Below are 60701 nucleotides of genomic sequence, written 5' to 3'. Positions count from 1 at the left end.
AGTTCACAAACTGGGGTGAGGTGCAGTCACTTGCTTCTTTCTGGTCACATCGGAACAAAATACATTGTCTCTTCTGCTTCTAGATTTCACCATTAGTGTATCACACATTACGTGTAACTCCACTTCACATGACCAGAGAGCTCCCCGCATCCCTCATTTACCAGCTCCATCATCATCTCCTGTCTCCCTCACACTCTCCCCCCGCTCCCACCACCACCTCCTCCTCCTCTCATCCTTGACTCTGTTGCCACGGCAGCACAACCTGACAATGAGAGAGGGAGCAGGAAACCAAATGCCATCTGAGTCACTTAGTCCACCACCTGTGTTTGTGCATGAAGGTGAATATGTTGGCTGTGGTGGTCCACGTCACTGCATGTTCATTGTGTAAGTGTGTGTGAGTGTGTGTGTGTGTGTGTGTGTGTGTCACGTTGGTGTCTAACTGCGACAAGTGTGTGGAGTCGACTCCTTTATCTGTCTCACAGGATGTGGAAGTCAGGTTTCCATTTTCTCGTCACTGCAAATTTCTAGTCATCAATGCAATAACAAATCAGACGTTCCGCACCACCTCTATGTTGTAACTGATTAAAACCAACATGGCGTGACCTGTTATTAACATTTTGCCCTTTTTCTTCTCTCTGGCTCAGTGTGAGAAATGTGTTCAATAGTACGTCCATCAGTGGCTGTCTACAGCAGCATTAAGCGGTTTAAGACGTTCAGGAGATCTAGTTCATACATAAAAAGCCTCTGGTGTTGGTATCCCCAGCGCTACCTTTGCGTTAGCATACTTTGGACCACCGTGATAATTACCCAACTATTTGCGCTATCCAAAGATGTCCAACGGTTACATGTGGAACAATGTCAGTGTCTGGTGAGCTAAGAGGAACGTACACAGCAGCTTCGTGGGCTGAAGTCGGATTCTGCCCCTTTAACCCTTTAACCCTGACATGCTAGCATACGCTGGAGGAAACATCGGATTGGTTCCCCTAGCTGGTGTGAAGGAGTGAGGAGAAGGACAAAAACATCCAACGGCTAGGAGAAGGAGAAAACGTCGATCGGTTCCTGAAAGTTGAGAAGAGCCATGTTGCTGTCATTACGGTAATCCCATTTGCTCTGCTGCCAGAAGTTGGTAGGTCATTATGGTAATGACAGCAAACTTGGATGTGAGGTGTAACTTCTCAACTTTCAGAAACCGATGGACGTTTTCTCCTTCTCCCAGCTCCTTCTTCACACCAGGTAGAGGAACAAGTGCAACTTCTCAGCTTTCAGTGACCGTTTTCATAGCTCAAATAGTCGTGTGATTACGGTACTTCATAGTATGTGAGCCATTAATGTATCGGCAGCGATTCTGTCTGTGTTAAAGCGTTAATGAGGCCCAACCATTAGTACAGTGTGGTGTAAATAATAAAGCAAACTGTTCCTTTAGGATTCAAATGAAACCGTCTCTTTACAGCAACAACCGGTCCAACTCTCGATTCTCATTCAGCTGCGGCAAATTCTGCCTGTTTTCTTAAATGGCTTCACCTTTACTCAGAATGCAAATATCTTTAATCTTCAAACAAGCCACAGGGCGAGTGAATTCAAGTCGAGCCTCCTCACTGTGATTAAACTGCTGCACTCGCATGAGCCACAGATGCCACAAGTGTGACCTGCGAGCGACACTGAACACTGTGTTCTTTTTTTTATTTACTCGGCTTCTGAGGAAAGACTGAAATGTAAATTCACTCACAGACACACACACACACACACACACACACACACACACTGCTCTACGAACGTTCCAGGAGAGTTAGTGTGCAGCCAGCGGATTGATGCCCGTGTGTGTGTCAGTATGACGGCCTGTGACAAACTCAGATGTGACAGTGTCAAAGGAGCACGGTGGTTCCCCAAGCAGACAACGCTTCTAACTTAGGGCCTCTTTGTCAAGGAGAAGATTTATCCATGTCCAGAGAGAGAGAGAGAGAAGGTGACGTGTATCAGAGTCTCCTGAGACCTGTGAGCGCTGAGATAGGGAGTGAGAGAGAGACGGAGAGAGGTCGTCCAACAGACGGGGGTATAGAGCGTTCTTGAGCAGGGCAAAATAGATAGAGGCTAACCGAGAGGAGATACAGAGGTGGGGACAGATGAAGAGAGAGAATGAGATGGAGAGAGAGAGGGAGAGGAGGTCAACCGAGGTCAGTCATGGTGTTTGCAGTCCAACCGTGGTAGAACAAGATGTACTGAAGCCGTCCGTGTTATTGTGAATACAGCTATACCTGAATACAGCTTTGTTGCCGTGTGGAGGAGCTTCGTAATAAACCGCGCTGACTTTCCATATGACTGAGCGACATTAATTGGACCTCAAGGACGCATTTTCAGAAATGCAGTTCGAGATATACTTTATGTGGCAGCTTCCTGCAGAACACGACATCAAATGAATAAATCATGTTCTGATCAAAATGTTGAAACTCACCTTGTTTTCCCAGAGTTCAAATCACCGAAGCCTGTGAGTCTGAGAGCGGCGATACGCCGAAAAATCGTACACAGAAAACAGACACAAAGGAAAACGTTTCATCATTGCGTGACTATTTGCGCCATCAGAAAACCAACTTTCATGAACTGACATTTTCTCCTTCTCCTTGCACCTTCTTCACACCAGGTCGGGGAACCGAGTGACACTTCTCAGCTTTCAGTCAACATCCAATGTTTTCGTGTCATTACGGCGCTCCAGTGTATGCTAGCGTGAATGTAGCGTAAATGCGATACCATCAGGGTTAAAAGGGTTAAAGAGCAGAATCCGGCTTCAGCCCACGAAGCTGCTGAAGCTGCTGAAGCTGCTGAAGCTGCTGGTACGTTCCTCTTAGATCAGCAGACGCTGACGTTGTTCTACATGTAATTTCAATCGTGGAATGATTCATCTCTCCGTTATGATGACTGTCAGGTTTTGTTGTGTCAAACAATAAGGCAGAAGAGGAAAAAACAAATGATTCGCCTGCCCCCCACCCTCCTCCGCCAACTAGCACCCTTCTCCCCCCTTCTCCTCGTCCCCCCTCAAGCCTCTTTCCTCCTACTTTTGTCGTTCCCCGCATCCCTCTTTTCCTTCCCTCCTCCCTCCTGCTATCATCCACGTTTCTTTGCCTTAGTCTCCGTTCATCCTCTACTCATCCGCCTGGAGGTACGAGGCGAGATCACACTCCCTTGCTTTTGGTTTGCCCCCCCCCCCCTCCTGCCTCCCTCCCTCACTCCTTCCCTCCTCTCGTCTGCCACCTCCTCACTCATGCTCTCTCTCCCTCTAGATAATTAAGATCTCTGATTTTACGGTTCTCTCTTTCATAATAAGCACTGCAGACGCTATAAGCAAGCTGCCAAGTCTGCAGGACACACACACACACACACACACACACACACACACAAATATGCCTCCGTGCACACACTAAGATGAATGTCCCTCTGCGTTCCGTCTCTTTTATTCTCCCCTGCACAGGCGTACACACTCTGGCAGTAAGTCAGGATATTTATGTATTTTTGTTTTGTGTTTCTCGGTGGTGCCCGCATGCGGGGTGACTTACAGCAGGGCGCAGGATGAAAGTGATGGGGGATGGGGGAGGTGGGGCTGTTACAGCTCAGACGAGTCTGGTTCTGCTTGGCCTTCTTCCCGCTTCAGCTCCCTGCGGACTGACACCTGACTGCTCCAGGAAGTCGGCGCCGCTGCAGCGACGGAGCCTGGACCGTCGTCTCTGATTAAACGCAGCAGTCGTCTCTCGCTGTTTGCCTGTACCTGCTGTCTGTCGATCACGCTCCTTCAGGGGTGGAAGACGTGCTCATAATCGTCACTTAGCAAAATGTCGTCATGCAAAATACTGAAATCCCTGCATTCAAACGGCCGTCAGATAGTAAACCTCGAACATCTGAAAGGACACGGAGTAAATCACACTCCAGGCTAAGACGAGGCCGCAGATATGGGTTAGTTAGAATGGTTTGAATTATCATTAATATGATACGAGGATAATATGATCATCCACTCTTGGGGATGCGGATCAGCAGTGATGAGTCATTAGTGATAAAACATAAAACTAACCGGGCCAGCGTGGCTCAACACTGTACCTAATGCATTTTAATGGGGTGCCTGTGTAATGTTGAAGACACGTTAATGACTTTTTGCATGCGTGTGTATATCTGCAAATTGACTTGTAGCTGTCAAAGAAAGGTCAATTATTCTTTCCTCAAACAGTAAAAGTATAGGTTTTATCCAAAAAAAAAAAAAAAATCTATGAAGTTTTTGCACCTAAACTTTGAACCTGGAGATAAAAGAGTTATTTTATTATTTTGGATTAATATGCTCAGTTTCTTTCCAGTGCTCTTCGTCTGTCTGGCTCTGCCTCTTTCATTCAGTTTTTTCAATCTCTTCTCTCGGTGTTCAATTTCGTTGGTTTATTCCCTCATCATTCCATGCCCACTTCCTTTGCTTCTTTTTTGTTCTCCAGTTCTCCTCTCTTCCATCACTGCCTCTTCATCTCTCCCTCCCTCCCACCTCTCCTTCTCCCTGGACTATGGATGCTGTAATCATCTCTGTCTAATGCTGTCAATAGTTCTCAATAACAATGAAACAGCACCGGTTCCATCCCATCATTGATGAAGGCGTCGCCCCTTATTCGTGATCATGGCAATCTGCCTCTTGGTAATAGCCAATCAGATGGCTCCTGTGAAGTGCAGCGCTTCCATGATAGGTTCCCCATTGTTTTGATTGACTGCACCTGAGGGCCCGCCACTTGAGCCGGGCTCGATCGATACGCCATCACACTCACACAAAGTCAGCGCAGGCGCCACATGCAACCAACACACACTGCCACAGTACAAATCTGGACACACACACACACACACACACACACACACCTTGGTGGAGTAACCTGACAAAGGAACCGCTTGGTTTGAGGAGCGAATGCGCTTGTAAAATGCAGGCGTGTGCGGCACCATTGCGTGCCACAGCGGTGTACTGGGGCACCAGTTGACTCACCGTGCGGTCACAGTAATCAGCTGTTGTGTAACGCTCCCTGTACTCCAACATAGACGGGCGCACAATATGGCAAGAGCGGTGACCTTTTTGTGCACTAATTATTCATGTATGTTTTAACACATACTCAAAACATGGCATGGCTGTTATTCTGTCACACACACAGATGTCCGGCGTATAGCACCGCCTCTGTTCACTTTGAGCTGTGGTGAGCGTAATGAGAGAGACACACAGCCATCTGCACAGTATGGTGCATGATATTAGTATTACAGAAAGGCAACACACACACACACACACACACACACACACACACACACAAGCTCAATAACTCTTTGACACAACAAATGTGTGAGTGAGCGACCCATAAAGCTACAGAGGGGGAGCTGGTCAGTAATTGCACAGTAAAAAAAAAAAAAAAAATGGAGGAGGAAAGTATGTTTGGTTTATGAGGTACAGAGGGATGCAAAGCACCAGGGTTCCAGAGGGGTTTTTTTCTTCATTTAATATCAAAGCTAAACTGGGGCACAGGAATTCTAAAAAAACAAAAACCTCAAATACTGCGGAAGATATGGCGGCTCCAATCGACGGCATCGTCCTTTATGGCGCTAACACAAGCACAAACACACACAACTCATTCCCACCCCCTCATGCAATCATCAGGGTCAAAGGTCGCCCTTCTACCACTCCAGCACTCCCCCGTGTAGAGCAGCCGGGGTCAATTGATGGTCATGAACTGAGCTGTCTGTCTAATTGTCAGACCGGTAAAAAGAGACGTTTGAAGCTTTCCTGGGTCAACCGCCCCCAGCCCTCCCTGGACCTGTCTACTTGTCTGTCCTACAACCCTCCTCCTCCGGCCTCATCCCTCCCTCCATCTCTCCATCCTCTCTCACTGTCTTGTCATGTTGTCAGTCAGAAAACGGCTGTGTCACCCCTGGTGAAGGCTGCTTATCACCGGTGGAAGTCTCTTTGCGTGTTTTGTCTGTGGCCGTGTTTCTGGCCTGCTGTTCTCCCCGTGTACTTGTACATTCATTATGCATTTGTTTATGGACAGCGAGGACGTGTACGAGTGAACATGTCTGCTTGTTTTTGTTGTTCTGCCTTTGCTCTGCCCCTGGAGAGATCTTCAAGGCTGAACCCTGTCACTTCTAACAGGCTGACTTTCCACAAGAGACCTAAAAAGAGATGTGTGTATTTTATTAGTCGACAGGGCTGCATTCATGGAACTTGTGGTTGTATGACAGGGAGCATCCTCATTGCTCACTGGAAGACTCTATAGTCAGTCCTGTCAAATTACAGGTTCTCCGATTCTGTGGAGGTTTGACAGGGTACTGTTTGGAAAAAAAACAAAAACAAAAACAAAACATCGGCTCTGTGAATGTCTCCAGTAACATGCATAATGTCCTCCACTCCTGCAGGTGGCGGTACAGGCAGCCAGCAGACCATTCTCCATGAGGAGCAGTAGAAGATGCCGGCTCTGCCAGCACTGCTGCTGTCAATACACATCCTCTCCTTCCTTCTAGTCACCATGCCACCACACTCCCTCAGCCAGACCCCCTTGCTCTCCTCCGTCCGCATGGGTGAGTTCCTGACGCTCCTCCAACCCTCCTCTGAACTCCTGAGTTCACCGGGAAGTACACGGTACAGTGAAATATTGTGATATTGCATGGCGATACTGTATCGATACAGACACAGCACACTTTTTATGATCATTATTAATAGTTTTATTCTATGTTTTTCTATGTTTATTCTGTCTGTTCAGTGTTAGTAAGTTTATTATTTTTTTTATTATTATTTCGATAGGCCCTAATACAGTTTACGAGCCCACAGGCTTAGACATTAGTTTTCAAGATTAAAAAAACATTTTGATTAGTTTGGGAAGAGTAGAGATATTTTGGATGTAATCTGAAACCTAAAATTTAGATCGATAGATAGATAGATAGAATGATACTTTTTTGATCTCCATGAGAAATTCACATACATTTTAAAATATATGGTCTCACAACTATTTTCTGTATTATAACATAAAACAATATTGACATAATGTTGTTTTAGGAGATGCTTTGGTCTTTCACAATAAAAAGAATGCAATTTATTGCAATCCTGAGTAGATCACAGTATCGTGATAATATAGTTTTGTGGGTGATTTTCTCCACATACTGGTTCAAGCATCAATGTTTACTTGTGGTACTGTTGTAACACTACATACACAGCATGGTGGCAGGTGTAACAACAGAGTAATCAAGCTTTAACGCGGTAACTCGGGCCTCAATGTGTGTTTTCAAATGAGTGAGTCGAATCCAGATGGGCCCCGTATGGACGTGGGAGCAGTGTTGACACTTATCTTTAAGTAGAATGTCGACCAGGATTCTAAATGAGAGGTCACTGTGCAACGTGTTGAAATCTGCCATTTTCACTGACAACAAGACGAGACATTGTAATGTTTCCATGGCAACAGCTCTGTACTTATGTTCGAGCTGATGATTTGCCAGGCTTCACTGTGGACAGATCGTTTGCAGCGTCTTCAAATACGAATGAGGGAAGTGATTTTGAACTATGTGCTGATCCGTTAGGGCAGATTTAAGCCTGTTCCATTTGGACACCACTGCTCCTCACTCAGCTGATCCTCTCTTTACTCCTTCCAGACATCTGACATTTTGAGTTTGGCCATCTACGTCCCTGTAGATTCCAAACCAGACAGTTCATTCCACTCCTTTACACGCCTGCAGTTCTCCCTAAAATGGTTTTGTCTCATTGTGAGTGTTTGGTGTCAGTCCCATATCTGATTTATATAACTCTGAGTTATATAAATCAATATGAGTAGTTTATTGATGTCCCCCAGCTGAATGACAGTGCTCGGCAGCTGGGGAACACGTCCCTCCTATCCAATTAGTGGCATTTGTCAGCCATGACAGAGGTCGAAATCATTTATGAACCAAACATGATTTGTCAAACGCCACAGGAGGCCTTCTTGTACGTTATGACAAGCGGTGCTACTTCGTCACCTTTTCTTTCAACTGTCAGCTGGGAATTATTGGAATTCTCCGAATGCATTCACGTGTCTCACTTACTAAATTAACCACGGTCGTGTCCCCCCCGTCTTCCCCCCAGTGTTTGATACTAAAGCCTTCTCTAACAGACTTCTTCTTCTGCTTTCACCTTCCTCTCCATCACCCCTGACCTCCGTAGCGGCGATCCTGGATGACCAGTCTGTGTGTGGCCGTGGGGAGCGGCTGGCTTTGGCCCTGGCCCGGGAAAACATCAATAGCGTGATGGAGGGTCCGGCCCGCGCCCGAGTGGAGGTGGACATATACGAGCTGCAAAAAGACTCCCAGTATGATACTACGGACACCAGTGAGTGTGGAGATTCAGATTCACACGGCATCACATCCGAGAGCGATAACGTTCAGCTGGATCCATTACAGTCCAGTGGTGCACTCCGACTAATTATCACAGGCAGAAAGTGACCACTAAAAATACCGGCGTGTATAAATAGACAGAATGGATATTAAAATCGACCAGGAGATCGGAAGCCAGCTGAATGCTGAAAGTTTTCCAAACCATGACAACATCACGCTCATGTTTCGGGAAAAAGTCGATCGCAGTTTTCCACCACTTTGACATGATTAGGAACCAGAAAGGGTTTGGGCTGATGAGCTCACATGTCGCTGGAGAGCAGTTCTGGGCCACCTCATTAAAAAACAGTGGCCCAGTGCCCTCCAGTAACAGCTTGCACCGTGCAGACCAGCACGAAAACAAACCATCAAACACAAATACAGATCAGCAGAGCGGTCCGAACAGAAGGCAGCTGCATGAGATTTGTATTGATGTTCGGATTTGAAACAGAATGTTCGTAGTCAAGACAAAAGAGCTTCTGCTGAGTGCAGCGATTGAGGAGACAGAGTCTCCCCGCTCCTCCTCTGTTAGGTCGCCGACCCTGCCACAAGCAAAATGCCGATCTGCGCTGTAGAGGCTTTGTGTACATATGTGCATGCTTCACTCACAGATGTGTGTTTGTGTGTCTCTGTTTATGACCTTGGCCAATGGGCAGGAGAGTCTGACAGGCTTGTTTGCTTTTTTTTTTTTTTTTTTTTTTTTTGTCTCTGGATCACAGAGCTCATCGTCTTACAGCTACGGCTCTCTGAGGCATGCTTGTGCGCGCGCACACAGTCACAAACTGGCATTCACACATGCACACTCTCATCCCTTTTTTGGGCACAATGTGGGCACACATGTCCTGGCATGCATGAATGAAGACACACACACACAGAAAAAACACCAGTGGTACGAACTGAAGACTAATTAGGATGAATTTCAGCACCGCTGAAATATATCAAGCAAGAAAATATCGCAATAACAGAGTTAAAACACCAGACAGATACGAGAGGAAGCATTTTTTAAACACATTGGCAGGAAACTCAACTGAACTAAACCCTCTTATCTTACCTTATCTTATCTTATCTGACCGTATCACATACATCGTCACCAGTCAGTCACCTGCTGATCTTGTGTGAACAAGCCGACTTTAACACCAAGGATGTACAAGTAGATTTTTTTACACAAGAGAATGTACTTTACAATAACGTACTGTACCGAACCGTATCGTACTTTACAACATGATACAATACCGTATCATACGGTACTGTATCATGTTGTATTGTGTTGCATCGTATCGTACCGTATCGTATTGTTTCGTATCATATCGTATCTTATTGTATGTTTTTGATTCCCCAAATGACACAGGATACATCTATACTTCTCTTCTAGTACTTCATAGCTGTAGTTGTTTCCATCTTGTGCAGGATGATCTAATCTTTGTTTTTATCAAATACGTGTGTGTGTGTGTGTGTGTGTGTGTGTGTGTGTGTGTGTGTGTGTGTGTGTGTGTGTGTGTTTGTGCGTGCGTGCGTGCATGTTACTGATAACATTTTTCAGCTGATTGTAAAGATATGAAATAAACTAGATGGAACATTCAAGGCAAAAACAAAATATAACAAAACAAAACAACACGTGCAGATGCTGCACATGATATAAAATCCTTAAAGGCGTCGTTCCTGTGGATCATTCAAATGTCTTGAGAAGCCTGAGAATCTCCTGGTTCAGACACTTTTAAAGGCTGTCTGGTGTTTGACCAGTGGCACTCGGGGGTTAAACTCAGCCCCAGAGAAACTGGAAGAATATCTACCTGACCCTCATTAAAAAAAAAAAAAGCTCTTTTTTCCTCTCTCTCTGCACTGTATTTTGTCCGAACAGTCAGATCTAAAGGAAAACTTGATTGGCTTATTAATACGCTGATACAAAATATCAGAAAATTCAAGCCTACACAGAGCTTTTTCGCTTTTGAACAACAAGCCCAGCAAGACACCTGTTCATGTTTTGTGTTTCCACTGAGATTTGGAAACTAGACAGGATCAGACGGAATGATTGTTTTGCTTTATTAAAGGAACCGTTTCATTCGTCAGTTATCTTCAAAATAAAACGTTTATCACGGACACCAGACATTAGCAGATGTTATACTTCAAGAGTTTTCTTCTTCCTTTTCAGTATCATTTCATTCATTATTTTACATCTGTACTGCCAAGACTGTGGCCCCGTACTGTCTGTCTGTCTGTCTCTCTCTGTGTTTGTCTGTTTCTTTCTCTGTCTGTCTGTCGGTCTCTCTGTCTGTCTACATACTCACCGTCTGCCTCCCTCCCTTACAGTGTGTCAGATTCTTCCCAAAGGCGTCGTGTCTGTGATTGGTCCAGCCTCAAGCCCCGCCTCTGGCTCAACTGTCAGTCATATATGTGGGGAAAAGGAGGTGAGTGCACATGATAAACACACATATGGATGTAAACAAATATTTCATCATGCATTCATCATTCTGTTGGACCTTCACCACCGCCCCCCTGTCTCCTTTCTACCTCGATTTTCCCGTTGTTGTCGTTTTTCCTGTTGATTGTGTGTGCGTTGGGGGAATTAATCACCACACATCCTCTCCTTCCTATTTCCTGCAGATCCCTCATGTAAAGATCGGTCCAGAGGAAACTCCACGCTTACCGTACCTCCGCTTCGCCTCCGTCACTCTGTACCCTAGCAACGAGGACCTGAGCCTGGCCATAGGAGCCATCTTGCGCTCGTTCAGTTACCCCTCAGCCAGCCTGGTCTGCGCCAAGGCTGAGTGTGAGTTCACGTGTCTGATGCCTGATGTGAAACGAGCAGCACTGCACCGTGTTTCTGATTCAGTGCAGAGATAGATACATTATTAATCTCAGTGAGAAATTCACAATACAACATGACACTGTAGCTGGAAATATGAAGTACCACTGGGTTCATATGGCTTCATTTCTGAGCATGTAAACACTTTGGTTCTGTTCATCTGAGCACATTCCCCTGTGTGTGTGTGTGTGTGTGTGTGTGTGTGTGTGTGTGTGTTTGATTGTGCAAATGTCACCGTGGGTGCGTGGGCACAATCACACTGCTTCTGTGGATATGACTGTTATGCACTGTTGGACACTTCATCAGTCTGGTCATAAAGTTCCTCATTCAACACAGACGGATGCCAGACCAGACTAATTTAATAAATATTCACATTGGAAATGCTTTCCAGTGTTGGAAGAGGGACATTTTGATTTGCCAGGCACGCCAAGCTTTAAAATGTCAGGGGCATTCAGGGTTTAGTCACTAGCTTTTGATCTTTACATTTTGAAACGCTAACTTATTTATTATGCGCTCCTCTATCATAAGTTGCATGAATTGAAGGGTCGGGTTGAATAGTGACAGTAGTATTCAAACGGTGAATGAATACGAGTACGTGTTTAGAAAATGGTATCCACTGAATATTCAACTGACTTTTCGTTGGGTCCCGAGTGAAACAGCGCTGGGATGAGTTGTTGTGCAGCTGCTGACTGCTCACACCAGCCGAATAGGACCATAGGAGAGCTGAAGGGCAATTACATAAAGAATAAGTGGGAGCTGTGAAGTCCGTGAACACTTCTCATCATGCCCCTGTGAACATTTTTGACAAACAAAAGCTGTGACATTATGAAACATGGATTCAATCACCGGGATGTGTTGATGATCCACCCAGTTAGCCAGCCTTCCTGTGGCTTTCTGAAAGCACGCTGATTTCCTCATGGATGTGTCATTAAAAAAAAATGAGCCTCGTCATGTCATCAGACGACTTCTGCGGTTCTGATGAGCAGCTGGACGACAGATAAGGACGTCGTCTTTCCTCTCATTAGAATTGGAAGCAACAGATCGATGGATATCGTCCAGGCCATTTTTTTTTTTTACTGTGGATGAAATGGAGGGTGTGCAAACTATATTTGCCTTGAAGGTGATTTTTACAAGGTTATCATACTCACAGACTCTGACCCACTTGGCTGCGCTATCTATCGCCATGGAGCTGGTTGCCATGGCTGCAGAATAGGTGCTAACTGCCACTCAACAAGCTTGTTCCACACTCTGAACGACTGTGTGGGTGTTCGTGTGTCACGGTATGTGTGTGTGTTTCTATTTTGTTTTTCCCGAGCGTGTGTTTCAGATATGCAGGAGTGTGTGTTTGGATTTTCTTTGACACTGCAGAGGTTCAACATTAGACAATGTTTACCTCCAACCCGCTTGTTTTATTTATCTTGTTTACGTCAGTGCAGTGCGGTGCGTTCAAGTCAAGTGGACAGTTGTTGGTTCTTTTTTTTTTTGTCAGTCAAACAAATAAAGTGCAGCAATATGCACACGGGGTCACTAAGAGGCTGATTCATCAATGACACAATCAAATGAACGTCCTTTTCCAGCCAGACCACGCTTGGTCTGAGACACAGTGTGAGATTTTGGGTCACTGCTGACGTATCCCTCCCTCATCATAGCGGAGTAACAACGTGCTGTCTGAGCCTTCTCCCATTATACAGTTGTCACGAGATGGATGAGTTAAAGAGCAGCAAGACGGGAGAGAAAACGTACAAAGAGGAGCAGAAAGTGGAGGTGTAAGAAAGGAGATTGATAAAGACAGAGAGAGGGGAACTAGAGCGACGGGAGAGATGGAGGCTGGAGCTTACGTGGAAGAGGGAGAGCGAGGGGGAAGGAGAGGAAGCTATAAAGTGCATTGATTTTTTTTTCCTGCTTCTTCCTCAAACTAATTAAAGTTTTGGCCTGGTTCAGTGATTACCCCACTGCTTACAGAGGCTTTCTCCCGCTGAAGGGCTCTATTTGCTACCTCTTCCTCCCTCCTCTTCCTTACCGTAGCCCACATGCCTGACCCGCCACTTATTTACATAGCTAGGGGTGTTTTACTATTACAATTAGGAGAAAGCACAGTGCACATTCTAGTAAAGGCTCATTCCACATGCAGTGTCAAGTGCGTCCCGTTGAACATTGGTTACACTGGTTTCAGAGAAGAAGTTTGCTTGAAGTGCTTAAATTGGCTCCAGTACTATACTTGAGCCTTTTTTTTTTTTTTACAGTTCCTGTTCTCTTTCCTCTTATTGCAGAGTCTTGCCAAATCCTCTCATTCCCCTGTGTGGTTGTCAGTATTGAACACTTTTTATTCATAGTAGCCCACATCCATCACCCGAAGAACTGAGAAACAAAAGTCAAAGGATGAGAGAACAGACAGAGAATTACAAAATAAAAAGCACAAGGTCACATTTATTAGTAGTATTAAACATAGTTTGGGTACTCTATGTAAAACGATGTACTGAATACACAATGTTGCTATCACAGGCCACAAAACATAATTATTTAATTATGTCAGTTTAAATCATTCATCTTTTTAGTTTTTTCCGTGTGGAAGAAGTAAACGTCATCAGATTCACAGTGTGAGCTGATAATATAGATTTCATTTAGAAGTTAGGTCACATCTAGAAACAAAAGATTCAAGCTCATTATAAATGATGAATTTAGGTGAAACCGAATAAAATATACAGTGGAATTAAAGAATATATCTTAGGTATGAAAGGGTATAAACAACTTAATACTAGACTTTGTAGCAGAGGCTGAAAAAATACATTTGATAGATTTGGGCATGAATGTCAAATTGAAAACACACCAAATCTGCTCGGGGTGATTGAAGAAAAAAGCTGGAACAACATGTTTTGGCACGAATGTAAAAACCAGAGTAAATGGAAGTGGCCACCTGATGCAGAATTAAAACAATCCAGGTATTGGGCGACGTCCTTCATGAAAAAAGAAATAGAGACTTTAACTGCACCGAGAGTGAATCACGTATTCAGTGGTCTGAGCATAGAACGTGTCAAAGCTTCGACATACTCGTCTTATACGAGCAAACAATGACACAGTACAGGACCGCAGTGCAAACATGTTGGAAAACAACATAAGACGTGACTAAGAAAAACAAGGTGCGGGTGGTTGTAGACAAGACAAATTATGATTATTTCAAATCACATATTTCAATTAATATATCATTTGTGGTGTGATGTGGGGTAATTGGTCAATCACAGTGACACTTGAATGGTCCATGTAAAACAAAAAAAGCACTCGGAGAGCAGAGACCCCGAGAGATAGCTAGTCAGCCAGCTAGCTAGCTAGATACTTACTTTATTTTATTTCCAGAGGGAAATTCTCAATTCAGATCTCTGCTAAGCATCTTATTTCCTCCCACTATTTTTTGCTATATTTTGATTTAGACCAAATATTAATGTAACTAACCTCATTTTCTACATCATTAGATTCCTTGACCAAGAAAACACACCCTTGCCATTTGATGATATCATTATTAGTTTAGTAATTATTGACAAAATTCACTATTTCGCTAATGGCGGTTTTCTTCTGGATACAGCTCCAGAACTATTGATGATACTACAAATCTGTTAACTTAATCTGTTGATTCAGCAGAATCTCAGCCACAGTTTGGTGTTAGTTTATGTCTAAATCGTCACTTACAGAGCCTGAAAATCTACAAATACTATCATATTTCCGGTTGTGGATCATAGTATTCAGAATGTAGTCAGGATCCAGATCAAACATTGATCTATCAGAGAACGTGTAGTGAATGTAATCTGTAGTTTTTTGTCAAGCTGACCATTTATTGTGACACATATGCTGATGGTTCCAGATGGTTCCAGAACACTACTAACATTTAAACATCTGGTCATTGTCCCATCAGCATTTCCTGAAAATGACATTCAAATATGATCATAACTTTTCAAGTTATTTTACTATCAGACAGACATGACCTACTTGGTGGAGGTAATCAGAAAAAGAGGGGACGTCAACACAACTGAGCTGTCTTGAAGTGTAAAAAAGAAATAAAACCTTAAAAAAAAAAGGGTTAAAGTTTACTGTTGTACAACTGTCATTGTCTGTAGCGTTTCCATTAAAAAAGTTTTAGACAAAGCATCAATCATGTCTTGCAAAAAGACACCAATAGATGGAAATCTAACAATAAATCTAATCAGAGTTTTTGCCGAGCTGACATTTTGGAAATATTGCCTGCGTGTAGGGATGCAGTCGCTGATTTGACGAGATGTTTCTGCCTTCAGGCCTGCTGAGATTGGAGGAACTGGTCCGTCGCTTCCTTATCTCTCGGGAGACGCTGTCAATCAGGATGCTGGATGACAACCTGGACCCAACGCCGCTGCTGAAGGAGATCCGTGATGACAAAGTGGCCACCATCATCATTGACGCCAACGCCTCTGTCTCCTATCTCATCCTGAAGAAGGTCAGTCATCAACTATCAACAGCGCGGCCCACATAGAGAAAGAACACACACACACACACACACTCACAGGCATTTGCATTGTTTGTTTTATACCCAAGTCGGGTTGAAAACAAATGCAGATCTTGTTATCTTGAAAGCAGTGAAAGTTCCGGGGGCTACGCGTTTGTTGTCGTAACAGAATTAATGTCTATTTTTACTGTCTGTGCCCTGCTGAGCAGCATAGGAAACGATATTTGTGCAAGTCTGCCATCACGTACACTCTGAGCAAAGTATCTGACATACGATGCGCTGCAGATGTTGCGGAGGATCGCTGTGATCCGTGCTCCGGCCTGTAACGCTGATAGCCAGCGCAGTGAGTCACAGTCCGAGTGCATATGGGACGGTTTCTCCGGGTACATCAGAGCGGCTGTCCGCCCTCAGCAACATGTCAAAGTGCGAGCGTGATGATGTAAAGCTGTAATTAACGTTCTTCCCTCCCCTCTCCGTCTTCTCCTGCCTTGTCCCCCAAATGTCCCCTTTGCTCTCTGTCTCTCAATAACCCTCCTCGTTTGTCCTCCCTCCCACCATCAATCTCTCCATATCTCTTCTGGCTTTCTGTATCCCACCTGCTTTTTTTTTTGTTTTGTTTTAAATTATTTGATTGTACTTGGTTCCATCGTATCCTTTCTTTCCCTTTGTCCGACAGGCGTCAGAGCTGGGGATGACATCAGCGTTTTACAAGTACATCCTCACCACTATGGTAAGAGCCTACCAATTCCACCCCTCCTTCGTCTCGTATTCCTCCGTCCGTGTCCCTTCCTGTGTGAGTGAAAGGGAGCGAGAGAACGTGGGGAAGGACGGTGAGAGAGGATGAAAGAGATGAAGGATGGGGAGAGATCTGAGAGACGAACATGCTGTACAAAGATGTGGAAGTGCAGCGGATCATGCGGCAAAAAAAAAAAAACGGTGGTTATGGATGTCATTTGGCCTTTTTTTTTTATGTGTCCCCCACCGTCTTCTCCTCATGTACCCCTCCCTTCTGAAAGTGTCCCTTTCTCTCACCCTACACTCTACATTTATGCCGAATCTTGTGTGTGTGTGTAAAAGAAGTCATTTCCACCAACGGCTCTCTCTCCCCGTATCCGCTTTCCGTATCCTTTATTCCCTCCCCGTGACAGATTAGATGTTGTCACTCCCCGTAGCCTCACTGTTTCTTTATCTCCCTCCTTTTCTGCACCGTGTTTTTCCTCTCCGTTTGATGCGCTGTCAGCATTGTCACTCACCTGGGCTTTTGTGGACTTCCTTTGTGTGCAAACGTTCTCCTCAGGACTTCCCGCTCCTGAGACTGGATGATATTGTGGATGAGCAGTCCAACATCGTGGGCTTCTCCATGTTCAACACCACCCATCCCTTCTACCTGGAGTTCATCAGGAGCCTCAACCTGTCGTGGAGGGAGGGCTGCGACCTGACGTACCCCGGCCCTGCGGTCAGTCGCGCGGACACGCGTTCAGGAGGACATTTCTTTGTTTCCGTTATGTGACGTCACTCCTCACACTGATTCCCGGTGCAGTTGAGGAGACCTACCTAGTCTTGTGTATTTAATGGCTATTGATAAATCCATCTGTTTCCTCCCCACTGATTTACTTGTTCCTCACACGTTCTCTCTCTCTCCCCTCTTATCGTCTCTCTCTCTCTCGCTCTGCCTCCATCCCTCTAAACCATTTAATCATCTGAACCCACACCGCCCCCCGCCCTCCCCCTCTCTCGCTCTCTCTCCTCTCCTGCCTTGACTCCTTGTCTTTCTTGCCCATCTTTCCACCCCCTTCCTCTGCCTTCCTCCTCTGTGTTCCCGCTCTTCCTTGCGCAGCTCTCGTCAGCACTGATGTTCGATGCAGTGCACGTGGTGGTGGGGGCGGTGAGGGAGTTGAACCGCAGTCAGGAAATAGGCGTGAAGCCACTCAGCTGCACCTCACCTCAGATCTGGCAGCACGGGACCAGTCTGATGAACTATCTGCGCATGGTAATCACATGATAAAACCTCTTGAGTGCTGTAATGTCTCATGTACAATCACCTTCACGGGTGAAACCACGTTTGTCATTGGAGCCAGAATGTCCGTTTTCACCACATAGCCAAGTTGTTGCTGTTTTTATCTCATGATTAACTCTTTCCTCAAAAGACCGGTTTAATCATCTATCATGGCTCAACCAATCAACATCTAATTAATCTCAAGCTATTGATTGATTGATTAAGTGACTGAGGTAAGAGTCATTTAAACATAAATCTGAAACACTGAAATTCGTCCAGCAGCATTGATCTTTTGTTGTAAAAATAAAAGGAAATTTGAAAACGCTGCCTGGGTAGGGAATTATGACATGTCTCTGATTTCATAGAAAACCAATGAACATTACAAAGATCAGTGGAAGACTATTCAGTGAGGTTGGGAATATGCTGTACAGGGTTTATGGCGACGATCAACGCTGTCACACTCTCAATCACCCTTCTCCCACTGTAAAGTCGACCCATACACACCCTCGACCTGCCTCCGTATGATATTATACTGATGTACTGAAGATATATTGATGTTTGGCTCCAAACGGGTTCTAAGGTGCCGGGAGTGTCGTTTTAAGACACGGGTGACGGTGAGAAAGTTCTGCTGTGTGACGAGCGTTCTCATTTGACGTTGAGCGCTGAGAACCTGCTGTGTAATCGCTCTTCAGAAAAGTGTCTGACTGATTTCTCTCAATCAACTTATTGATCACTGATGACAGCGGCGTTCAGCACCATCCTCATCTCATGTTGCATATAACATCTGTCTCTGCTTGTTCATTCCCATCTCCCGTTTCCTCTGTGTTTCTCTCACCGACGACCCGTTGTCAAGGCAGCCCGAGCCCCCATCGCTCATTGCCTCCTCCCCACCGGCTGGACATCTGTCTTTGTTAGTCAACATCATGGTGTGCTCCATCTTCAGCACCGGGCCATTCGTCATAGATTTGGCTCCCAGCACCTGGGTGTTTGGAGAGGCAGAGCTGAGCTGTGAGGTGGAGTTCTGAGTCTTTTTAGGAAGACGATCACCCTGCTGCTCTGTTTGAGTCTCTCACTCACTGAACGTCCTCTGATTCAGCATCAGACACTTTCTCTCCCTCTCTCTCTCTCTCTCTCTTATTTGAGATTATTTTATACACAAGCACTTTTATTGAGTTGAATGTAAAAATATAAATATGTAAATAATGTGCTTTTGTAAAAAATAGAATCTCTCTCTGTCTCTCTCTCTCTCTCTCTCTCTTTCAGTCTTTTCTTGCTTCTATTTGTCCGATCACGACTGAAGGCAAATGTTACATAAGAAGTTGCATTGGTTTGCACTGTGGTCAATTCCTGGCCTGGGGATCTTTCTGTGTGGAGTTTACATACTCTCCCCGTGTCTGTGTGAGGTTTCCCCGGTACTCCGGCTTCCTCCCACCTCCAAAATCCAGGTTAATTGGTCACTCTAAATTGCCCGTCGATGTGAAGAGTGAGAGTACGAATGGTTGTCTGCATGACCGTCAGCTTGGTTTGGGCCCAGAGACTTGCTAGACTGATCCGTCGAGCGACACTTCCTGAGGTGCTGAAAACTGAACGGAACTGACGCCAACGGATTTCGTCTTTACACACTTAGCCCAGCGATAAAGTGGCGGCTCACGGTACCCAGTCGTTTGCCCGTTGACAGCTGGCATTGGCTCAAGTATGAAACGCGACCGTTAGCAGGAACAAACGGAAGACGACAAACAAACAGCTTTCTTCTCCTCTGCCCCCTCTCCTCCTCCCGGCAGCATCTACTAATCTCCTCCTCTCATACATATCTCTCTTTCTCCATCTGCCTGTCAGGTGGAGTACGACGGTTTGACCGGGCGAGTCGAGTTCAACAGCAAAGGTCAGAGGACCAACTACACCCTGCGAATCCTGGAGAAACACAGAGGAGGCCACAAAGAGGTCAGTTAACATGCGGCAGCCAAGTCACGTTGCCTGTAGGCTCGGGGTTGGTTACAGATCCTCCGCCACGTTTCACTGTGCCAGGGGAGGCGTTTAACACGGAGAGCGTCCACGTCACAGCCGCCACATGGCTGGTTCAAAGCTGGCTGGAAGCGTGTGTGTGTGTGTGTGTGTGTGTGTGTGTGTGTGTCATGTTTCAGGTGAAAGTATATTTTATCTTTCCGCAGTCTGAGGATGACGTTCTTCAATCACAGGCTTACAAGAGACTTAAAAAAAAAGAAGACATGACATGTAATCCAACCTCATGAAGGAGCTACTGTTTAGACATGAAAATCAAACAGACATTCAGCTGCATAATTTCTGAAAGACCAGGTCTGGATTCAGTGTGGATCACAGAGTTCATAGTACCGCGACAGCACCGAACCCCTTGCGCTTGAATTGAATGAATCAAGTTGAATGATTTGATTCCGACAATTAATGTTTATATTGACTAATTCCATCATCAGTTACCTTGAGAGACGGATCCGTGTCATTCGTATCATCCTGTACAACTGACAATATGGTCTCCTTCTCTTTCTGCACAAGGTCTTCTGCTGTCTTTTCAGTTTTTGATCCATTGCTTATACTCCACAATACAATTGTTAAGGCTAGTTGGGCAATGTCTGTACGAAATGAACTGTGAGACAAGCCGGGGAGGTTGTGCATTATTCTTGACTTTTGGAGTAAGTGCTGAAAGGAAAGGTGAGAGAAAATAGAAATCAAAATGCAATTGAAATTCAAGATTAAATGAGGCCTAAGTACACACATCACTGCACCTCCAGACTGAGGGAACTGCGTTGCGCTTCATTGACGGGAGAAAACATTTGATCTTCACCCTCCTTTAATATTTCTTGCCGTGCTTTGTGGAACTGCCTCCCGTGTTAACACTAAATACCACCTCATAACAAGTTAAACCTCGACTTCAGCTCGGTGGCAGAGTTGTGATAATTAACACTTTAACTCACAGTGCGACACACACACACACACACACACACTATAGGCAGTATGTAGTGGTTCGCGGAGAAAAGGCCACACTTAAATGTCAGCGCAGGATAAAAGTGTCACAGAAACACTGTCTACAGAGTCATTAGCTCCTCTCTGACTTATTGAAGGATGTTACAGACGCGTTTGTAAGAAATACCCCCGCAAGTTTCAGTTGCGGTTATGTGATAATCACATATTACGGCCCCAAGGGACTTTACTGTCTCGTAAAATGGAAATATGTGAGCAATTTAAAAAAAGATGTTAAAAAGGGAAAAGGTTATGACAAGGAACCTTTTTTTCCCCATCTTGTACCAGCATACTCCTCTGCATGTAAACGGCTTTATGTTTTGTTTTTTTGGTTTATTCTGCGTTGGTGTGGTGCTGCAGTTATGTGTACGGCTCCACTGGGGGCCATTAGAGCAACGTGCACATATGGAGACTAAAATAAAGTGTGAAAATATCCCACATGCAAAGACGCTCTATAAAATCCAGACAGGGTTAATATAGCTGATGGTGTGTATCCTTCCACAACAGTAACCAGTAAAACAGTAGATTACTCCTGCCACAGCAGCCACACATTTCCTCTCGTGTGTTCTCCTCCTTCAGATCGGAATCTGGTACTCCAACAACACTCTGGCCATGAATTCCACCAGTCTGGATATTAATGTCTCAGAGACGCTCGCAAACAAGACCCTCATCGTCACCACCATCCTGGTAAGGACGCACATACCCTCTGCTGAGGTCACAGTCGCTGTGATGTTCCTTTGAATTCTTCTGTCAATTGAGCTGTTGTAGAAACTGACAGAGCCCTGAAAGAGAAAGATATGTTCCTAAATTCAGGCCGCTGCAGTAAATCCTCTGCATTATGTTGAGAGGTGATAACACACTTAACAATATTTCTAAAAAAACATTTTTTTCCTGGAGAATCAGTCACAGACAACAGTTTTGTCTTGAAACACTGGTCTTGTTTTTTTGTGGGCATTTACCTGTTCGGAATGACTGTCACGTTCATCCATTTTGTAGACTGCAGACATCTTCTCGTCTTTCTCCAGCGATGTAGCGATGGCAATCTAGTGATGTTCCAATATGTTGGAAGACTCAAAAGAGAGAAATTAAATCCATGGGGTATTTCATGAAAGTACTGGAGTGAACAGGATGCTATAAGTCCCATTCGGTAATAGTAAGGGTAATAAAAGTACACACTCTTGGTTATTACCACACCGTCTTATCTACACCTGACATAACTGGTGAGTCAGAGCATTATTGTTTTCTTGACAGTGACCCCCCCCCCCCACACACACACACGCACACAGAATGTATTATATGCAACTCTTCACACATTCGAGAGAATTCCCAATGATAAATACATGAATTTGATTTTGATGCATGAAAGTCTTTTAAATTACATTTAATTAGTGTTCAGACTCAAAATGCTGTTGCGTGAGTCAAACTGTTCCCTCGAGGGAGAATTAGCCTCAGTCAGGTAAAGTACAGAACACAGTGAAGTTATTATATCCATAACTAGAAAAGCACTCGGAGAATGCACACTTTCTGTCAAGTTTTTTCTTTTTTTTTTTTTTAAAGAATATTTTGCTTTATACCCATTTACAATAGCAATATGCCTCACCTGACAGTCTGCTGCTGATGGAGTTTTATACTGAAAATGACCCTATCTCACAATGATAAAGTAGACAAAGACAAACACTGTCAAAAAAAATACCCTCCTTTTGTGGCGGTAACAAACACTATACATCAGGGACTTTAGCTTCAGCACATCTGCACATTATAATTCAAACAAATCATCTCCGCTCTGTCACCAGAATCACCCCACAAAATGTCCCTAAAAAGACCCAGAAGTCATTCTGGGGGCAAACAGTAGTGACTTGAATTGGATTGGAGTGGCCATGGAATGCCAGTGGATATCAATGAGCACCATTTTTACTAAAAAGGAATCCAACTTTGTGAATTATTGAACATATTCTTGTCAAACTGGATATATTGATCATTACCGAAGAAACCCCAAGCACCCAGGAGGCTAATACACTTTAACAAAGGCTTTAAAATCTAAAATAAATCATTTAAGCAGCATCAGAGGGACTTTTTATGTCGTATCTACTCCAAAGCTGCACTTCATGTTAATTGTCTTTTCCTGGGTATATTGAGTTTGTGATTAAAGCCTCGTGCGGCCCTTTCAGGAGAACCCCTACGTGATGCGTAGGGAAAACTACCAGGACTTCCAGGGAAACGATCAGTACGAAGGCTTCTGTGTTGACATGCTGAGGGAGCTGGCGGACATCCTGAAGTTCTCCTTCAAGATCAAGCTGGTGGATGATGAGCTGTATGGGGCCCCAGAGCCCAACGGCTCCTGGACCGGCATGGTTGGAGAGCTAATCAACAGGGTGAGTTGGCACGCATACAAACACACCCGAGGCACAGAGGCATGCGCAAATGCTCCTACCAGCGTCGCGTGAAACTTGTATTGAACGCACATTTGCATGAACACACACACCCACGCTGCAGCCCCCAACTCGGCCGTTACTTCCTTCCCATGTCTCCAGTTGCCCTCAGAGGGGAGTAAGACTCTTATCTAGGACAAAAGTTGACTTGATAATTCCCCAAAGACAGCAGTAGCATTGCTTAAAACTGCCATCTTTATTCACAGTAATGCCTGCCCCCACCCACCCACACACACACACACACACACACACAGACACACACACATTTCCTGTTCATGTCCAGTGCTTTTGACAGAAATTCTGGCTGAAGGAAGCTAATGAGAGACCCTTTTTGCTTAATTACTGAGCAGTATACTTCAATTACCAGACTGCGGTCCCTGTGTGGGGTCTGTCACACTGGTGCTCCCCTCTCTCGGCACATGTCCTCTCTCTCTCTCCCGCGCCAGCTCCCCCCCACTGCCCGATCCTCGACTCTAATTACCAGCCCATCGTCCTCAATTCAGCATTCATTAGCTTTTAATGGAGGAGCGGCAGAGCAACTAAAGGCATTCAAGCTTTCATACAGGTGGAAGGAACAGCCGTCTCAACGCTTTCTTGCGGTGTGTGTGTGGTGTGTGTGTGTGTGTGTGGGAGACACGGTTCAGGTTTTTTTTTCCACTGTTCATCCTGGAAATCACCATTTTATACAAGCAGAGCTGTTATATTCCCAGTGCATTTCTTTTTCTGCCCACTGTTGCCCCCCCCCCCCACCCCCCCCCCCCCCAATGAGCTGCAGCACCCTGCTAATATCTGTCCATCCATCTAATTGTCAATGTCTGTCAATCCCCCAGAAAGCAGACCTTGCTGTGGCAAGCTTCACCATCACATCAGAGAGGGAGAAAGTTATCGACTTCTCTAAGCCATTCATGACCCTGGGGATCAGCATCTTGTACAGAGTTCAGCTGGTGAGGATGTTATCTGGGGCCGCTGGGTGATACTCTCCACAGCTCCTATACTGGATTTCATTTCTACTGTTTGCAGTGCTTTTACGTGAGCACACAGACGACTGCACGCTACAAGATGAAGTGGTAAAGACTTTATAAGAGCTTTAAGCTCGGCTGGTATTAGAGGAGTGTGCGGCCTCCATGGCGTTCCACTACGAATTCCTAGGTGTGATTTAACTTGTTCAAATAAGGCAGCGGTCTGTAGCTCAGTAACAGTGGCAGCTTTACATTGTTAATGAGTTGCTGGGTCCAAGCTGAGGTTTCTTGAGGAACAGGCATGGTGAAACAGAGCGTATATGGATTGTAGCATTAGCGGATCAAAGCGCTGTCGACCTCCTATCGGCTACAGCTGAGGGCACAGTGCTGCCCCCCCGATGGTGCAAAGGGGACATTACATTGCTGAGATAAGGCCTCCCTGTCAGTGTCTGCTGCTCTATCTCTGCTTCTTGTCCTCGGCAGGGGCGGAAGCCGGGTTACTTCTCCTTCCTCGACCCATTCTCTCCAGCTGTCTGGCTCTTCATGCTGCTCGCCTACCTGGCTGTCAGCTGTGTGCTCTTCCTGGCTGCAAGGTCCATCACACAGACACACACACACACACGCGCACCATCTTGGCTGAAACTCACACTCTCACACACCTACACTCTTTTATCTCATTCAACACAATTTGAGTGTCACAAACCACCATGTTCTACACACACTCTGCTAAAGTTTGACAGCTGTCAGGGACTCATTGCTACATCGCCTAACCTGAGTACCCCCACCAGGCTGAGCCCCTATGAGTGGTACAACCCTCACCCCTGTCTGCGGGAGCGCAGGGACATGCTGGAGAACCAGTACACCCTTGGAAACAGCTTGTGGTTTCCAGTCGGAGGCTTCATGCAGCAGGGATCAGAGATCATGCCCAGAGCGCTGTCGACGAGATGTGTTAGCGGGGTGTGGTAAGTTGACCGAGCGTGCATATTTCACTTCACATGGCGTTCGTAGTAAGAGAATGAAAATTCTGTGACTGTGGATGAGAAAGTCGAGCGAGTGAGTTCAAACAGCTGTTGGTCACGGTCCTGATGCTGCGTCATCAGTGAATAAATACGTGTGCAGTGGGGCGCTTTGTATAGCCACTTTTGCCAACAAGTGTGACTGTGAGTGTGAACGGGTGAATAAGGCAGCACTTCCATGCACTATTTAACCGTTGATATCAAGTGAAATGTAAATTATTTATCCAAATTTTAAGACGTGATTAAGAGCTTCCGCAAAATAATGCATTTTTAATTGTAGGCAAACAGCTGACAACAAAATTGTTTTAGTCCCTTATGGCCAACGTTTTATGCAACTATACAAAAACGCTACGATCACAGAAATTACGAGCCTGATGATATTCCTGTGGCAATCGGAGCGACTGAAAGAGACGTGCTGAGAGGGAAATTTAAGGTTTAATTTAAGATTTAAGGAGATAAGAGCCGTTGGAAAAAAAAAAAACACTGAGTAGAGCAAGATATGGGATTATGAATATTAAAAAGTGTTGTGGATACATGTTTTCTGCTCTAAATTGTGATGAATTAACTGATCCTGTTTTGTCTTTCCTCCTCCCGCCTCCTCTTTTTTTGCAGGTGGGCGTTCACCCTGATCATCATCTCCTCCTACACGGCCAACCTGGCAGCTTTTCTGACTGTCCAGAGGATGGAGGTTCCTATTGAGTCGCCAGACGACTTGGCTGACCAGACCAACATTGAGTATGGGACCATTCATGGTGGAAGCACCATGACCTTTTTCATGGTACGACCCAGCACGTCATAGCACGTCTTGGATTTGTTTGAGTGTCTGTTCAGCCAGCGTCAGTGTTTGTACACGTGTGTGTGTACAACTGTATATTCGGAAAGGCAGCTGAATTGACATATTTCCTGAATTGCCTCTATGGCAACAATTTTTCCATACTGTTGTTGTCTTTGTGGCTGCGCTCGTAGTGACAGTTGTCCTCATATTTACCTCTGAGTTTCTCTGTTGTTTTCTGCACGGCTGTTTGTGTTAAGTGGATCACTGCCTGTGTTTGCTTATGAGAGCGCTTCTGGCATCTGTGTTGGCATCTGTGTTTGCTATTGTGTGTGTGTGTGTGTGTGTGTGTGTGTGTGTGTGTGTGTGTGTGTGTGTGTGTGTGTGTGTGTGTGTGTATGTCTTATTGTGTTTGCATATGGGAGTGAGTGTAGGTGAGTGTGAAAAGCAAAATATGTATTTGTCTATTTGTGTGCATTCACAGGAAATGGCTACCTGCCAGTTTGGGAGTGTGTGCGTGCGTGTGTGTTTTATAGTCTCTTGGTGGTTTCATATCAAAACTAAGAATGAACGTGCCCACATAAGTCCGTTTTAGAGCCGCAGTACGTTACCTGCACCCAATGCACACAGCATTACCGCACACAAACGTCACCCACTCTTCTTCTCTGTTCACACCCAGTGCACATAAAACATGTAAGTGCACACTTTAAAACACTTTGCTCTTGTTGTTAGCTTGCCATGTTCTTCTTCTGAGTGCTGAAGCATCTCCCATGTACCTCCATCTCTATGAAAGATGAGGCCTCAGCTGTGCCATAAGCGAATAATTTGTTCCCCTGATTCACCTCGCTTCTCTCCTCTCCTTTTCTCCCTCTGGTTGCCATTGTTGTTTCACACCCCTTGTCATTATTCACAGTGGATTTTCTATTCGGCACATACTTCCCCTCCCAATCTCTCTTTTTCCCTGCGCACTCATTTGTTTCTCTCAACCTTGAGTCCGTTGCTGCTTCAAAGACAGCGTCTCACATCGGTTTAATTTAGATTTGCTGTGCGTTCTGTTGTAGAATTCACGTTACCAGACGTACCAGCGGATGTGGAACTACATGTACTCCAAGCAGCCCAGCGTGTTTGTGAAAAGCACCGAAGAGGGCATCGCCCGCGTGCTCAACTCCAAGTACGCCTTCCTGATGGAGAGCACCATGAACGAGTACCACCGCGGCCTCAACTGTAACCTCACCCAGATTGGAGGCCTGCTGGACACCAAGGGATACGGCATCGGCATGCCACTGGGTAATAGTCCTGTTCCTATTAAAATGACTATTAGTCTGTTTTTAAAACATGTTCTACATGTTCAGTGCTTGACAAGTCCGATATCGATATTAACATCAATATCATCAATAAGATATTGATTTTTCCCACGTCCCAGCTTAAAAATGAACTATTTAAATTCATTTGTAATGTTGCAATGTTGCGGGTTTGACAGATGAAAGGACGATGATGGGGATGACAGAGATGATTATTACCACCGTTGTTATCGCGATGAGATGATTATTTATTGTGCAGCCCTAGTTCTTATATCATCTGCAGCATCTGTCATCTGATGCTGCAGTCACTGATAACTTCAAAATAACCACATGTTATGAATCCACGAGATTATCGACAGAAAAAGGAATTAAAACCTTTTCTCGGAGCTGCAGAAAGTGGAGATCCTTCCTCCTTGCTGCCGTAATGACAGTTAGCTGCAATTGCTCATTGTACACAAATCCATAATGCTGGGTGGTGTTTTCTTTATTTTCTTTTCATGTCATTTTCGCAGTTGTGTTGACTTTGTTGTTATTGTTGTTGCTAAAACATAGTTTAATATGCAAGACATCAAATGTCAAGGAAATGCTTTGTCTATTTCCATGATGTCAAACTCAGGTACACATGACGAGATGGGTTGAATTGTAATGGTCATTACGTATGATGATTGTAATGATCATTTTGTCAAATCGCCCCAGGAACTGTTACATCACTATAGACCTCCTTATCTGTCAAAGAATTGTCTGGGTGTTTGAACATTTAGTAAGGGTGACGTGTTCCGTTCCGATCTAAAAATCTAAATTTATGAACAAAAAGAAAATAGAAAGTCATTAAGGGAGAGTGGGAGATGCAGGGACACCTGCATGAGATCAATTATGCTAAGTAGACACACGCAGTGCTAGTGATTGGAGAAAGATTAGATGTGAGAAACGTCTGGTGCATGGCTGATTTATTTTTTTTTATCTGTGGGATTAGTCAGTATTTCAACTGGAAGAAATGAACATGCAGTTAATTGCTTTTCCACACACATCCAGCTCCTTTTCTGGCGCTCAGAGGTGGTGTCACTGAATCGCAGTGATCTCCATGAAGACGTGGCTGGAGGGTGTACAGAGAGGTACAGACAGGGAGATGTGCCTGCACAGGCTTTGAGAGAAGAGAGAGATTTCAGTGGGGCACAGACTCAGAAATTAACGGTGGCAGAAAGCGCTTGTGGTCGACGTTTCTACATTCAGAAAATAATAGATGGGATGGCTGACCCAAATGACAAAAAGATACTTTCTCACTTGCTTCCAGACATGCAGACGTCCAGTTTTATGTCCTGAGAATGACTTCTGGCTTTATTGTCTGCAAAGAGATTTGTCTTGAAGCCGTAAATAGCAATCCACCAAAAAATCCATACCAAAAAAATCACCACTTTCAAACCGCCACGTAACTGACGAGCTAGTATATTATAGTCTAGTATTATGGACTATAACTGGATAAATAACAGAATTCACCAGTGGACGGTTGAGGACTGAAGAAACTTCTCAGATGAGTGGTGAAACATCAACGTCAAATCAGACTAGTTCAGTCAAAGTCACCTTAATTGTCATACGTACAGGACGTACACAGAATCCAAACATCATTCCTTCTGACCCACAGTGTGCACCAAACATGAATTCATTCATCGCCTTCCGCTGTGGAGCTTCCATTGGTTCCTCTGATTTGTCCACAGGTGTGACAGTGAATGGTCTGTTCATGTTAGCCCTGCGATGAAGTGGCGACATGTCGAGGCCGTACCCCCGCCATTCGTTGGCCCGTTGACAGCATGAACTGCGACCTTTAACAGGAGTAAGTGGGAGATAACGAACGGATGAACATCAGGCACAGGCACGTTGTGTGACATATATGTACATCGGTGCAGAAAGACAGATAGATGGAGGGAGGGAGGGAGGGAGTTCAGCCTGCTGACAGCCGGGTGGAGGAAACTATCAGGAGGCTTCGGTACCTGCTCCCGCCCTCTAGTGACGACTGAGTCCAGGTGTCTACGGTTTACCGCAGCATGTTACTATGAGCCGGATGGCTGAGAACCTTCACAGACATTCTCCCCCCTTCTACTCTGTGTAACTGTGACCGTGTGTTGTCCTGAGCAACAGCTGGACCACCGGCTCTGCCTGCTTGTAATCTTACTCTTTATCTCCCACTAATCCTCTCGATTCTCTCCATATGATCGCTGAAAGCCATCTTAAGGCTGCAGCAGCAATTATTTCTTTGTTACGACTGATATTACGTTTTCCTAGGGGTTTTTTTTTTCTTGCACTTTGGAATCAGCCTTGACCCGGGCTCCCACATTCGCCAGCCACTGACAGAGGCTGATTTTCTTCTTTACCATCTTTACCACCAGGGTCCCCATTCAGAGATGAGATCACGCTGGCCATCCTCCAGCTGCAGGAGAATAATAGGCTGGAGATACTGAAGAGGAGGTGGTGGGAGGGAGGCCAATGTCCCAAAGAAGAGGACCATCGTGCCAAGGGTTAGTGGACCGCAGCTGTTTGTCTCCTCTCACTCCTTCTCTCTAATTCCTCCAGTAATAGGCTCCTGACTCTGCTAGAGTCCAGCTAATGGCTCATGTCTAACCAAATGTCCTTGTGAAGGGTGCTTAGCACCATCTACTTTCCCAAATGTCATCTGTTTGTCTCAGGTGGCTTGTAATGGGCATTTTATTAGACTGTGTCACTTATCACTGGTGTGTTAAATTTGTCTGTGTGTGTTTAGAAATCTGCCCCGTGAAAAACACAATGCAAATTCTTCCGTCGTCATGTTGTCAGATCTCTTTTAAAACATGGTACCTCTGCATATCAGATTAACGGATGTTGACTGTCACTGTCCCAAGCATGCCCTTCACATACGTCATCATTTAAAAAGTGTTCCGATGGCTGGGTATTGCATTTGGATATTTGTAAAATATGTATTTTTGAAAGCAGTCACATAAAAACTGCAGATTGATATATATTATACATAATATGAATTAGATGTTTAGGATTGATCAAGTCAAAATGCTTGAGTCCGCTTTTCAGACGAGTTGAGTGTGCATGAAATGCCACGTCCACTGCAGCAGGCACAGAGCAGCTGGTCTGTTTATTACAACTGTATTAATACTGAAAGTTTCACATGTTTTAGTTATTGGCAGAGCACGAACATCCCCTTTCCAACCAAAAGGGGATGTTGAGTAGGAGGAACACAAACTGACCGCTGCTCTACAAAAACACACAAAACTGTTTGTAAAGTTCAGTTTTACTGAAATCCTCTTTGTTGAGAACTTTGTTTGGGTTAAATCCGCGATATTCACAGTGGGAATGGGACGTTGTTGTTGAAAATTATTGTTATTCATGGTTTACAGAAATAGACAATGCAGCGTTCGCATGAGGGTTGTTCATTCATTCATTCATTCATTCATTCATTCATTCTGGTTGCGGGTGTGCCGGAGTCGATCCCAGCAGTCAGCAGGTGAACGTCAGGGCCACATGATGGAGAGACAACCATTCACACTCACATTCACACCTTACGGGTGTGTAGAGTAAGAGAAGCCCACATGGGGAGAGCATACTAACCACTGTACCACCGTGTCACCCCGAGCCAGGGTGTCGGCGCCCCCTCGTCCCTCAGCTGTAGGTCTGTGTGTTCATGCCTCTTCTGTTTGCGGTCTGCTCTCAGGTCTGGGCATGGAGAACATTGGGGGCATCTTCGTGGTGCTGATCTGTGGCCTGATCATTGCCGTGTTTGTGGCCATCATGGAGTTTGTATGGTCAACACGCCGCTCGGCAGAGACCGATGAGGTATGCCCCCATACCTGCCCTCGCCGACCCCACAGACTCACCCCAGTAGGTTCCCACGGCATCCCGCCAACCCTTTTGATTCTGTCGTTGTGTGTGTGTGTGTGTGTGTGTGTGTGTGTGTGTTTGTGTGCGTGTGCTGTGACATTTTGGGGTTCATGTTACTCTGTGCATGTAAGATTAGATGTTGGAGCTTGGGTTACTGGATTTGTATCTGCATGTGTCTGAAAACATCAGCTAGGAGTTATGAATGAACTTTGCATGCCGTGCCTGCATCGAAGTCATTGATCCTTTAGTGTTAAACCCTGTGGCAGTAAGTGTTTGTGAGGGAAACTTGATAGTACGGTTAAGCAATATTGAGAAATGCCAATATCTGCTTGCTTTAAGAAGTAGTGTGATCTTTTTTCCTGGCATTAAATGTCACGATGTATCTTCTTTTACATGCCTCACATGTACGCTGGTATTCTTCGTTTCCATTCTTGGATTACTTCTCCCCCATTTCACTGTGTGTCTCCCTCTTTCTGTCACACAAACTTCCTGTCATCAGTGTCTGTTCTCCGATAACGAGTACTGTTTCTGTTTATGTGAGCACATGACTTTTTTTTTTTTTTTTTAACGTTAATTTGAGGTGTGTGTGTGTGCGTGCGCCTGTGTGTGTGTGTGTTCATTGTGCATAGTGTCATGATGAAGTGCTCATGAACTTAAACAGCATTTTGCCGTTTTGTGTCTCTCGATTGTAATAACTCTCTCTGCTCCTTGGTTATTCTCTCATCTCTGTCATCTCCATTTCCCTCCCCATCCCCCTTCTCATTTCCATTTTTCCAAACATCCCTCATTTCCTGTTCTCCGCCCTCGCTTGTGCCTCAACTTTTGCGTTCAACCTTTTGGTCTCCCTTCAATTTTCTCGTGTTTCCCTCTGCTCTTTCTGTGTTGCCTCACCACTGTTTGTCGTGCGCCTGCCTACTTTGTTTCTGTGGCGTCCCCCCCACCTTCCCCTTCCCTTGTCCCTCTCTTCTGTCTTTACTTCTCTCCCTCCCCCCTTCCTTCTTCCCGTTAGGTGTCTGTCTGTCAGGAGATGATCACAGAGTTCAGAAACGCCGTCTCCTGTAAGAAGAGTTCCCGTATGCGCCGCCGCCCGCCCCCTCAGCAGCTCGGCAGCACCTGCGGCACCCGAACCGCATCGCTCTGGGGGCCCCCTCGGCCCCTGCGCCTCGTCCGGGAAATGCGCCTTCAGCAACGGTAAACTCTACAGCGGAGCCGGTCCACTGACAGGTGGCGCCGGTGGGGCAGGAGGGACCCGGGCCTCCGGATCTGGCCCTGGTCCCCAGCGAATCCTTGACGATCCACTGGGAGCGAACGCCACCCCCCCCCTCCGCCAGCGCCAACCCCTGTGATTGCTGGCCCGCCCGCAGTTGCTCCCATGTTCGCATCTGCCAGGAGTGCCGGAGGATCCAGAGCCTGAGATCAGGTGGCAGTTTAGGATCAGCCTCAACAAGAATACCACCTTCATCTGCGCCCCTTCCGAGGCTACCACCACCCCCCTCCCCTGTCCTCATCCAACACAGACAGTGAGGGCGGAGGGGGGCCCAGCCCGAGGCAGCTACATCACAGTCCACCTCCTCATACGCCCCGACCCATTCCCCCTCCACAGAACAGCAACACTACAGACCTGCTGGTTGACCAGGACTGAGACCAGGGTCTGAGTGTGAGTGTATGTGTGGTGGAGGGGGGGGGGTGGGGGGGTGAACAGTGCTGCTGCTTCTCTTGGAAGAAACTGTTAGTTTCCACATGTGAGGAGGATGTGAGGGAGCGTTGGAAAAGAGACAACCTTTGTAAGATGAATGAACAGGGAAACGTGCTCCGGTTGGGCTCAGAGAGACAGAACTTACAAGCTGACCTCTGGAACTGACCTCTGGTCCGGACAGAGCTGCTGGGAAAAGGCACACGACCAGATGATGGTTTGATTGGCTTTCTTTTCCTCCCCACGCTCCTTTCTCACTTCATATTTATATTGAGGGGTGGGGGGTTCTTCCCTGGAAGCTAACAATCCCTATGAAGCGCCGGAGGAGGACAAAGTGTTCCTGTATGTGATGGAAATCTAAGAAAAGACTCGCAGAGAATTATTTCCTGTTGTTTTTGATTTTGTCTTGTTTTGTTACCATTGTTCTAAGTGGGAATTACAGAGTTAAATAAAGACTATATTGTGACAATATGGTGAATATAACAAACTATGAAACTTGACTACGCCTAATTGTATTCAAGCGTTTTGTGTCCCTCCCTGTGTCCCATAGCTGCTTTCTGGACAGCTTCAGGGAAGGTGGACGAATCAAACTGAAGACGACATAATTCAACCGTAAACTGCTGGTCTGCCTTTCTCTGCGCTGTGTGCATGTGCGTACGTAAACGTGTGTGCTTCCTGTTAACCGCTCCTTGTTCTAAGTTAGCAGAACCTGCGACATGACGCCTCGACTAATGGAGGACAATCAGACCGCCGCAAAGAACGCGAGGGGAAACACAGAGCAAGAGGCTTGAAATGTGAAATTAATGTCCCTTGTTATCCTGCTTGCCGAGCCTTCACTTTTTTTTTTTTTTTCCCTCTGTCACCTCAGTTCACACAGCATAGAAGAGATGGAGAGACGGGGTGAAGGATAACCAGAAAGGGAACAGAAAGAGTGGTGATAGAAAAAGGAGTTATAAGACAGTAGTGATGTGGAATGAGAAATCCCTGACTGAACTTCTTCCATTATTAGATCTGTCTTGAGCTGTTAATTCTGGGCATCTTCTAAGGAGGTTGTTAGCACGCCAGCGGGCTGTAGCTGCTTTCCTTCTCTCTGTTGACAGACTTGGCCGGCCGCCGTCCAGGATCCTTCCAGTGTGATAGACTCCACACAGCCTTGTCAATACAGTCTCAAGCTTTTGATCGGCTAATTACTCCCTTCGGTGGCGGGGGGTGGGGGGGACTCATTCTGGAGAGGGTAGAGGACGGGAAAACATGCTGATAAATAGATTTAAAAGAAATTCAAGTGTTGCAGTCTGGCGAGAGAGAGAGAACGTGACGTTCTCAGTGTCACAGCTACTGGTCAGTCTGACATACATAAGCAGCAGCAGCAGTGTCTGCATCAATTTGGTCCATGTCTATAAAGATGCTGGAGGGATGCAAGTGTGCTTTGTCACTGCCTCTGCTGTAAACAAAACCCAAGCTGAGATCATTGATTTATTGTCAAACATCCATTCAGTACATTTGAGGTTTATTAAATGACAGAATCCTGTTTGCTGACGCCACCGGGCACCAGAGTCACTTTGAGTTATCTACTCCAGCTATATGCTGTCAGGTGTGTGAGCGCATTGGTCACATAAATAATTCAAACCAAGTGCTTGCTTCCATTTGGATCACGGGCATAACAAATCAGGGCAGGGAGCATGTTTGAAGGGAGTTTTATACCTAAACAACAACAGGCTGACATGTATGTTCCTGCTGTTTTACTGAACCGTGTTCTGCAGTGATTACGGTGAGTACAGCAGCGGCTTAGCGTTGCGTGGAATAGAGTTTGTTCACTTTTCATTCAGGATCAACAAACTGTGGGTTTTCACTGTGAAGAGTCCACACTTCATAGGGCATCTATCCAGCTAGCTAGCGAGTTTATCTCTCACCACGATCTACTATTATATTATATGCTTACGTATACATACGTATACTATACGTATACTATACGTATGTGAACAACATTATGAACAGTGGGAATGTTATACTTTAAATTAACAAGGGAACCGTACGTGGTAACTTCAGTGACTTTGATTTATAACATAAAGAGAAATTTACAAAAGGGGAAAAAAGTTTTTTATATTCCCTAATAACACTGGGCTCAGAATTTTGAATTACCCCTGCAAGGGGTTAAGAATAGCGTCCACATTGGACCTAGCCTAGTACCTCCCCAGTACCGGTACTGCGCGTGATGCTGATTTTTACAGTTTTATATTTCTATGAATGACTCGGAGGTTTGATCTTTCAGATTTGGACATTAACACCTTTGACTCCAAACTTGTTGTCCAGGATGAAGAGCTGCATTAGCATCTGCTGTGTGGGGCCTGTTACCAGTTTCTCGGTATTCAGTGATTCAGATTCCATCGTCTCCCCACAAATTATTCACTGCATTCACATCCAAGGGGAGGAGAAACACAGCCCACGTTTGGAAATCATTTCTGTTGCATTTAAGGAAAAGCTGACAAACGTGTTTAGTTGATGGGGGAAAATGTTCACTTCTCCACGTTTGCGTCCCGCTCGTGTTGTTTCCCGACACCGTGGCCTATGAATGTCATGTTTTTCAGCAGCTCATTCTCATTACTTGAAGCGCTTCCCAACTCCTCAGCTCATAATTAGGGTTTATTTGCCTATTTGAAAGGATAATTTCCCCCCTTTTCCGATCGTAACGTTTACTCTTAAAATCTCCTCGGCAGCTGCAAACCTTTTTTTTCCCTCATGTGTAATTTAGAAGCTTCACAAGATCGTTTTAGCAAAGAGCAGGAGGGCAGTGACAAAAGACATGACCTCTCTCTGGACTCACGCTCGTATTAAAAAAAACATAGCTGAGGATGAAACACCCGTGCGTGTCTTTCCAAACAGACCAGACATTTTCAGAGCTCTGTTGACACTGGTGTGCGTCAGATAATGACTGATAACGTTGTTTGCACACATGATGTCGTTTCTGTGAATGACCGCTGTCAGCTGCACCAGTTTCGATGTGATGTGTGTTTCATGTTCTCTCTCCCTGTCTCTCTCTCTCTCTGTTGCTTTTGGGTTCAAAATGCTGGCAAGGAAATCAGAGCCGACTCTTCTGAAGTCACCACACACGCTCTCGAATAAAAACACATCTTTATTCATGATGCCCCGTGTTGTCCACAGGCAGTGCACCCACTTGTTGATAATGTTTCTGAATGTGTTCGTTTCTTCTTGTCGTCTTCATTTCGTTTGCGTACACAGACTCACAGAATATATGACGGCGTCGCACAGTCTTCAAGTGGCTGACAACAGCTTTAAAATACCCGCTGACAGCATTTATTAGCTGCGAAGCATCATAGTGGAGAGGCAGGAAGATCGAGGGCATAAAAAATACCCCGTAAAAAGCCAAAATACTACTAATAAATCCAAGGGAAGGGAGGGCCACAAAACAAACTACATGGGGTGTGTGAACAGTCACTCCACATTACAGAATTTTTGTTTCATATTCTTTTCTTTGGTATTTTTTCATATTTCTATACTAGTGCTAAATGGATTATTAAAACTGATGATTGATATTATGATAAAATTGTTGATATTATTGCTATTGAAAAGCAAGAGGATCTATAGTGTGCTTTGGGGTGGAGGGTGGGGGAAGGATGTGTGTGGGGGGGTTGGGATGACGGTGCAATTATGTTCTTAACAGAGACCCCCTGTTGTTCTAAACTATAGACACAGATTTCCTTTGGAATAAAAAATAATATTGAAACAGTCCCACTGTGACACGTGTATTCGCTTTTCAAGTCTGCTGGAGTTTTTCCTTTCATGTGTGAGTGATGCACTGATGCGCTCTGCCTTCAAACAGCATTTGTCTTATCTCGCTCTCCTGCTGCGACGCCCACGAGAAACCACTGAGTTTTTGTGCTATGTATTAATAATAAAGAAGCTTGATTTTCTTATTTCTTTTTTTTTTTTTTTCTTACAGATGGAACGACACAGCAATTTCATGATGAAAAGCGAGTTGTCGCTTTTTGTCTTGTTGTCCTCCTAAAGCCGGCGTGAGCTGCACCGATCTCACACCCGCAAAAGAAAGCACGGTAGCTGTTGCCCAATGTTCACTGCATCATTGCATCAAGTTTGCAAATCTGTTATTTCTCACCTTTGAACCAAATGTCTGCTCAGTGCGGCAGATTTGTCAGTGATTTTATGTCAGCAGAGCACACAGTATCACTTGTGTGCAACTAAATATACATTGAAACATTTGAAAATGACCAATTCTTCTACTAAAAGTACAACTGCTTCTACGACTAGTACTACTACTGTCTGATCCAGAAGCAGGTTTAGTGACAAACTTAGAGTTTGTTCATCTTGAAATTTGGTCAATGTTCACATTTCAGGATTTACTAACTCAGGGTTTGTCAGTAAAGCTGCACTTGGAAACGTTGCCTTTGTTTTCATTGTCTTCCTGCTCCAGCACAACTGATTCAACACCTTCATGGTTTCATATGTAGAATTCAGCTCATCAGTAACTCTGACATTAAGAATTTTCCTCATTTCAGGCTGAACAAACTCTGGATTTTCACTAAACCTGCTTTGAACGCCACCATCATTTGAAGGAGATGGAGCCGGGACACATCTCCAACAGGGTTGGGAAAGAGTGAAGGTAAGATGTAAAAATCAACACATTCCCTTCACTGGGGTGTTGTAGTTCTGATATAATCGGCTTAGAAGGTCATTTTTCTACATTTGTTCTACTTTCTTGAAACGTACTAAAATTGGACCTGCGACAATGGTGGCGGCTCTCATGACTGATTTGCATAGTTTTGTTCCCTTTAAGATTGGATGAATTTAAATCTTTCATGTGGGGAAAGGAGAAAGACGAACTTGTGGTCTCTATTTCCCAGCCTTGATACAGTGGGGGGAAAAAAATCCATTTGCTGCTTCAGTACTGTTTCACATAAATTTGCATTGGATTGGATAATTGGATATTGGATAATCTTAGTAAGGTGAGGCAATTTGCATTATTATAAAGTCTCCCGGAACATTGCTTGGCCGTGCAGGGATTTAAGTGACACACTCCGAGTCAGATAATTTCTGTGCACACACTCATTACATAAGACGAGGCCTTGGTGCAAATGTTCCCAGAAAAGAAAACCAGAAGTAAGAGAAGACATAGAGATAGACATTTTGTTTACTGCTGAATAACACAACACACAATTAGACTTTTTTTTTTTAATTGCTCTTTGGTGTGTCCTTTAAATATATGACCTTTCATCCAACAACTTTAATGTTCAAGTGCAGATGTGTAACACAAAGAAAAAAGTGACATATAATATGAGGAAACATACACACAATAGGGTTCAGAGAAGCAAAAAGGGAAGAGAGGGTTCAGATTTGTCAATCTGGTGGGAAGGTTTTGTAATAGAATGCCCTTCCTATAAATTAAGAAAAAAGAAGAGCTACAACAAACCATCTTACAGTTACTGTGAGCAGTGACTGGGCCCGCGCTTGAAAAGTGTCTTATCTCATTGTAAAAGTGTGTGTCACGTGTTGTCTCAAACCCTCATTGTGACAGACGCAGGGAGCAAAGAAATATTTCATGACTGTTGCTTCGTCTGTGACTCATAAACCCTGTTCCCGAATAAGCCACATTGGTTCACATCACTGACACATCACACGGCCGTTGACTGCGGTTTGCACGGCTGAGTTATGTCCCCGCCGACTGTGCAATTTCCCTTTTTCTGCTTTTCTTCTTTTGCACATCGGTGTCATGGCCGTTTATCATACGCGGTCATTGCGGAAAGTGTCTCTATTCGATTGTGGCTGGCGGCTGGAAGAGACGCAGATGTAGACAGTGGTGGAGGCGGAAACAGTGATCTGAGTGGTGCTAACCGGCTGGACTCGCGTCATCGCCCTGCTGTCCCATCAGAGGCGACAGTGAGTCACTTTGGTATGAAAGAGCCGTGGCTGTACCAGAGATCTGCGCCTCTATCCTTGTCTATGTGTTTGTAGCGGCGTGAGGGAGAGTTGGCCAAGACCAGCCAACAGTTCAGGAAACCAGTTTAGCTGTATCAGCAAACGGCTTTTTTTGTTTTACAGTATAGACGTTGTGTTTTGAAATTTTTGAAACTCTGTCCCTTTCCTGCACCGATGATGTTATGACCCTGTCGCTAACCCCGACAACAACAACAACAACAATGGCGCCTTAGTGTGTCGCGTTCGTGCTGCAGAAGCTACTGAGCGTGAAATGGCTTTTATAGAAAAATCTTCAGCTCCTCAACTACTTCTTTATTTTCTTTGTGTGTTTACATCGCAAAAGCTTTATGCGATTGTTTCATGTCTTATTCTCTCCTTTTGGTGTTTTTAAATGTTACAGCGCCACTTAAAGGCCTGGCATGCATACTACACCATTTTCAGTGTTTCGGACAGACACACATTTCTTCACATTTCTGTGCGGACGTGGCCTGTGTCTGTGGTACAAATGTGGTCTGTCATCATGCGTGATCACAGTTTGGTTTAAATGAACATCTGCTGCTGCCTTAAAATGTGACGTTTGGTTTCAGCAGACGTTTTTATATTGATACCTGAACACCTTGAAAAGGCCTTTATCTGGAACAAGTAGAGACGAGTGTGACTTCTTCATCTCTTCAACCCTCATCGCCTCATCTTTTTTGGGTGGCTTTGACCTCGGCGTATGTGACGTCATCAGCATGGGAAGGGCTGGAAATATCTCTATTTGGTCTGGGCTTCACATCAGCGTAGACCACATCCTGTGAGTGGACAGAGTGTGAGCAGGTTTCACCATCATTGTCTTCATGTTGCATCGGGGTTTGTCTTCTTGTTAACTCCAGCCACATACTGTACAAACTGTCTCTGACTGTGAACTCACCTCCTGTCTTCCAGGTTCCCTGTCTGCAGGTATCAATGGACCTGAAAGACACACAAGTTTTAGAAAAGTTTTACAGACAAACAGCAAGAAATGTTGTGCTCTGTGCGTGTGTGTGTGTTCACCTGGCTGTCTGAATGAACAAACACATCTGTGAAAAAGATCGATAGATACTTTATTTATCTCCCAAGAGAAATTCGCAAAAAAAAAAAAAATAAAAATTATAAAAGTCCAAAAAATTTTAAACATACTTTGCTGAACATTAACATTTTAACATCAATGAGCAGAAACTGTAGCATTGGGAGCAGTGAAAGTAATTCATGTATTGATGAAAAATAATCTAAAAATAGAAAACAGGACTTAGGAAAATAGAAACCAGCCAAAAATTTAAGAAATGAAGTCCCCACCACCATTTGGTCCAGTCTTAATATATAAATACATATAACATATACATGTATAACAGATTAAAAAAAATGTTAGATGCATAAATTTGGTTACTGGTCATTAAAATGTCTGTTTAACGGTCAAGAATCAAATTGTAAATATTTTATGAACAAAATACGATATCACACACCTTCTCCTGAAGATGAAGTAAGTTGTAGCCACGGTGATTATGACCAGCAGCGTGACAGCAATCACTATTCCAGCGACGATCCCTGATGAATATGACATCTGTTCTGAGAGAGGAAGGGCAACTGTGTGAGAGTGTCTGTGGTTTTGTTTTAAATCCGAATCAGACAATAGATGATGATGATGATGATGATGAGAGAAACATTAAAAATGGTGTATTGGAATCACTTGATTAATCTAATGTTGCTACGTTTGCTGCAGAATAATAAGTAAGAATCATAAGTAAGCAGGTGTCAGTATTATTACACATTTGACTGATGGCAAACCAGCAAGTCACTGCAGCATTTATTACACAGCAGCAATCACTCTGATGTACTCAAAGCTTTTTTTCACCTTTCTCACCTTGAACAACAAGTTCGGTGGTTTCTTGGAATGATCCAGAAGGAAAGGCTGCTATGCTGCACGTGTACAAACCTGAATCGGACATTTTCACATCTTTGATGATCAAAGATTGATCTGCAATCTCCACTCTTTCCCTCAGGGGCGAGTCTGGTCTCTCAACTCCAAATATGACATTAGAAACAATAAGTCTAACTTTGGCTCCTTCTGGACTTTCCAGATCCCACTGGACCTGAGAAACATTTGCGGCTTGTTGTCCTTGGATAAACCGACACGGCAGGGTGACATCGTTTCCAAGGTAACCTGTCACTTCAGGTCGGACTTGAATTTCTTGAGCTGCCCAAAATAAAAAAAAAAAGTAGAAGTACTTCAACTGAAATGTTTCTTCTTATTATTATTATTACAGTAATAAAGTACTCTCTTATAGATTCACTGTATTTATTTACCTACGACCACATTACACGTTTGCCTTTCAGATGACCAAATTCATTGTCTTACCTGGAAGTAACGTGATGTAAATCACCTTTAGCAGTACGTGGAACAACTTGTTCAGTGTCATTGTGCAGCACGGAATGAAACCAAGGCAGCAGAAAACCTGTAGAGGGCTGATTGAGAAACTGCTGCAGCTGTTCAGGGTGGAACAACAGCATGTGACCTGAGCTGGAAATAGCAATTGACAGAAACCAGTCGTTTCTGTAGCACATTATGTGTCTCTAAGAAACACGTGAACATGTGAACTGAACGTTTGCGAGAGCACATATCGTGATCGTTTGGTAGAATATGTTGATAAAAAATAATTAACTGACCAGATAACCAGATAACCAACAAGAATATTGAAAAGTGGCATAGGAATTGAGATAATAGTTTCTTTCCTCTTTAAACTTAAATCACCCAACTCCTCTTACCCGAAAGTAAGCTAAAATCCTGCTCTGACCTCTGAACCCTCACGGGTGTTCTTTCCACTTCCACCAGTGCAACAGTGACATCATGTGTTTAAACAAAGAGTGTTTGCTTAAAATAATAATAATTGTACATTTTGTTCACTTACAATTTTGGATGTCGCAGTTGCTACAGGTTTATATAGACATGTCACATTTAAATATTGAATTAAAAGTGCATATCCTCTCACTTTGTTTTAATTTCATGAAAATTCATTAACGACCTCAATTCTTGAAGTGACTTCCCTGCCAAGTGAAGATGTGACTGCCATTAATGATGTATGCTTCCTTTGCTGTTTGACTCGACCTCATGAATCACTTATTCCCCAAGAAATATTCATGGGTGATCATCTTAATGCTGCTTGAAGACCAAATATTGTTTAACTGTGATTCCTGAGGAACAAACAACCATGCTGACCAGTTACCTGTGTACCATCAGAGGTTAACTGTGTTTCTCAGTCTGAGGACGGACACAGGAAGCTGCTGCAACGCTCCTCGTAGTCTTCAATGAGATGCTGATGTGGTAGAACACAAACCAACCGGAGGAGCAGTGCATTCATTTCCAGCTTCACACCAGTGGCCGTATGTCAAACCTCCTGGAGGAAGCTGCATCTCAAAGAACGGATGAATTATCTCCACCAATCAGACTCTGGGGCCAAATTAGCCCCAGGTGTTCAACAGGCTAATCAGGTCATGGATGCAAAGCCTCGCCTGTTTCAGCTGGTTGAACTCGGCTTGTTTCCTGCATGTAAATTACTGATGTACAGGCTGAGACGGGAATAACAACTGCAGCAGGCAAAGCCCTGCATGCTGAGTAGTATTTTTCCTCCAAATATTTCTTTAATGGAATGAGAAACCCATTTGTCACGCAGATCATTACAATCAGGTTAAAATTGTCACAAGTCAACATAAGACAGTGGTTTGTGGATGTCACGATTACATTTCCACCTGGAAAAAAAAACCCATTTATTTCTGCGCCATTGTCATGCATTAAAGAGCTCACATAGAGTGACTGACCAGTAAAACAAAACAAGTGTTCCACAAAGAAAATGTCTGACTGCAGAGACAAGGATAGTCTTTCTTTAAAAACCAGCAGCCGTGGAGTCGGTGTGTGCTGGAACAGGACAACCTGCAGGCCCCAGTGGGTGATTGGACCAGCTCAGTGCTAAAGCTGATGCTAAATAATGTATTCATGAAATGCATTTCAAACTCATTGCATTACTGTTGATTCCTGAGTACATTTTATTCACAATGCAGATAATTGCGTTGTCATTTCATGTCACTTTTTGTTCTCTCATTTGGTTAATTTCATCCAGGATGTAGAAATTTGGGCTGTAACACTTTGTGCTCGATGTAACTTTGCACGTAAGAATCTGTGAAGAGACATAAAAAAAAAAAAACATGAAATAAATGTGACTCAGTTGGGGAGATGTGAACCACTGTTCATAAAACATCAATAAACAAATAACTCACAGCTACAAAACGCCGCACAGGCTCATTGCGCTGATCATCAGCACTGAAATCGACCAGCAGGGAGCAGCACAGGAGGCTTCATGAGGTAAAGAAGATCGATAAATATGATTTGAAGTGTCAAATATATTTCAGACCTTATGTATTTCTGCATTTTTAAGTGGCATTTTACCTCTCAGATTAAAAATGGTCGAGTTCTCCAGTTTCGTCACCATATTTCTGGCAGTGCAGGTGTAGTTCCCGGCGCTTTCTGCCCCCAGCAGATCAATGATATACAAGGAGTTATTGACATGAGTGTCATTGCCATTGAACGTCCAGCTGAAGGCTGCTGGCGGGACAGAGTCGGCTGTGCACTGCAGTGCCACTCTGCGACCAGGCGGCGCTGACGATGGTCCAGTAATTGATGTGTTATGTGGTCCAACTGCGCAGTGAGAAGACGCGGCAGACTGAAGAACCGCAGCTGATTTTTATCTACCAAATGATACATGATCATCTTTCTTTGTTGAGACAAGCCTCTTGAAATGCTACTCACAGTTGACCGTGAGGTTGTGGGCGACAGTCATGGTGCTGACAGGGTTGCTGACTCGACACTGGTAGGCGCCGTGGTTGGAGCTGTGAACAGGTTGAATGAACATGGTTCTGTTGTCGACGGAGAAACTGACTCTGCTGGTGGGATGGAGAGGACGGCCATCCTTCATCCACACTCTGGTGCTGATGGAGCCAGAGGCCTCGCAAGTAAGGTTAGTGAAGTCTTTATCTTCTATCAGGGTGGCTGCTGGACTTCGGATGGTGGCACCGCTTATTGGTTCTAACAGAAAATAAAGCATCGCATTCAACAAAATATTCAAATAAGGAATAAAAATGAAAAATGTATAAATAAAAGTAACTTGTCCAAATGACCCCAATTAAACTTAACATGTATATAAAAATAGTTGAAGGGAGACAGAGGTATTATCTGAACTAAAACCAAGACTTGTGTGAAATCATGATCACATTAATGAATCAAATGTGGGCCCATCTTCAAACGCCTCAAATGAAGTTGCTAACTAGCTGAACTGCATCACCCTCATTATTCTTTAAGGTACTTGTTCAACATCTTTGTTCAACATCTTTGAAATCTACTGGAGATGATGAAAAGTAATGTCACTGATTTTCAAAATATCTTAATGGTATAATAAAAGCTGTATTGTTTGAAAGTCAGCGCAGCTTCATGAATGTGAATGACACATGTCCCTCAGGGTTCTGCTGTAGGACCACTTAAATTCATAGTTCATGAGTTATGTGTGTGGGGGGGAAACCTTGCACTTACCTACTTACAAATACTTTTAAAAACTGCTGTGTCTGCAAATATTGCAGTTTAAAACCCGGCTTTTTTTAAAATGTAGTAATATCTGGTAAACACAAAATGTCAGAAAATTAACAAACAATCCCACTGAGAAAAGTTTTCTTGACGTAACATTTGTGGAAAACTGTAGGTGTAATGAAAAGCATTGTTCCAAAGAACTATTCTTTTCGCATTCCTTAATTACAGGATCAGCAGGACCATTTCCAAATGGCTTTTTGGCAAACTTCCTCGTTTAAATGTGTCATTGGTTGTTAATAAAGTTTCAAACGGCACAAGGTCCATTCCACTGAGGTACATCGATTTGCTGCAGCTGTTAAATGTAATTCCAATCATATTAAAGCTACTTCACACGCTACGTCATGGTTAAATTTCCCCCCTGGGAGGACTAAAGTCAACTCTACTCATTTTTTTAACTGAACATGGTCCCGTTTGCCTTAATACTACAACACAATTACTAATACTACTGCAGCTCATCTGTTATTTGATTTGTCATTGTACAGATGTTCTCTATTCAATAATCTTTCTTCTACCGTTAATCTGCCTTTAACTCACCGTAAACATGAAGTGTTATCTTTCCCTGTTTCTGCAGCCCTCTGTCTGGTATGATGGTGACAGTGTACTCTCCACTGTCCTCCAGCAACAGGTTGCTGAGCTCCAGCGACCCTGTCGCTCGATCTAATCTGATCCGGTTCACGTATCCAGGCTTGGAGATGTTCTCACTGGTGGAGGTGATGATGTTCACCTCTTTGAAGTTCCAGCTGACGGAGAGGAAGGGATTCTCCGAGGGTGCGAGCGTGGTGGTGAATTTGACGGAGCCTGCCACTGCACCACTCAGAGGTCCTGCAGGTAGAATACCCTCACCGACACACATCCCTGATCCAAACCAGGGAGGAGTGAGTGCACGTTAGTGTTTCACAAAATCATACATGCTGTATATCATACTGGAAAAAGGAAAAATACTTGTAATATATACACTGCAGTTCAAAAGTTTGGGGTCACTTAGAAATGTTTGAAATAAAAAGCGGAAGTCTACAGTCTAGAAATGTGGTAACTGACTATTGGAGATGGAAACCAACGATTTTCAATGGAATATTTACGAAGATTTTCTCAAAGGTCATTTCCAGCAGCCATCACTCCTCTGTTCTAATGCTACGTTGTGTTTGCTAATGGTGTTAAAAGGCTAACTGATGATTATAAAACCCACATGTGTAATTATATTCACTCAGATTCATTCAGATGAAAACTACAAAAGCCTTTGAACGGTAATGAATACATCAGATCAAAACATGTCGTACATATAATTTTATCCATCAGAAGTCAAAGGGAGTTAAATTCACCTGATAAAAGCAGCATCACCAGAGTCCTGGGCAAACGTCTGTCCATGGTGGATATCGTATCCTCTCCAAAGTGAAAAGCACGGAGAGTCCTTCAAATCGCTCTCTTTTATCCTCCCACATCCAAAGCACATGTCAGACTCCAGCCCCCTGTGTAGTCAGAAGAAGCACAAACAGTGTTTACGATACCACTGTGTACACACACCAAAGTACCTGAGGGGACGTGTTCAGACTGGAGAGTTTCAGCAGCATTTTGGGCTTTTGTAGAACTGCCCTTTGATCGAGACAAGTTGACATGGACGTGGGCTCCATGAGTGCTTGAACTACAAACATTTCATTTTAAAACACTTCTCAACCAATACCAATACCATTGATAATAATTCCAACACTAACCCTGATTATTACTGTTGTCATTTCCACCTATGGACAGACCATGATTGCTTAACACAACGTTTTATTTCTCATCAGCTTTGTTTGGCTTTTATTGTATTAGAATTAATATACCACACTGCTGATCTGCTTGTTTCTTCATTTCCTTAAGGATCAGTTTTCACTCATCAGCTACAAACCTTAAAAAAGGAGCATTCCTACGGAGGTGTCATGCTGCCACATCAGAAAAAAAAATATCAGCAGCAAGATACATGTATCTGTGATACTATCACAGGATTATGAGTGACTACCGCCGATTTCCGAGATTTAACAATTATACATGTGTATTTTTCTGAGGTGGCAGTGGGAGGCCTCTGCAGATTCATTTAACTTTTTGTCCTTTTAATATAAGGACTGTAATATTCTTATAACCGTAAAAGAATATGTTCAGCGGAGGACTGAGTCACGGTGGTGGGAGGGGGGATTAGGCAGAGAGACGTCATGCATCAATTTTATGAGCTTTTAAGCGAGTGGGGTTTTGGGAGGTGTGTTTGAGCAGCGGTAGTCAGCCGTTACATTCCTTGAATAGGAGGGCGATCAAAGACGAGCAGGCGTCACTTTGCCTCCCCCAAAGCACTCAACGCACAGGTCACTTTAACAGCCACAGAATTACAGTATAAAGAAGGACATATTTCACACAGAATGTTATGCCCCTTGTGTTTAGGCCATTTCTCATCAAACATGATAAATCCCCGCGTTCGACACAGCCTACGAGCGATAGTTGTACGTCACGTGTGAATACTCGTGACATGTGAATGTACAGATGGTGTCACCGTCAAACGTACCACGTGCTCGGTCGATAACAATACGCCTTTGTCAGGGGTGCTTAGAGGGTAAATACAAAGTCATGTCAGGGGGACACGGGCTGTGACTCTCAGCTCTGGTGCGGAGGAAGTGATGAGAGACCTTCTACATCAGGAGTTCACGAGTTTCAAGTCAGGTTCTGCAGAATGAGCGAGCCGGATCTCACCATTGACCTGCTAGAAAAACCCTGAGAGATTGTGACATATGCTTTTTATATACTTTGGACGAATGTTCTAAAAATCTCTGTATGTTTTTTATGAGCTCTTAATGGATTCTTTGGCCGTTTTCCAAATAATGTAAAAAGAACGTCACAGTTTTCATTTGAAAGCACCAAACCCACTTCACAGTGTAATAATGAATAATGTGCTATTGTCTTCTCCTTGCACCACTCTTGACGTGAAAATATTCAATACAAGGATTTGAAGGAAAGACGAACAAACATTTCATTTCAATAGAAAATTAAACTAGACCTTAAATATTTAATTTAATTTAATTTAATTTAATTTAATTTAATTTAATTTAATTTAATTTAATTTAATTTAATTTAATTTAATTTAATTTAATTTATTCATTGACTGTGATTATATGAGTCTGTTTTCCTCTCAATTTTTTAAAGAAACTTTTATATATTGTTATATTTACAGTGCATGACATTTATTATTGTTGGGTGGATCAGATCAGCTTATTTTCTTTGTCTTTGTCTAGGTGTGCCCGAAGCAGAGGTTTACTTGTGTAAGAATGATACCAAATGATCATAAACTTGATAAGATCTCAGCTGAGAGCAGATCCCTCAGTGGGTTTGGCTCATACCTAATATACAGTATGTGGCACTGCATCCATTTAATAATAACAAAGTCCATGTGTTATTACACAGCAGGTGTCATAAAATAATAATCATACACAGGCATGATAGTACGAGCTCAGGGACATTTGTCCCTGGAAAAATAATGATGAGTGATGATGTTTTTATGTTCCAACCAGACCTAGAAAAGCTAGACAGTTTCTGCCCGGCTGTTCCTTTTGACCAAATCACAGGTCTGTAGACCCACCTCACATCTCACACAACAACAACACAGTGTGTCAACAGTTAAACAGTGGTTCAGGATATATAACCAGAAAAAGATCAAGTGTGAATGTGTGTGCTTTATTGTCACGCTCAGTTTATATTGTTCATCTTATCATCAGTTGTCCTGGTAAAAGGTTAACCACCATTTTTTTTTTTGTTCTTTTCCTACAATTGGATGGCGGCTGAGTTGAAATGTTTATTAAATACACAAATACAGTATACAGAGTATGTTGTACGACACAGAACACCATCTGTCATTTAGATCACTATGACATAAATGTTCTTTAAGAGACAAAGGCTCAATCAAAACTGGACTACATACAAGGTGCAAAGCAACATTCCATCCAAAGCAAACTCTGTAATTCCCATGAACTGTAAACACAATAAACTGGTATCTAAAAGAGTCAGAAAATGTCTGGAATTAATAAATACATATGAAACAATAACACCGAGGCTTGTTTTGGAGAATGATACTCCTGGAAGGTGTTTCCCTCGGTTCCTTTCCACGACAAAGACATTCGCAACTGATTAGAAACAGACAGATGTTTCGATGAGCTTGATGCCTGTAAAAGCACGTTCTGATGTTAAATCTATAACTTCCGTATTTTCCATGTAATAGTTGCTGATTGGTTACAGCTGAACAGACTCACATTAAAAGTCCACACTCACCTTAAAAAGCCGTCGACAGTTTGCTCGGAGCTTTTTCTGTAATTTTATAAATCCCTGAACGATTCACCTTCGCGCCGATTTTTTCTAAAGGATCAAAACAAAAGTTAATCTTGATGAACTTTTTTTACAAACACAGATGAAATGCTGAACTGTCTTTATTCTTAAACTCTTCAACCCAGATCAGATGAATGCCAACCTTTTTCCTTTGGCACGTAGTTATTGTTGACTCTGCCGGATGAAAAAAAAAAAAAAGTACCAGTATTGTTAGAACTTGGACAGTCATAAAATTAAAACGTCACACCTTTATTTAACGAGCATTTCACTCGAATATGTAATTTGACGACTTGTCATCTGTAGGGTTTTACAAAAAAAAAAAATCTGCATTATGCTACGTTTGCTTCAGGTGTTTATAGGTACAGTTACATTCACACTTCAAGCCAGATCAACCATCACATCTGGATACGAACGATACCAGCCGCCCTGCAAAACACTTCCATGGTCCCTGTTGGTCTGCGACTTATACAGCTGACTAAAGTTGAAACATCCATCTCTGTGACGTGACGACCTAAAACATATCATCATGCTAATTGCATAATTGCCTCCGTTATATTTTGGACAAGTTTGCCTATTTTAATTTCATTTTTTTTTCTGAAAACCATATAATGATGTTGTGCATATTGTGTTATAAAGACGTTCGTGTTACGTATTTGCAAAATTAGATGATATAATTATACCACAGGCATCGCTTTCAGGGACAGGGGTCCATGTAACCACATTTTTTCTTCTTAAGGTCTTCAAATGCATAATAAGATATACATATTAAAATATCCAGAGGGTGTTTTAGTATTTACCTCTTTCTTCTTATTACGCCGTAAGCAATGAGTAAGCTCACTGTTGCAATGATAACACAGCATCCAGCTGTGATTAGAATCGCCCATCCAGTTGCAGCTGAGCAGTCTGAGGAATCTGGAAAACGAAGATGGATCGTTCCCGTTTAACCCTTCGCACACGTAAATGCACCAACAGTGTGTGTGTTGACTCGTTGAGTCACCTACCTGACACCGATAACTGATGATGCGCCGTCTGGCTGCGGCCTGTGACAGCGTTCACAGCAGTGCAGCTGTACCTCCCGCTGTCAGCGCGTCTGCTCGTTGGTATGACGTACGCAGACACGTGCACGTCTGTCGGGTTTCCGTTCAACAGCCAGCTGAAACTAGCCGATGGGACAGACATGGCGGAGCAGTAGAGCATTGTAAAATCTCCCTCTCGTACGGCGTCTGGGCCTACGACGGCCATGTTGTCAGGTCCGTCTGGAGCGTGACACAAGTGTCAGAATGAGCAGGTTTACATTTACAGTTATTTCAATTTCAAAATACAAACCTCCGGAGAATTTGATGAATGTTCTGAATTAAAACAAATATTTTTCAATTTTTATAATCATTTTTATAAAAAAATTAATATTTATTCATGGCTTATTGGCCTCTTATTGGCCTCTTATTGGCCTCTTATTGCACTTTTTTTGGGTCTATTTTTAGACAATTTTTAGACTATTTTGTCTTCTATTGGTCTGTATAGAACAATGGGCAGCTTCTGTTGTTTTAAAGTGCTTTATAAATAAGGTTTGAGTTGAGTGATGAATGATTTTAAAGCAGTTCAACACTTACAAAAGACAACAAAAGTAAATCAATGCACTAACACGTTACATTACTTTGATTACATAAATGAAATAGTTCAATTACTATTACGTTTTAAACAGGGGGGATTTACGAACTCACACTGGACGACCAGAGTCACGGGCTGGCTGACTTCAGCACTGATACTGTTGGACACGTTGCAGCGGAAGGGTCCGGGGTCATAGCGGGTCACAGTGACGAGGGTGAGAGTGGCGCCTCCATCGGTGATCTGAACTCTGTCACTGGCCGTCACCTCGGAGCTGCGGTTCAGCCAGCGGAAGGACGGGGAGGATCCGGAGGAGGAGCAGGACAGACGGACCGAGCTGCTGAACTCCAGCAGCTCGCTGGTGTTTGAGCTCACTGTAACATTGGAAACTGGAGCTGTGGGTCATGAGAAAGACAAAGCATCAGCTTGAAGCCTCTTTGACATTGGAAATGAATATTATAAGAACGCACCGAGTATGGAGATGACGGCGGGTCGGGATGTTTGATACCGCAGAGTTTTGTTGTTAAAGGCCCGACAGACGTAGCTACCCGCTCTGATTCGTCTGCATGTCGATCAGTCGGACCTCTGCTCCCGTTTCAGGCAGCGGGTCTCCGCTCAGGAACCACTGAAACAGGGCAGACGGTCTGGAGACGGCCGAGCAGGAAAGTCTGACGTCTGACCCGATCTCATAGTGTTGTTGTGATGGAGACGTTGTCAACTGAATGTTTTCAGGGCCAACTGGTTTAAAAAAAAAAAAAAAAAAGGTCATGAAAGGAGCTCAATGTGTCAAAGAACGTCAAAGAACTTACAGCTGATGGACAGTGTCACCGGTTCGCTGGTGTAATTACTAAAGTCATTGAACACGTGACACCTGAACGGCCCCTCGTCATAACGGGTCACGTGAACTATCGTGAGTACGGCGCCTTTGTCGGTGATGTGAACTCTGTCGCCGGCGGTCATCTCAGCGCTGCTGTTCAGCCAAACAAAAGAGCGGAAGGATCCCGAAGAGGAACAGGACAGACGGACAGAGCCGGCGAGCTCCGACACGTCGGTGGCGCTCGGAGTTACGACCACATTGGAGACGTGTGCTACCGAGAGAAGACACAAAGGTCAGTCACGTGACCTTTCTCCTGAGTGGTCCATTGTTTTCAACTGGCGACATCACTCACACATTTAAACAATCCCAATCTACAGGCCCACAACGTCTGGAGCCTGAATCACATACAAACTCACATGTTCGCACTGAAATATCTGCAGGCTGAGACGTCTGATATTTCAGGGTTTTGTTGTTGAAGGCCTGACAGGTGTAGTTTCCTCTCTGATGCATGTGGACGTTCAGCAGTTTGAGTTCCGGTCCAGTAGCGGACATCAGCACGCCGTCGTGAAACCACTGGAACAGCGCAGACGGGCTGGAGTCCACCGAGCACACGAGGCTGATGTCCGATCCCTCGTCGTAGTATTCTAGTGACGGAGATTTAGTCAGGTTCATGTTTTCAGGTCCATCTGTGAAAAATAAAAAAAACATGTAAAAACATGGCAAAATAAAATACAAACGTAAAATGTCATGAATAATATAAAAAGTATGAATAAAGTCATTTAGTTGTTTGTAATGACATTCTTCTTCTTTTTTTCCTACAATATGAACCAAATCTTTTGTGTCTTAGCCTTCGAACCCTAAACATAACGATGGCTAATGCTTGATCAAGATTAAGATTCAGGACAGATTTTGATTTTTGTGAATTAAATACATTTCTGCTGTTGAACTCACAGCTGATGGAGATGTGGACGGGGTCACTGGAGCCTTTACTGACTGGATTGGAGACCCGGCACCTGAAGGGCCCGGGGTCATGGCGGGTCACAGTCACGATAGTGAGAGTGGCGCCTCCATCGGTGATCTGAACTCTGTCACTGGCCGTCACCTCGGAGCTGCGGTTCCGCCAGAGGAAGGACGGGGAGGATCCAGAGGAGGAGCAGGACAGACGGACCGAGCTGCTGAACTCCAAAACGTCTGTGGTACTCGCACTGACCTGGATGTCAGACACTGGAGCTGCAGGAGAAACCTTCTCATTAATTCTTTTGGCTCGTTTTCCATTTTTTCCTGTGAAGTCGTGTGATGAAGGCTCCTTTTAAACCACTGTCATCTTTCAGCTGGTTGTATATTGAGTATAATTGTGAATTTGAATACGCTGCTATTTACTATTATAACAATGTCAGTATGGAGAGCGGAACAGGGTGTTTTTGTTCTCTCTTATGTCCAAGTTTCAGATTATAACACTGATACAGTAAATTTCAACGTTTAAATCTACCACTTGTTCATTACTGTCCACAGGACGTAGACAGAAATATCTTCAAAACTGTTTCTAGGTACAAAGGGAATCAGCCTCTGTGAGTTAAAACTGTAAAAGATGAAACGTCATCGCATTGAAGATGTGTGAAACCTACTGAGCACGGTTAAACTCCAAGGCTGAGATGTTTGGTATTTCAGCGTTTTCCCGTTAAAGGCCTGACAGCTGTAGTTTCCGCTCTGATTCTCCTGAACGTTGTCCAGTCGTAGTTTTGCTCCCGTCTCAGGCAGCATGTCTCCGTTCAGAAACCACGTCATCACGGCAGACGGTCTGGAGACGACCGAGCAGGACAGGTTGATGTTGGATCCTTTCTTGTGGTATTCCTGGGGTGGTGACGTGGTGAGATGAACGTTTTCAGGGCCGTCTGCAATGCGCGGTAACACACACAAGTGTAACGAGTCCTACTTGTGTGATTGATTTGTGGCAATTTAAATGAATGTTTTCATCTTTGGGTTTTCTGTGTGTTTCACTCACAGCTGATGGAGAGTTTAAGTGGGTCGCTGGTGCCGTCACTGAAAGGATTGTACACGTGGCACCTGAAGGGCCCGGGGTCATAGCGGGTCACAGTAACTATAGTGAGAGTGGCGCCTCCATCAGCGATCTGAGCTCTGTCACTGGCCGTGACCCGCCGAAGTCCCGTTCAGCCAGAGGAAAGAGAGGGAGGATCCAGAGGAGGAGCAGGACAGACGGACCGAGCTGTTGAACTCCACTAAGTCCGTGGAGCTTGCAGCCACGGCCACGTTGGAGACTGGAGCTGTCAGGAAAACAAGTACGGAACAATTTATTTACTGCTAAAATGAACTATGTGACCCCCCCAGATACAACCTGTGTGTGTCAGTCAGAGTCAGTGTATCCAGTCACATTCAGTATAGTCAAAAATACATCAAATGATACTGCAGGAACATGTATTTAGTGTTTAATTATGGTGTGTTGTTTTATGTTGTATTTAGTTTGACAAGTAGTTGTAGTAATTTTGATTTAGAGTATATGATAGCTGAGGATGTGTTAATGAGATAGAAGGAAGTGAATTATTTTATTTTATTTTATTTTATTTTATTTTATTTTATTTTATTTTATTTTATTTTATTTTATTTTATTTTATTTTTATTCATTCATTTCAAAGGGACAGCACATATTAATGACAAACATTTGTAACATTTGACCGATGTTGGATCCAGTATTGTCCGTATGTTCCCCATTCAACTGTGATGTATTACCGTGTACCACCAGTCTGCAGTGTCCTCTCTGCTGTGCTCCAGTCGTTGGTATGATAGTGACTCTGTATTCTCCAGCGTCACTGACAGTCAGATTCCAGAGCTCCAGAGATCCGGTGTCTCTGAGGAGGGTGATCCTGTCCGTGTATTCTGGTGCAGTTAAGTTTACAGTACTGGAGGTTATTATGTTCGCACTGGCACCATGGACGTCCACAAAACTCCAGGTGACGACCAGAAAGGGTGTTGAAGGTGGAATCACTGACGTGGTGAAAGTCACAGTCCCTCCAGCAGTTCCAAAAATACTGTCCGGTAGCACACCGGCTGCATGGCCTGATCCTGACACACACACACACACACACACACACACACACACACTTTCTAAGTTAAACAAAATGTAGATGAGAGACACACAGTTTTAATGAAAAAACAACCTGAGATATAATAGTTATTTCATTGAATTTCTAAATATTTCTAGGAAATGCTCCAAATGTTATACCGATTGTCACCACTAGATGCTTCAAATTACCAAGCAGCCTAAATGGAGCTGAAAGCAGGTGTTTATTTATAACGGAGTAGTAATATTGAACAGAAAATTGAGTTTAAATAAAATGTAAATTTGAGTAGCAATGACAGAACTACTGGTTATTAGCAATGACGACTAAATATCCTTATTCGAACACAGAACATTATGACAAAAACATGGATAACCAAACCTCCCAAGCAAAAAAAAACAAACTTCTTCAAATCTTCTAAAATGACAAACACTGACCTGCAATGGCTCCCAGGAGGATCAGGAGTTTCACAGACGTTTCCATTCCTGCTGGTTCCAAACGTGTACTGTTTTCTGAGAGGAGGTGTTGTAAATATGAGTGTTTGAAGGGAGGAGCACCTCACCTGGTTCAACCTGGTTCAAACTTTATTTCTTCTGATGCCTCATTCTGGAGGCTGCTAACACACTAAACGCCTCACTTTACTGCTGTTGGTATTACGGTATTTGTTGTTTTAAATCAGAAAAGTTTTGAACAAAATGTAGGTACGCTTGGAGCAATTTGTTCAAACAGCTGTATAAGTCGAATTATTTATGGACAATATGGAATGAAATTGTTACACATTTGGATTCAGCATCAATTTATTAATAGACATAAAAGTGTTGTTTATTGTTGTAATTGTTTTCCATTGGTTGAGTCCCCTTTTAAATAGCTTTTTTTGCTAAAAAAAAAAAAAAAGAAGCAAATATACATATATTTATTTACAATCAGGACTACAGCAACTGATGAGTAGCAGTAAAAAACAACATGTTTTATATAGATTTGTTTGTGTTGGATAAAGTAAATACATATATGGAAACAACTGCAAAAACAACTGAAAAACTGATACTGATACACCAACATGAACTCTTGTGCAGTTCGTTTGAGCTCAGATTATTGCACGGTGCACTGATATGATAGATTTATAACACGATTCAAGTCATAAAGCCATGTCACGGTACTTATTCTTCTTTGTAATCTGATGATGACTGATAAAGACATTGGCTGCTTGTGATTGTCTGCCAATTAATATCAGCTAGGTGCACTGTTGACATTCACACACCTGACTCTAAGTCACAGACACCGGGGGTGCACAGATGTTTACTTTAAAAAGGTAAAAATGGTACAGGGTGAAGCATGACGCTCATTTGTGCCTATCCTAATATGCAGTATTAGTTCATTTACAATCAATCTAGAAATCAATTTATCCAATTAAGAAATCAGTCAATTTGTGCTGAGTGCTGAGAAAGTTACTTTGGAAAGTGTAATTGTTTACAGTTACAATGTGTAACAGGTACAGTAGTGCAACTATTTCCTTTAATTCATCAGAGTATTGCAATTACTTTGATTTACTTTGATACTTTGATAACATTTTGAGTGAATGTTCTCAGCTGTTTCGAATGTTGAGATGTGTGGGATGTTTGTAGCTTTTTTGTTCTAACTTCAGCAGCATCCATGTGACTCGTACTAACACTCGTACCATGATAAGTGGCACACAATAGATGCATTTGATGGGTGAGTTTGAATAAATGTTTATTATGGTGACAGCTTGATAAGACATTATCAGGTACCAAGTGTTAGAGAAGAACACTTTATCTTAGCTTGAAGGATGAAATGACAAACGAACAAAGTTTGTCACGTCTGTTATACAACGCTTGGAGGGTCCAAAAGGAACAAGATCGATTTATTAGCGGCTACAGCAGCTGCAGATGAACTGTATTCTCTGAGTGAGACAGCAATACACCTGTTTGTTTGTTCGTTATCTCCTTCTCACTCCGGTTACGGGTCCTGGTTGTGCCGGAGTCGATCCCGGCTGTAAAATTGCAGGGAATGAGTCGGCACTTAATCGCAAGGCTAGCGTGGTAAAGACAGACAAACCATGCGCGCACACGTTCACACCGACGGGTATCTTAGAGGCCAATTAACCCGGCATGGAGGTGGGAGGAAGCCGGAGTACTCGGAGAGGACCCACGCCGACACAGGGAGAGCAAACAGGGCATATTGGTCAAAATAGCACAGCAGAGAATGACTTATCAGTTGTATGCGACTATTAACTATTAACTTTGAGGAGACACCAGGCTGATGCCACCAGGAGTGCGAGGAAGGAAAATACACAACACAAACAATAGATCCAAAAAAAACAACAACACAATATATATATATAGATATATTACATCTAATCCCACAAACGCAGTCTTTAGTTCAACATGAGTCCAACCGAGGTCAGGACAGTGCAAACCATCATGGACATACTGATGGAAGTAGAGCCGTCTGGATCAGAAGAGAAAAAAAAAACCCATTACTCTGTCGTTTCTATTTTTTTTTTATTATCATGACTTCAGAGATGTGGAAAAGAGAATGAGAACTCAAATACCACGCAGGTTGTGGACCACAGAAACCTCCAGACCGGTGATAGCGTTATGCGCAGTGCAGGTGTACTTCCCCAGGTGCTTCTTCTCCATCTCCTCGATGTAATGAACGGGACCAGACATCGTCACCTTTCTGAACCTCCAAGAGAATTTCGCCTTTGGTACGGAGTCGGCCGAGCATCGCAGCGTGACGCTCTCTTCGAGTTCTGCACCTACAGGCTCCTGAGTGATCGTAGGTTTGTCAGGTCCGTCTGAACCGATGGGGGTAGGAAAAAAACGAGGTCGGGAATGATGAGACTGACAGAAACAAAGGACACGCAGGTACTTACAATAGACCTTCAGCTTGCATTTTGCCGCACCAAAGCTGACGTCATTGCTGACGTTGCAGAGAAACACCCCCGGTGTCACTTCTGTCCACTGGGCTGATGGACAACACTCTGTTGCCGTCGTAAAAGCTGAATCTGTCTGAAACCAGAGGTTTGCCATCTTTCATCCAAGCTCTAGAGGCCGCGAAGCCGTTGGCGTCGCAGGTCAGGTTGACAGACGTCACACCTTCTAGCAAGTTCTCTGTGGGGCAGGTCATAGTGGGTCTCACCACTTTGGCTGTGGGACAGAGATAGAATAGAATAGATTGATACTTGAACACGGTATCACTGATGCTGATACATTATTTGGAGTTCCGTAAGTACGCAACGATTTACGACTATTGGTCTGTCAAGTTTCTGTCATTACGGTAAGGACTCGCTGGCTTCTGGCAACAGAGTGAATAGGATTACCGTAATGACAGTAACATGGCTGTTCTCAACTTTCAGGAACTGACATTTTCTCCTTCTCCTAGCTCCTTCTTCACACCAGGTAAGAGAACTGAGGGAAACTTCTCAGCTTTCAGTAATTGTTCAACGTTTAGTAGTTATGGTACTCCAAAGTATGCCAGCGAGAATGTAGCCATTGGTACATGGTTTTAAAGGGTCAAGCAATGTTTTCTTCATTACATTCAACATGTGACGCGTCTGTCAAGATTCATCCGGCGTACTCACACAGCACCTCCAGTTTAACAGCTCCCTGAATCACCTCTGCACCATAGGGGATGATGAGTAATTCATATTCTCCGCTGTCTTTCTCAGTCAGGTTTCGGAGCACCAGAGACCCCGTGGATCGATCCAGGGTGATTCTGCTCTCATAGCCTGGTCCGACCACGTCTGCACCGGTCGAGGTTATGATACTGGTGGTCGTGTTGACGCTCCATGTCACTGCCAGAAAGGGTTCGGCTGTCGGTGTTATGGAGGTGGTGAAGGTCACGCTCTGGCCTGGTTCCCCTCGAAGTAAATCAGCAGTGATTACTCCGGCTCCAGAGCAAAGACCTGATGAAATATCAACAGTCAACAGACATTGTACATGCAGTATTTTAGAGAGGGTTCGTCACTGGTTATGTCTTTCTTACCGGAGCACAGAAGCACAATTATACAAAATGTTAAGCTCATGGTCTGACGCTCTGTTCGGTCCTCTTCTAATGTCCCGTGAGTTTCTTTCTGAAGCTTGAAGAGGATTATATGCAATAAGTTAAACGTCATCAAGTCCGACAGCTTAATTATTACCAACACCCTTTGATACAGCAGCACTACTAACTTACATAACACACTACTAATAAAACACAACTACACTATTCTGAAACTCCCAATTCTCTGGTAAATGCACAGCCACAAAGGGTGTTTTTAAGATAACGAGACTCGGTGACACCCGGCTGGGACGTGTCTAATATGTGATTTCATTTGTCTTTCAACTGCAAATTAATTTGATGGCAAGTCACAGTTTGCAGGTCTGCATGTATCACTGATCATAGCACAATCATTTGAAAAGACTCTAAAATACAGGTCAGACCAAGGCACAAGCAATAAAAGATCACACACGGAACACAGGCGTAAGACAAGGGTTTGACAAATTCTCTGCAAATGGAAGATGGAACAAGTATGATATAAAATAAGAGTTCTTTGTTCTTTGGCGCTCCCTGTGGCCACTGGGAGAATTGCAGAATGCAATTGCCATTTGCACAATGTACCAGTGACCTGCAAGACAACGAACTTCATCACTAAACATGAACTCATGGAACAAATTGTCACCTTTTTAAATTATTTTTCTCCTTCATGAACACTTGCTACATTTTTTCAATTACGGTTTTGTTTCTTTCAACTTGGAAATATGACTTAGACCATTATTTTAAAGGGTGATGAAAGTGACACTGACAACACAAGGGGGCAACGTTCTGCAACATCTGGCATGATAATGTGTTTCCTGTCAGATTCAAGGGTTAAATTTCACTGTGCAGAAATAGTTTACAACACAGCACCGTCACAGTCACTATTGGTTGACGAATGCATTCACAGAGAGCATGACTCGTGTCATAGGCAGTTACCGAAAAAAACATTTCCTTGGTTTGATGCTGGAAATTTCCTCAGCTGGACGAGACTCAAGGTCGATCAATGGACGTTTTAGCTGCACTTTGGATTGTTTCTGTGGCTTTTACAGGTAAGAGGAGTTTTAAAACCTTCCTTCCTTCCTTTGCTGCTAAACGTACATGTCTTATAGTTATGAGAATACATGTTGTCCAAACACAATAATTTGAGTATTTCCCCTTTTTCCTTCATTGTTTATTTTTTTTTAAGGAGTTCCAATTAAAGTTTTCTTCTCCAGGTTCACTGAGGGTCACGGCGTGTTGCCAAATGAACTGACTGAGGCGGTGGGAAGGACAGTGACGTTCACCACAGATCTGACACCAACAGAACAACGCTTTGAAGTAGTGAGCTGGACTTTAACGGGCGGTGGCCGTGATTTAATAATAATAACTTCCACCAATGGTGCCAACAATACTGCACCAGCATATGAAGGCAGGATCACCCTCTTCAGGTCGACTGGATCTCTGGAGGTCAGGAACTTGGCCCAAAGTGACAGCGGAACGTACAGACTCTCAATTGTAACAGCAACAGCAAACACGATTCAGGGATCCACTGAACTGAGCGTTCTTGGTGAGCACAAAGAGCAAACACGTCGACCTGTAATTTGTCGAAGGGCTTTCTCTCAGTCGCATATTAACTTTCGAAGAGAAATTTAAAACATCATTAAAAAAAAGCATTTTTGACACTCTTGACATTGAATGTACCTTTAACCCACTGAGCTCACAGCTCTGTCACACACTCATGCACTTTGGTCTACTGTAGTACAACTACTACTATGTAAAGGTTGCGTGTCACTTATTTTACACCCACAGTTCCTGTGTCCAGTGTGGTGATAAATGTCATCAGCACAGACTTGGTGGAGTTCAACAGCTCGGCCCGTCTGTCGTGCTCCTCCTCTGGATCCTCCCTCTCTTTCCGCTGGCTGAACCTCAGCTCGGAGGTCACAGCGGCCGACAGAGTTCAGATCACTGATGGAGGCGCCGCTCTCTCTATAACCAATGTGACCCGCTATGACCAGGGACCCTTCAGGTGTCACGTGTCCAACGCTGTCAGTGAAGGCACCAGCGATCCGCAGAATCTCATCATCAGCTGTGAGTTTTTGGCCTGCCTGTCTCCATGTCTTGTCCTACATTGCTCGTGGGTTTTTTTCCGTCTTTGGTGAGGATAAATTATGACCGGAATCAACTTGCTCCAGTTCAGAAGTTTCTTCGTACCAGTTTCTTTTATCTTTGACCCACAATCACACATAAGTCATTGGCAAAGTAACTGTACACACGTACAAGCTTGTTTTTTTTTTTTTACATAGCTGAGCATTGAACACAGCTACATACTTGTACAACAGTGAATGTCTATACTCTGAGAGAAAAGACATTTATGTGCACAATGTGTGGAACTGTGTTAAACCGTTAATAGTGTAAATGGGGCGTATTTTCTTGTCAATAACTTCCCTTTGGAGGCCTGAAGCTGTGAAGCTCATTTGACTCATGATCACTGCTCATGCAGAACTCTTGGTTTCTACTTCCGACATTCAGTTGGCCCAGATGCTGCACACCTGGAGGTGTTCCCGTTACAAGAACACTACGAGAAGG

At 43.8% G+C, this 60701-nt stretch overlaps 1 protein-coding gene across 1 annotated transcript; it reads left to right on the top strand.

Annotated features, from left to right (window-relative positions):
* The first annotated feature begins 6452 nt into the window (after positions 1 to 6452).
* On the top strand, positions 6453 to 32614 carry LOC144741027 (glutamate receptor ionotropic, kainate 5-like). Its single transcript, XM_078623717.1, is given in 22 exon segments — positions 6453 to 6564; positions 8174 to 8338; positions 10687 to 10784; positions 10981 to 11146; positions 15463 to 15641; positions 16327 to 16380; positions 16948 to 17106; positions 17488 to 17640; positions 19483 to 19587; positions 21217 to 21324; positions 22806 to 23009; positions 23897 to 24010; positions 24509 to 24618; positions 24814 to 24987; positions 25654 to 25819; positions 26875 to 27100; positions 29496 to 29624; positions 30806 to 30972; positions 31982 to 32155; positions 32157 to 32291; positions 32293 to 32478; positions 32480 to 32614. Coding segments are annotated over 22 exon segments (3219 nt in total).
* Positions 32615 to 60701: the final 28087 nt, after the last annotated feature.

This window comes from Lampetra planeri, unplaced genomic scaffold (assembly GCF_965212315.1).
Source record: "Lampetra planeri unplaced genomic scaffold, kcLamPlan1.2.h2 scaffold_401, whole genome shotgun sequence".
Taxonomy (NCBI): Eukaryota; Metazoa; Chordata; class Hyperoartia; order Petromyzontiformes; family Petromyzontidae; genus Lampetra; species Lampetra planeri.
The sequence above is the reverse complement of the archived record's forward strand: the minus strand, read 5'-3'. Positions and strand labels throughout refer to the sequence as shown.